The sequence below is a fragment of the Oreochromis aureus genome, linkage group 15, assembly GCF_013358895.1.
Source record: "Oreochromis aureus strain Israel breed Guangdong linkage group 15, ZZ_aureus, whole genome shotgun sequence".
In the NCBI taxonomy this organism is placed as follows: domain Eukaryota; kingdom Metazoa; phylum Chordata; class Actinopteri; order Cichliformes; family Cichlidae; genus Oreochromis; species Oreochromis aureus.
Genome location: NC_052956.1, coordinates 9,398,002 through 9,469,369, shown reverse-complemented (window position 1 = coordinate 9,469,369; position 71,368 = coordinate 9,398,002). Strand labels below are relative to the sequence as shown.

The window sequence follows — 71,368 nt, the reverse complement described above, 5'->3', positions numbered from 1 at the left end:
AGTTTAGGAAGAGAACATAAAAATCCTGAATGGGTGTCACGATGGAGAGAAGATCAAATCAGAACACAGAGTAGGTACCAATGTCCTGTGCTGAATTACAAACTATACACTTTTATTGATCTTTTTTTGAGTATTGTTGCTTAAGCTTTGTTGATATGAGCAAAAATGAAACATTCCCAAACCTCGAGCTGTTAGCGATGCATGAAATTATTTTCTAAAATAGAAAAATGTGCAAAAATTGACTGGCTGACCCCAACTTGATTTATGGCTGCTGGAGAGTTAATTGGTTTCCAATGGGAAAAAAAAATTACTTTTACCCTTCACTTTTAGCCTCACTTGTGTCCATAAAGCAATTCTTCATGAGAAAAATATGTTGATATTTTTTTTCCATCTCTGTTTGCATTAATCAAACCAAATCTCTCAAATGAAACTGTCAGATGTCTTGTAAGTTCAGAACCAGAACAGCAGTAAAAGGAAGTTTCCAGAGTGGCTTTTTTACGATCAGAAATTTAGTGATTTGCTAAACTGATGTCCGTCAGGTGATTTATTTTCTCTCTTTTGCTCGTCTGTCAGGCTTCCGTTTGTGTCTCCATTCATTCCAGTTCAAGTTCATGTCATCCCTGATATGCACAAAGAAAAAGAAAAAAATGGTTCTTTTCAAACATGAACATCTGACAATGCAGGATAAAATAAAACACCCTTTGCAGCAGTCATCCAGATGTTCACTGTCCCGGGGTTGGAATGTGCTGCCATGTGAAGCCCCAGAAGAAGACATTCATTAAAGGATTAAGGCCCACACTTTGTACTGACGCATGAATGAGGGCCAATGAAAGGAGAAGAATGAAATGATCAAAATGATATTCAAGCACCATTTTGCGCATGACGGGAGATGCTGGCGGTGTAAGTAGCGACAATCAAAACAAAGTGCAAAGATCCTCCCTTTTCTGAGGCAGCGCCATGCTGGCAAAAACAACAACGGAGGTGGAATCCTGCTGAGGCTAAGCCTCTTTGATGCACTTTTTCATGTCATGTTTTAAGGTGTCAAACAGGCTGAGATCAAAGAAGCCATAATGACGCTGGAGCTTCTTTTTAATGGAGCAGTGATCAACAGATTCTCAACAGGCGGGAAAGGCGCATTGTTTCTGGAGCAGCAAGTCATTCAGAAGATGTATTCAGAAATTAATTCAGGAAGGCAATGTTTCATGGGAATCTAATCTTCCAGGGTCTTCCAGTAAGACCTCATTTTCAATTTAAGATGCCTGAGTTCTCAAATAGTTCATTCTTTGGGGTCCTTAAACTGATCTTAAAGTGGTTCGGCTGTAGTTCCAAGCCAAACAAAGGCATTACATTTCTTTGCTTGTTTATTGAAAGTTTCAGTAATAGGCAATTTGGCAGCAACAGAAGGAATCCTCAGCCGAAAACCATAAAAGTGGCAGTATGTGTGGTCTGGTGCTGCCGTTGCAGTGAACTCCGAAGAAGTGAGAGGAGCAGGGCCAGCATATTTCCCGTAGCATAACACATGCCGACAGCAGGCAGACATGGCAAACTGGACTCTCCTTGTTCTCACACTCTGTGCCAAATTGGAGAAAATTCCTCCAGTGGCAAATATCAATTACTCACTTTAAACAAACATCCAAGGCTTTTAAATATCAACATGGTGCGTGCATGTCTCTCTATAGGGCATCTGATATGGGGAGACCACACACATGGGGTCGCCTTTCAGTATCACTTTTCTCCCCGCAGTCACTTTTTTCCCCTCATTTATACTCCAAACATGCTTTCGTTGTCAGAATCAGAATGAATTTTCTTCTGATCTTAATCAAGGTAAGAGGAGAAGATGTCAACCTCTAGGCGAAAAGAAAGGTTACATTCCCTCGGGTGACTGATGCTGTCGAGCTGTACTCGCCTATTTCTTTGAACAGTCTTGTCACATAAAGCATCAGCAGGGAAAAAAAACCAAAACACATCCATCATTTTCATTCTAAAATGTCTCACTTGTACATTGCACATAAGTTAAGTAAGTCCAACTGCTTCGCCTGGCACTGGCCCATCTGGTCAAGATATATAGGCAACTTCAAATGGTCAGCTTCAACCTTAGCAAATATGAAACTGCAGCCACAAAGCCACATGGTCCTTGTAAAGCCGTGCAGATTAGATATTAAAGTGTATAGCTGACGTGGGTGGACTGCACAGCTTGTGGTACAGAAAATTCAACTCAGCGTCAAGCACATAAAAATCTGCAAAGGGGGGATAAAACCTGCTGCTAATAATTTAAAGCTCTGGATGAGGCAAAACCACAAGAAGATGATGTTTTATTGGCTCTATGTGAATGTAAAAACATTCTGCAGGCACAAAAGAACACACAGTACGAGGCACGCTGTATCACTACACCCTGAAGAATGATTGTTATGACAGTAATGTGAATGACAAATTTCTATTTTCTAAATCTATTTTTGACTCGGTAAGAACTATAATAACATATCTTCATAAGACACTTTTAATAACAGAGCGATGACAACAGAAAACCAAACTACTGGAGAGCCTAAATTCAAGTTAAATTATTTAAAAAGTCAAACCTATATGAGGTGCAGCAAAGTAATGCTACACCACGTGCAGCTTTCATCTCCTCAGGCAGGTTTGAAAGAATCCTGAAGGTTACCATTAAGCCTCAACTCTTAACACTCATACTTATCTGCCCAATATTTCTGACTGCACTCTGCAAGTCTATTATATTCAGCTGCATCCCAGAATGCAAAGCATACCTGACCACACGAAGGTGTTCGAACTTGCAGTGTACACTCTGTAGTTGCGTTGGATCATGGTCGGATTGTGTTCTCACCATAAATGAAACACAACTTGGGGTTTGTTTGCTACAGAGGGTCTATACTCGAGTGTGAATACCATGTTCAAATGTGCACAAATGAACCACACCAAAGAGGCAAACGACCAAAAGTCCCATTTAAAAGGATGAAACAGAAAAGTTATAAACTCTTAGTCACCGTGGTGATTTAGACAGGCGAAAAGAGAAAGTGAAAAGTAGAAGTAACACCAAGGTGCCAGGGGAGATACCTAATTTCTGTGGCATCTATACCGGATGTTTTTTTGTTTTGTTTTGCTTAGTTTTTTAATTTAAAACTTGCTTTTATAATCCAAACAGGTAGTACAAGACAAAGGTGAACAGAAAACAAACAACTAAGAGGCTAAGATGAACACATGAAGTAAGACTCTACCAACTGGATTAAAGGTGTAACCAAATAAAATGGCTGACAGTTTTTCCAGTAGGTATATTTTATTTTTGTTTTTTGGTTTAAATCCTGTTTTTTTTTTTACTACAAAGATTTATGGTGCATTCCACAAAAAGTAGAAGTCAGAATTTGTGAGGTTGCAGTCGGAAATCAAATCTGGAACTCTCCCTCAATTTTGATTTTTTAAAAAGCAACATCAGAGAAACGCCACAAACCTGAGTTAACAATCCAAGATGGTGGCAGAGAACATAAACAACAATAAAACTTTTAATCTGTACTGTCATTGTTTTATATTTGTAACTCACTAAATAAGCCATGGCACCTTGGTGTTACTTCTGCTTCTACACAGACCCTATGCTATCCGTGAATGTGCTGTAGTGGTGTTTTTAAGCACAAAAAAACATGGATTATGCCGTGATACCTGGATTTATCTACCTTGGTAAGAAGCAAAACAAACTCCAGTAATTAGCATTACTTTTAACAAACTACGATATCACTGGAACTTGTAACCAAGCTAGCTAGCTAAAACTAACAAGCTAGCTCCCCAAGTCTACCCACTTTTCAGACAGTTCTTTTGAGACTGATATAACATATTTTTATTGTTATTATTTTATTCTTTTAGTGTTATTCTTAGAATTGTAGAAAAGAGTAACTCACCATACTGATCATTTGCTAGCTATGATGTGGTGATCTTAATCTTGAACTCTTACACTGTACAGATGTTAGCAGCTCCACATGCTTCAACTTACTGCACGAGATTCCTTCATTAGAGGAGGGCTTTGTGTTTGTGTGTGTGTGAGAGAAAGCTATTGTGAAAAGGAGTCAAAAGTCCACCACTCACCAGGAAATTGAAAACATCAGGGCGTTTTCACACAGGAAGGGGAAAGGAGGCTTTGATTTCTTCAAGTGTTGACAGTGCAAGGACACCTTATCCAAAAACCTCCCTCCCAATGGCTCCTTGAGCAGCACCCAATGCAGCAAAGACTTCAAAAGAACTGCAGGTCATTCAGTTTAATGGCAGCACGATGGGAAATACTGATATGATGCAATTCCGTCATTGATCATTCGGTCTGTTGTTATTGTAATTGTGACCTGGAGAAGAAGGGCAATGGCTTGAGTGTAGTGAGATCCAAAATCTCAGTTTACTATTTAAATGAGATCCAGTTGTCACGCTAAAACTATCAAACGGTTGCTATCTGAACTTTGGGGTTGTGGAAACCCACCCCACTGTAAATCCAAAATAAATCTTTTTGTGGCGTGGTAGGCAGTGGCTGATTTGAGGCAGGCTGCAAACGGGAGGCTGGAAATATCACACGGTGAGAAAAGCTCTTGACTGTGAGAATAGAGATGAAGCTAGGTTTTCATATCAGACTAATAAGAGTCATATGGCGAAAGAAGCCACCAGCAGTCCACATTAGGGATTGATGTGGAGAGGAGAGTGAGAGATGATGGCAGCGCAGTGTTTTTCTAGGGCTGTTGCGAAAACAGACACAAGGATTCAGTGCAAGTAGCAGCCACTTCATAATGTGTGGTTTTTATAACCACTTTTGAGTGTGAATGCAGACACAGTGTATTAGAATAAACTACAACAATCAGCACAACGGGAAAGTGTCGAAGTATTTGATGAAGTACTGGAGTTTTAAATCATGTGCTAATTATGATGCTTATATAAGGAAGCTATTGTTATGTGTTTTTATAAACTAGCAACCTTGTCTTTATAATGGTTTTTCATTACAAAGGCCATAAAGATGATTGAAGTCTCTCTCAGATTACCTTTCACTGGGACAGCTGGAATTGGAAGAGCCTATACCAAAAGGTCTCACAGGTTTCAAGCAAAACCTTAATTTCCTTGCAAATCTCTTCACCAATATTAGCTTTAAACTAGCAAGGCGTTTTTATTTTATCTTGAGACTGATGGTGTCCAAAAGTGTAAGAAATAGCTACAGAGGGATTTAACGTCTTCTTGTGGCTGTTTCCTTCAACAGATCACCTGCTTCCTGTTCCGATTATCCAATGGGTATTCTGGGCATGTGCCCAGGAGCCCTTGTACAGTTGGTGGCCTAGCCAATAAGATTGGAAATAATAATTATAATAGTACTAATACCGGTACTGTATTCTCTTGAAAGTTAGATCTGAAAATGGAAGATCTAACTTCCATTGTGTGCATGCTAACTTACATTAAACATTGTGATATTGTTGTAAAGCATGACAAATTTTGGCTGCTTTATCTTCCATTCAATGTAAGACACTTTTAGTGTTATTTTTCATTTTTTTAAGTAAGGTACAGTGCTCTTCGTTTGGAACTATAAGTTGTGCCCAGGATCCTTAACTTGATGAACTGGACCAATGACTGTAGAAAACAGTCATTGATCTGGACATGTAGGCCTCCATCTCACTCCTTCCCTAGCATCTTCCTCTGTCACACAGATCCTCTGCATGTCCTCATTCTCTACATCCATTAACCTCCTCTGTGGTCTTCCTCTTTTCCTCCTGCTTGGCACCTGTAGTATATCCAAAGTCCCTCATTTGCACATATCCAAACCATCTTAGCCTTGCCTTGCTATGTTTGTCTCCAAACCACTCAACTTGAGCTGTCCCTCTGACTACTTCCTGTCTATTCTGGTTGTTCTGAACCAAAAACTGAGCAACTCTTCTACTTTCAACTTAGTTCCTTTTTTGTTTTGTTTTGGGGTTTTTTTGTTTGTTTGTTTTTTAGTTTTTGGTGCACTTTGAAAAATCACCTCAGCTGTTGATTTGTTGATTGCAGGGTTGAAGGCTTGGTCACCACCATGTCAAAGTCTCCCTGAGTAAGACATTCAGCATCAAATTCCTCACTGCATGGCTTACCACAACTCGTGTGTGAAAGAGTGGCTCTGAGAGACCTTTGGCCTGCTAGAAAACCTATTTCGTGTAGCCCGTGCACATTATCTAAATGTTTTATCTACCACACTTCTTGCTTCTTGCTGATGAAGTAACCACACTTCCCCTCGTGGACTAACAAAGCCTCACTTTTAGCTTGTGATTAAGTTTCTCTTGTAGCAAACTCAGCAACACAAGGGGGGTGGAACCCCAACAGCCAACTGCATGCAATGCATTATCAGCTTGTATTGCCCCAAGAACAACATTTGTTGCATCACTTCACATTTTTGCATGATGACTGCTGTTTTGAAAGGAATACAAAAGGCTGAGACACAAGCAAAGACTAATTTCTGTGTGGGATGGGAATAAAAGCTTCACTGCCACTGAGGGAAAGTGTAAACTGGGATAAAGGAGGATATCCATAAAACCTGAGCTGCCAGGGGCCTGTTTGACCCTTTAAGCTCCTGTGTTGTGTTTAGTGATAGAAGAAGGCACACATGCATCCCCCACTTTCCAAAAATATGATGCAGCAAACCGAAATACACTTGGCCCCCTTGCATGCTAGCCAGACACAAGGTTGCTGGGAATATTTCTTTCGAGCAAATCTTTGAGTAAATCAGAAGCTTTAGAGGTGCTGGGTTCAGTAGTTGACTTAACTACGCTGAAGCCAGCTCTTGCTGCTGCTACATATTCACCAGGCTTTGTGGAAGTCTTTGAGTATGATTGATCATAATTCATAATTCACCCAGCTGGCTTTTTGTAGCAGTGATGTAACTTCCCTTTTCACGCTCAATGATCGCATTTGCAGTTGACCTTTTCTTTCCAAGGAATTGTTTCCAGAAAATGACTTTTTTTTTTCTTCAAACATATTAAAATTCAAACATGAAGGGTTTACATAATGTGCAGCCAGCAGGGCAATAAGGCAAATAGACAGACAGCTGATCCAGCAAATCAGGGATCTGCACGCTGATTCACACACCTGTTTCGTCCGGTAGTGAGCTGGACAGATGAGAAGCAGACAGAGGATCCTGGATTATATTTAGCCCGAGGGAGGCAGAGAATGGCTGAACAGCAGGATTCTGACACGGAGTAAATCAAAGACTCGAAAGAGTGTGCACCATGGAGCAGAGTAACAGGTGCCTTAAAGACATATATGAATAAATCTTCAGGTTTTTTTGTTGATTTACATACATGTTATCCAAAGGCAGAATAAATTTGGAGTAGATTCTCACACTCTTACTACACTGTGCACAGACACAAAGCTTAAAGACACATTTACGTCAGCTTTTAGCTACATATTTAATTGATGTGTTAGTTGATAAAAAAAAACATAAAGTGATAAGGATCTTTAAATATAAAGTTTAAAGAAGTGGAGCATGGTTTTATGTATCAGCGCAAAAAAATAATCTGGTCCTTAGCAGGCCTTAAAATTCAGTGAATGCACACTCAGAACATGGCATACTGTAACATATATTTAGCAACAATTAAGCCAAACAGATGAGTTCATGGTCAACTCAGTGACTGCAAGTTGCCCAGGTCATGTTGCTGAAACAAATAAGCCCAAATCATCTTTCTCCTGGGAACTCTTCCAAACAAGCCATACTTGTTCAGGCATTTTTTAATTGCACTGTCATGAACTTTAACATTTAACATGCTAACTAAGGCCTGTAGAGTCTGAGATGTAGTTCTTTGTTGCAGTTTCTCTGAGAATTGCATTGTTTGCTGTGCTGTGTCCATTCATATTAAGATCAGCAGCTGTCTTGAATGTTCTTTCTCATTAAGGTCATTCCTGGTGTCTTTCCTGCTTGGCACTGGGTTAACACACACCTGAACGCTCCAAACCAGCAAACTTCCAAAAAGATCTGCTTGTATAGAGGTGCTCACACTTGATGTTTATCAATGAATCGAGTACATTGTGTCCACGTGTGACTTTGCTGCTTCTTTCCCTCTTCCCAATTCCTGTGGATACAGTAAGAGAGTACGTGGTTTTTCCCAAAATTTTCCACATTTTGGCTTAATTTTTGTTGATAAATAATGACACAGTATAATATCACATGTGTTATTACTCATCTGAGGTTGCATCTACCCAATTTTAAGATCTAATTTTAAAGACCACATTATTATTATTATGTCCTGAGGATCTACTTTCTCTTTGCCATCAGAGTAACACTGCCAATTGATGCTCACTGATATCTGTGACAGTAAAACAGCAAAGCAAAGTGGCCTGAAAGATCCTAAAATGCTACCCTGAGCTTTTTCAGTTGTGTACTTACTGTACTGTGCAAGAGTGTAAAGGCTGGATTGGTGCCTGTATGCGATCAGCCAACAGCAGCTGTGTTTGTTTGGTGAATCACAAACAGGGTGTGTTGGGGATATAACTCTCTGTGCCTTAACTTTCGAACATCTTCATCCACGATGATGACTGTCAGTTCAATATTTCAGTTTGCTTGGGATCTCAGAATCTGTTTGATGGATCAAAGTTTACGTGGAGGTGATATGGTTCTATTTTATGGCAGGTGATTGAGCTTAGGAGTATTTGCGTAAGATGTTCTCTTTGAACACATGCTGATGGGCGTTGGTGGCCAGCAGTGCTTTGGAACAGCGAAGCATGATGTAGTTGAATAAAAAGAGACCTACAATATGTTTGGCTCTGTGTTTTCTCAGGCTAGTGTCGAAATCAGAGGAAGAGAGCAAGAGCAAGATTTTTATGATTGCATTTTAACGCAAAGGTCCTGGCAGGTGACCTCCCACTAAATTCACCAGTGTAGACAAGTTAAAACTTTTCTCCAAAGCTGAACTGTTAACTGAGGGTTTCATTCACTCATCAGAAACAAAAATGCCAAAGCACAATTGCTTATTTTTTGTTTATACCTATGAAAGCATTCAGGTTTTTAAGGAACGGGTGAGATATCAGTGGATGCAGCAGATTAAATTTTAAATGCTTGAGCTCAAAGGGTTTTGAGGAGAACTAGAGCTGCTGTGCTTATAGATATAAAGACACTACGGAACCAAAGACTGTATCTAAAAGATGGGAGTGGGATTTGGCAAGTGGAGGAACCCTAAGTTTTGCTGCAGCAGTGCAGTGAGGAAAAATGACTCACTTAGAAATAAGTCACATAATATTGTCTATTGCGAGCTCCAGTAGATTTGTTTTCCTTGTGGACAGGCTGTGGTCGGCTGACCTGTGCTGCTGCTGGTTCAGAGCCTTACCGCTCTTTGTGGATTTGGACAACTGCACACTACAATATATAAGCAGATGTTACATGAGCCATCATGACTTCAGTCCAAACCCGTAACCAGTATAAGGCTAGCATAAAGGTGGAATTTGGCACGTTTTACAAATTGAACTTCTTCTAGAAGCCTGTTTCCCAGAAGCAATATTGACACCTGATCTGGGCGTGTATTTGTGGAGTTATTTTGAAGCATTATAAAAAAAAACCCCTTTAATTTCAATAGAGGGCAAACAATGAAAACTGTATTCGGTACAAGCACTTTTTCACATCATGGACATAGTTAGTATATATTCCTATTGTGTATATTAATATGAATATTTATATAGAGATGTATATATTACTTAATAGTGTCTCCCTTATGTTTCTGCTGCTACTCAGGACCTTTCCTAACGGTGACTGAGTTTGCACCAGTGGAAAAATTCTTATTTCATTTTTTTGTCAGATTTTAAAACAAGATAATATCAAGAGTACTTCATGTGCAGATCCAAATAGTAAACAGAGATTAGGACATTGCATTTTACCATATTTACATTCCATATCATAGCTTTAAGATATTATCTTGTCTTCTTCTCCTGTCCTCTCTTTCTTATATCTGAGACTGAAGTTATTACACATTAACTTTTTTTTCCCCTGAAAAATACAAAAACTTTATCTATGATTGGTTTGGTAGCAAGCAAATTAACACAATTGCGGATAGTATGCATGGAAGATGCAGACTTATATGCAGATGCTTGCTAATTACTAAACTTGGAAAAAGTAAAAGTTGTGCCTCACTTCTGCAGCTAGCACAAACCGCAACTTTTCCTTTGAAGGTTAACATTCTCTGCTTCTGTCAGGTGTTGCTGTTTTCACAGTTCTCACCAGCTACAGAGAGCAGTTGCAGAGTGTTTGCAGACAATTTGGCATCTTCTGAGGGACATTTTTTGGCACTGCAGCGTTTATCTCTTTGCCAGTTTCACCCACCAATCCTCAACAATGATTCTGAGAATTAACATTTTCCCTAAATTTTTCTTAAATAAAAAAGTGACGAATGTTACTTTCTTCTATTCTGTGAAGCTAGCTAGATGCTGCAGTACTGCAAATGCTGCTTTACTGACAGCTGCGTGCATGGGTGTACGACAAGGATGAGATGGAAAAAAAGGACGTGCACAGGCAGGACCAGGTGGAGACTTGCCTATCGCTGGAGCATCTGCTGGAAGGACTGCCAGGCTGCAGCATATGATAAATGAACTCACTTGATATCATTTTGTGTTAAACTGCTTGTGTTGTATGAAACTGTCACTTAATTACACATTAACTGAAGATACCAGAACACCACGGTGGGTCACCCACTGTAACCCCCTGGGGATTTCACCTCCTCTTGAGCTTCATGGCCATCACTATCTTGTTGCTTTCTTGTACATGTCAGTGATTAAATCCAATGTGTTGCATACAACAGGCTGAAACAAGGACTGGACAATATGTTAAACTTTTCCAACAGTCCATTCTCTCTAAAAATGTGATGTAATACAATCCACGTACCTTACGAATCAGAGCAAAGGTAAACTTGAATGAGTTTGTCACAGAATGTCCAACATTCACCTCGGACATATTCAGGCTTTACTGGTGCAGTTCTGATAATTTCAGTTTTCATGCAGGCAAAGTGAAGTAATTATGGGTGTGTGGCACTGTTTGGTGAAGGGGAAGAAAACAGGCACCTGCTGGTCTTCATTAAAACTGAGGTCATTGCCGCTGGCTTATAGGAAGGAAAGCAAGCAAGCTTGTCCTTTCTGGGCAGAAAATGCAAGGTGGGTGATTTGAAGCAGATAGAACTTTGCCTGTAGGCAGGGTGTGTGAAAAATATTTCCTTCAACAATCCTCAGATTTGTCCTGATGTTTTTTCTGCTAAAAACACTAATAAATGGTGGTGTTATGAAGCAAGTACAGAAATCAGACAGAGTACTTGACTGCTAGCTTTGAAATGGCTTTAATGAGCTTTTAGATATTATTTTTCCACACTTTTTCAGCTTTAAAATCGAACTACTTAGATGTGGAAAAAATTATAAAAATATGCCAGATAATAAACCAAAGACTGTGTTTTTCTGATAACAGCTCCAAATTACGGGTGCAGAAGTTTCCATCGACAAACAAGCCACAAGAGCTAAGACCTAAAGCCATTTGCCGACCGTGTTATCAGTGTGTTTTATCGCTTTTATTGAACTTTATGGCGTGAACTGTCCAGGATCTCTGCGGTGATGAGCACTTTGGCTCTGGAGCTCTGCACTATTGGATTTGCCCACGAGTAAACGGGAACAGTGACAGTTTCATTATGACAGAGCTTTTTGCCCATTTCCAGTATTGCACTACCTTCTGATTTACTGGATTCAGACCATAGACTGCATATTAAACCAAATGCCTTAAACCTGTATGGCTGGAAAGGAGGCTACTCGAATAGAAGTTTATGAGTGAGTTTTCACTCAATTTATGACCTCAGAAAACACCTACCTAATGACGATATGGACTTATTTGCTTAATTGAATTTTTCTTCAGTACAAACATTAATTTCATTTCATAAATCATGGTCCCATTTAGAATGAATAAAATGATAAAGCAGGGGAGGATTTGTTGGTATGAGTGTGCTAAATTTACAGTCAGATCTCACTCCCAGTGCAAAGATAGCAACTACCAGAATGCTCAGTTTGAGGCTTATCTGTTGAACTCAGACCCCAGCTTTGAAAGAAAGGCTTTAGTTCCTATTTATCAACTAATAACTCTGTCTTTTGCAGTGCTGTTGTTTCTGGTAGTATAATTACAGATGTCGGGAAAATAATATTATTTGCCACTTTAAAAAGTGCCTTATCAAGCTATATACCTTATCAACAAGCATGGAGTTGCAGAACACGTCACATTAAGTTATTTTAGCAGTTTATTTTCAGTCATTTCACTCTTTGGCCCCCAAATTAAAACTGCACATGGCAGAAAATGTGTCTTTTTAAGAAGTTTTAAGAGAAAAGGTTGAGGGTCATATAGATGTAGACTGATTGTAACTTTTTTTTCTCCAGACTGAGGACAAATGCTGCATTGGGTGATTAAATCCAGGCCCTACGCTTAGACGCTTCTGGGGTGGATTTTCCGAGAGCAAGGGACTTGGCGCCGGGGATCCTGTGCATTTTCCACCCTGATCTCTGCTTGGCAGAGGCCTAAATAATAAAGCTCTTTTTACTGAGCTGCCCGGGGTTCCCTGTATACAAACACAAGTCCCCTGCCCCTCCACCCCCCTTGTCTATGCTGTTTTAACATGACCTGCTGCCACAGGGGTTTACCTTACACCCCCACTAAGCCCTGTCCTGCAGTTGTCTGAAAGCCAACCCCCACTCTATCCCTGATTTTCTAACTCTCTCTCTCATACACACACACACACACACACACACACAGAGACATGCTGGGGTCAAGCCATTTTGGTCTTGAGGTAATTTTACTTGGACCACGGTTCTCAATCCTGGACTTGATCAGAGGAAGCAGCAAACAACCTCACCATCTAAACCAAATCACACGGGTGAAAAAAGGTATGGAAACCCTCCAAAAGTGAAAAAGTGAAGGTACACTGCACCCATATACCTCTCTGCAGGTCAGTATTTCACATATGGTTTTGCGCTTGACTGTTATTTTTAATTGCATCATGGAGTGCAGTCGAGTCCAGTACTATCACGGAAACGTAGCGAGCGGTGATGAAACGTCCATTCATGCGGCCATGCGTGGATGTGTGTTTATTTAACTACTGTGCAGGTTAATCTTGAGCCTCAAAGCCTGGTGCTGTGCGTTAGTGCCAATGCTCACAAACCTTGCACACTCTAATCAGCCTGCCAGCTTTGAAACCTGAAGCGCCAGAGCAACCTCTTCTCAGAGTTATGACCCAGGCCCCTTAGAAGAAACTTTAAAGGTAAATCAAAGAGCGTTCGCTGCAAGCCTTTGCATGAATACCCCACTTGTCACAAAATGTGTGCTTTACAGTGGAAAATGTTCCACGTGTCTAACAAGACTGTTTGTCAATGTGTCAGTGACAGGATTTGGTGGGACCGTCACCTCTACATGCCCACAAACATAAAGCGTTTAATGGCGACCAAGTCTGCGAACGACTGTGTAGGCGGAGGGGTGAGCTCTAAAAGCCAAAACAGTAGCTGAGTAGTGGAGGAAAATTAAGTGATTTTTCCATTTTTATATCCACTGAGCCATTTCTCCCATGTACAATAAAATTAAAACAACACATAAGCCTTGGGGAATACTGGAAGAAATTAGTCCCCAACTGCAGTAGCTAATCAACACAGCCACAACACACTGTGCTAACGCCCATTTTTTTTCTTTTTTGCATGACAGAAATTTTTAAGGCAAGTGTTTTTTGTGCTTTAGCAGACCACACAAAACTCGCCATGATGTGATGTTATTGAAAAATTGCAGATAATTATAGAGTAGGGATGTTTAATAAGATTGTGTAAATGTTCTAGGTCTACTGGAAAAAATGACAGTGTTGATAAAGGCTGTATGCCTGAAATTTATGTCGTCTTCATCTAAAATAATCATCTATACCAGTCTGAATACCTTCAGAGGCGACTTCTGAGCATTAACTACTTCGCTAGATTTAGGTTCATTTATTGAAATTTGCAAACATGAATGGAAAGATGGTACTTAAGGCAAAAACAGACTTTGTACAGTTCTATCAAGCTTGAAACTCAGTATATGATAGGACCAGCTTAATTCTTCTATGTGGCCTGAACTATCTTAGGTAGATTTCCTTGCCTTTTTTTCAGTAGTCTTCGGGAATAGTTCTGCAGGCTTCTTGATGGGCATTTAAAGGTCTTCTTTGGATTTTGGCTCTGGTCTGGACTCTGGGGAGGCCAATCCATGACTGATTGTGTTTCACTTTGTCTTTTTCTGTTCAGGTATGCTTTTACCTCATTGGCATCATTGTCATACTGAAAAATGAAGTTGTTGGCAATCAGACTCTTTCCACGTGGTACTGCGTGTTTAATCAAAATCCGATGGTGCTTTTGTATGTTCATAATTTCATCAGTTTTGACAATATCTCTAAAATCCCTGGCTGAAATGCAGCTCTAAACCATGACAGAGCCTCCACCGTGTTGCACACATGGCTGGAGCCCAGAAAGCCTAGAGAACTATTGCTCAAGACCACTTTAAAAAATTGTAAGAAAGTCTGAGTCACTCAAGACTTTTTGGATATTACTGTGAGCAACACTCATTAACATTTAAACAGACAAAATCTCACTCATGTTTTCAAACAACTAGAGGAGGCCACACACATACACGCTCACGTAGGGTAAAAAAAAAATGACTGAACGAAGACAAACAAGACTGTTTTTTATCTTCTCTGTGGAGTGAAGAAGAAGAAAACAGTGGTACCAAGCACTGCTTCGCTGGCGCCAGGCCAGTGTTAAATATCAGGACTCAGTTTACAGTTTGACTTCACAGCAGCACCTCCCTTCTCTGCAGTCCATCTGCGAGCGAGTTACATTTCTCCAGAATGTGCAGGGATGAGGTGCTCGCTGAACAGCCTCTCCAAAACACGCAGAGTGGCCATCTGTGAATGACAAAGTCTTTAGCACACTTGCTTGAATTTCACTTTCAGTACTGGTAATACTTTCATCTCCTGAGTTTCAAGATTCCTAGAGGTCTTTTTGTTGCCATTGTTTTGATATCCCTGTTGTCAGCTAGACCTTCTTGTGTTTTAGTGGTCTGTCTCTGTTTTTCTCATTTCTCTTTTTCTGACTTTTATCTATCCTTCTTTTTTCCACCCGTGTGTCAGCGCTCAGCTCCACACCGCTCCCTCTTTACTACTGTGTGTCAAATGTGGCCAGCAACATCAATCTCCGCTGCTGTTTGAAAAGGCAAGACAAACAGGAGGCACTGCGTCATGCCGTGATCGCCGCGGCCTCCTCCCTCCACATCTCTCTGTCCGATCCATGCTTTGTGAGTCTGATGGTTATCTGCACTCCTACGCTAACCGGCCGTGTTATTGGCAAACTGGTGGCTTATTTCAAGTTTCTAACCAGCTGTGATCAGGCCTACAATCTAGTCCCTAAACCTCATTTGAAATAAACAACTGCTTACAGAATGCTTGCCTCCTGCTACCTCTCCTGCACAAGCTAAATATAGTGTAGAATTTAAACTGTGTATTTTTGGTTTTGTGGGTGCAGGATGGATCATGGTGTGGATAGCTGATAATATCTGTGAGCTAGCACTCTCGGGGTAATGACGCACTTTACCATCATGCACTGCAAAACAAATCATCTTGCCACAGAGTGAGGTACACCATCACCCATCCTGTGGTAATGCTGGTAATACTGGCAGTTTTGTAGTTCCACAAGGCCATACTTCAGCATGTCTAGGAGCGGGCCATATGACGGTATGTACCATGAGGTGTGTTACAACAGCAGCTCAAGGGGGAAAAAACAGGAAGGTGCCATTTATCTTGAGTTGGCTCTGTTTTAAATGAGTATTGCTGTTGGATGATATGATTTACTTCCTTGTTGAGACTTTGATAGCATGATCTAGCACTCGAGTGTGAGGCCAGCACTAACCTGGCCCATGCTCTATGTGTGTGTGTTTATGTGTGTGTGTTTTAAGTATAGGCCTAGCTAAAGTGGTAAGCTTAGTTTAGCATGAGTTCTATTGAAAATAGAAATGCCTGCTGGCACCTCTAAAAGCTATAAGATTACAAGATATCTGTTGTTAGAAAAAAAGGAATGTCGATTGTGATTGTGACTTCTAAATTTGGTCGCTCGTTAGCATGGCTGCCCCACGGCAAAGAAGGTCTTTGGGTTTGAAGCCAATGGCTGGCTGGGTCCTTTCTGTATGGAGTTATTGCAAATTCTCCGTATGCCTGCGTGGGTTCTCTCCGAGTACTTTGGCATCCCCTCACAGGCGTGTTTAGTTAATGTTTGATTATAAATTGGCCATAAGTGTGAATGGTTGTCTTTCTCTCTGTGTTATAGCCCTTTCATAGATGGTAACCTGTCCAAGGTGCACCCTGTTCAGACCTTGTGACAGCTGGAATAGGCTCCAGCACGCTAGCCTCCAATGGCCCTGAACTGGATAAGAGGCTGGATGGGTGCTGCACAAAAGGGTTGGTCTGTTGGGTTGTTTTGAGCAATTTCCTTTGAATGGCCTATCTACCTTCTCAGTCATCCAGGTCAAAGTATCTGAGACTCTCCACCATTTGTTTTTAGAATTGAAATAGCCTCATGGATTAGAGGTGAAATGTCTTCACAAACGTAAAGAAGTCCAGCTGGCTTCTTTTTTCAGGCTTCTTTTTAAATAACATTTAGAGAGATCCAGGAGAGCATTTACCACTATGCAATATACTGTTATATAACCAAACTCCATTAGCACAAATACATATAAACTGCATCTACGCTGCTTGGTAGATGGGTGCCAATGATGATCAGGGTGGTTTTAATCTCCCACTACACACTCTTCAGTTATTTGTCTGTTGCACCTATTTACCAGTTAGAAAGGCCTGGAAATTCAGCCTTGTATAGATTCTTTTAGAAGTTTTCCTTCCCAGAGTGGAGATGTCTAACAACCGTCTCTGTGATACTGAACCCCAGGAACCTAAAAAATGTTCACCTGGTTTATTTCAGCTCCGCAATGTCACACCTGTTATTTATAACCCAGTATAAAATTACATATCTTAGCTCACCCAGTACAGTGTTGTGGTTTTCCAACTGTGACTGGCCCTGTTTTATGAACTGGCAGGAAGAAAAAAATGATTCTACCTACATGCAACTTCAATCCACTGAGACACACACTTGTTGGTATTTAGAGCAGAAACTAAAGCAACTAAAGAAGTGACAACAGACAAGCAGAAGCACTCGGTAAGAAACAAGTGACCCAACCTTCCTTCTGCATGTACAGTAAGTTCTTCCAAGCAGCTCTGAAATGTCATACTGGTACAAGGGGCCTTATTCAAACATCCATTTCTACACGTGGGTGGGCAGGAGTTTCCCTAGTGAGACAGGGGTCACACCCTGCCTGTCCTCATGCTTTTGTGACCTTTCTGCATGCGGTTCATGTATTCCACATTAATAAAACTCCTAGTTGTGTGTCTACTGTGTGGTACATGGCAAAAATATGAGCCCCAGAAATTCTCTCTACAGCTTTCTCGTCCTGCTTCTCTTCTTGACAAATTTGATAAAACCTTAAAAGCAGCCTTGCTGGGGAGTGAGTGACAGCAGAACTGATATACTACTGCTCAGCAGTATTTCCACATATTTATAAGCTGATGAACCTGTAGCACCACGAAAAACCCATGGCTGAAAATCTAGAAATATATCTGTGCCAAGGGATCAGTCACAGGCTAACTAGAGAACAATGAGATCATCCAAGAACGGCTCTCTCAGTACTGGCCTTAAGTCAGGATGATCTCATAACAGAACTGCTCAGAGGCCAGTTATCTCCTCATGCCAATGAGAAGTTCACCATTGTCATCTTGCTTTATGCATAAGATAAATATTGTCAGGTTAATCTGCACCAGACACTTTTAAAGTTAATAACATTGCAATCAGTAAGCCCCCAAAATGTAAATGAATTCTCTTTTGCCCCCCTTAGATGATCCTGTGCCTGTCTTTATGCAACACTGCTACCACCGTGTGGTCAAATGAGGTACACATAGCCTTGCATGTATATTTGTATAGTGGAATTTGGATAAACAATGGCAATCTAATGTTTGTGATCCAGCTGAATGCTATATTCATCAGAGCAAACAGATGGGTATGATGTGCATACCGCTTCCCTGTTTCACTGAAAGACAGAAAAACATCATTCTTTTGTATTTGGAATCATTTGTACCTGCCGTCTTTTATCATAGCAGCCTTTTACGTTTGAATTGCAATTTTCAAACAGTGTCTCTGTGTATATCAGATCAGGGAGAGTGCTGGGCTCTGCCATGTGCTGTTTGATTTTTCCAAGATAAGTTAAAGCCCACATATGACTTCATCTTCTCATCAACAACTTAGACTATAGTTCTTGGGGAACCATAGTCCCAACGTGTGCGTGTAGATTTGTGTACTGTAAGACAGTAATGTGTTTATCTTTAAACACAACTCAGCACATTGTTATCAGTGCACAGGATCCAGATAACAGAATGACACATTTCAATAGCAGATTCATTACTATGACGTGCAACACTGTAGAAAAATCATGTAAATTAATCAGTTTTTACGTGGCAGTTAGTTTCACATGAATGGCACCAGCTCCTCTATCGACTTAGGCTATCTCAGTGTCTTATTCCTGTTATTGTAATGCCAGACTGATGTCACAATGTAGAGATAAAGGCTAGAACAAAAAGTCTTCTTGGGTCATTCTTGTCATTTAGACGAGTACTTTACTTCTGGCTCCGGCTGTATTTTGATGAGATCTTTGTGAAACTGCAGAACGAATTTGGGTCTAGTCAGATGCCTCCATTTAAAAATGATTTAAACCCTAAAACTGTGTAACAGTAACAATACTGCATGTCTCTACTCTCAGGCCTGTGATGGGTGTGGTGCATTTGTGTTTGAGTAATCCTTAAACAGTGAGCACACTGTGTTTCTGCATGCAACAAGCATGAGGAAAAACCAAATGAATCAAAATTTTTATGCAATGCTTTTATTTCATGTTAAAGTAAAACAAGATTGTTACAAAAATACAACACAACCTTAATTCATCATATTTTTCTTGTTCTTCCCTCACAGTAGAAGCTATGGATTAGAGAACCTTTCTAAATCTTTCCCTGAATTCTAAATAAATAGTTCCCTAATTTCATAAAAAAATCTCTCCCTAAAATTTCTAGAAATCCTACACTGTATTTACATATTGCATACAGTGAAAAAAAAAAGATTTTTCATTGTATACATAATCAGCAGTGCACTATACCAATAAAACTGTTGAGGCACACAGGTTTCTCAGATTTGTCTCGCAGATTCACTCATAACATTTATATTTAAATATTACAAAAATATTTCTGATTAGTGACATTATTTTCATTCATGTAATCATACAAATCAAACGAGCTCTTCTTAGCCGTCAAGTTGATCTAAAGGCTTCCTTTGCACTATAACAGGGATGAGATCACGGTCATTTTTGAGGCTTGTTAGTGTGTTTGTGTCTAAAGCTTGGCTTCAATGATAACAGAAGGTGCATTCAGGCTTCCATTGTGCCAGTCGGAAGGATCCTGGAAATCAAAAGAGATGGGTCAGATCGGTGGGGTTTTTTTTTATGCATTCATCACAAAAAACACCCTTTGTCTCTGTAGACTTTAGTCTGTCTGGGCTAGCTTCCACCAAAAGAGTCTCTGGAGTCATGACAAACATTGGCCTGACACGTCTGTGTACGTTCTCAGTCATCCAGGTCACGGTAGTGTCTTGAAGCTCAGCTAAACATAATGATAGCTAAGCACATATTCATACATACTATGTAAAGAAACACCCCAAACCAGATAAATTAGCCTATATATAGCTGTATTAACACGACAAGGACAGAAAGGCAAAAATGAGATGCTTCAAGTGTAAATTTTCTTTTTTGTTTACCCTGATACGTACTCTAGAAAAAAATCAGTGATTGGGCCAAGTGCAAAGGTTTTATCACATTCCTACTTGTAAAATGAACCTGCTTACAACCTTAATTAACAGATAAGATAGGTTCAAGAGCTGTAAACCATCTGACTCTTCAAAACCTTTGTGACACTCGAGTCAAAGATGAAGCTGACTGAACACTATTAGCATAAATGAGAGCACTTTAAATTTCACTGGAAACCGACAGTAAAAAACGAGCTGTGGAGATCAAGAAATACTCTCGAAGATCAAGAAAACTTAAAGATAAAATTATGTGTCTGCAGGGCAAAAAAGGGAAAGAAAATCCTCACGGCACTGCACAAACAGCAGCAGAAAGTGCGCCTCAATCCAGCGTAAACTTTACATGCGACTGCAAAAATCAATGTCCGAATGTTTTTCTCCACAATCACAGCGTGCTGGGAGGAAAAAACGATGCAACTGTTGAATCATACAAAAAAAACTTCACAGGCTTGATTTTCTCTTAAAGAAAGGCAGAAGATCAATTATGAAGATGGAAGATAGTAGTAAGCCACATTTTCTTATCGTTAAAGACTGTGATCAATTTAATGTCGATTATTGCTATAATGTCATTTTTAATTTCTTTTCACATAATCATTAACCAAAAAATCACATGTTCATGATTTTAAATAACTAAAGCAAAGATGGAGTGAAAAAGGGGATCAAGTAAAGATCCAACTAGCAAGGGGTTTATTCCATTCATGTTGAGCGCCATACTTTTAACTGGATGAAATTTCTGGTGGTATTAGTAGGATATAGGACAGCGCTGGAAGCAAGCAAAGGCAACAACAGGCAAGAACAGGAAAATTAGCAGTACTGCGCTGACTTCATCTGAAAAATCACAAACACTACGTGTAATTCAAATCCAATCAAAGCTATGCCGCGGGCAACAACTTCACACACCGGCCTCCTAAAACACAAGAACGCTAAAGTGAATCATACGGCATGATGAGCTGCATGATCCTGTTCTTGATTCCCTACTATGATAAGCCGCGCTGTTTTATTTCTATATGGATGTGCCATTCGCATTTATGAGGAAAGTTTAAGCCAGTCAGCTGTTCAAAAATAGGATAATTAGAAGTAGCTGTAATCCAATGTGAGGAAGTTTTTTGGAATCAACAGGTTCATGCAGGGGTTAATGATTACCCCCAGCTGACGTAATTGGCCTTAAGTGACTTTAGCTGATTTTAGTAGAACTGCTACTGAGAAAATCAGTAGCAGGGCTTCATGGGGAAGAATCAAAAAAATCACATGATTTTCATGATTGTGTAATTATGATTTTTTTTGCACGATCCTCAGAAACACAGAGTCAGTAAAACAGGTGTAACAGTGAAAAGGGTGTACAGCAGGTGCTCTTGATCAGTGGCAGTGTGTGGTGATTGCTTTGTGCTCCTACCTTTGTGCACCTTTATGATGAGCTAAGATTTGAGATTTTTTTTTATTTTTTATTTTTTTTTGTGGAAGCAGAAAAGTTTTATTGATCAGGCTTGAGAAGAAGTCTGCTGCTCGGAGATTAGCGATGTGGCTCCGTAGTCTTGTCCTGACTTGTGCCTCTCCGCCTAAAACAAATGCTTTTGATCACTTCTCATTCAGTGTTTATAGAGGAGTGGGGCTCCAGTCTGGAGTGAAGTTCACCAGAATCTGATCTGTCACACAGCTTTTTTTCATTTCAATGCTGAACTGTTGAATCAAAGTCACTTAAATACGGTCATATACATATATATATATATATTTTATATGTTTAGTGGTTGCTCGTGCTAATCAGTTTCAAATAGTGAGGCCAGAGTATGCACACGAAAAGCACAGGCTTCACTGTGTTCCAAGAGCTCAGTTTCACAAAGCTTGGCTCTGTGTTCATATTAATAATAACATAGTCATCTCAAACAGACACCTGCTATTTAAATCCTCCATTTGTGAGGGGCAGCCAATCAGAAGAAGCCAAGTCCAAGTATAAAAATCTCAAGCTAAAAATTCTTACTTATCAGCAACTTCACCACAGATCTTGGAGACCCACCCGGAAAGAGAAAGAAATGTATGGTGACAGAATGACTTAAGAACAGAGGAAAATCGCAACCATAAAGTCATAACGGTTGACAAGTTCCATAAAAGTTTACATAAGAATATTTAAGTGTGCAGAGTGCCAACAGAGTCAGTAAATATTCAACAGCATCTTTTAGCTAAACTGATGCAGACATGCAGGATCACAGAAGACAAAGGCAAAAAACAGTCATCCTCTGTGGAGCCCGGGATGCACGGGTGACTTATCGCTCACGACAGACAAACACCTAACACATGGATCATTTTCACAGTAGACATTTTGACACTCTATTAAAATATTTTATTTATGTCATCTGTTGCAGTACATGGTACTGCTTTTCAGCAACAAGGGGGATGTGCGGAGCTGATGTTGAAGTATAGAGAAGATCAGAAGGAGTTGCACTGTGTTTTTGTGGATCTAGAGAAAATACATGAGAGAATGCCAAGAGAGGAACTGTGGTGGTGCGTGAGGAAGTCAGGAGTGGCATGCAAAGGTGGTGCAGGATATGTATGAGGACAGCTAGACAGTGGCAGGATGTGCGGTAGGAGTGACAGATGGATTAAAGGAGGGGGTGGTATTACATCAATGATTGATTCTGAGCCCATTCGTTTTTGGAGTGGTGATGGAGAGGTTGACAGATTAGTCAGGCAGGAATCTCTGTGGATGATGATGTTCTGATCTGTAGTGAGAGTGGAGAGCGGATGGAAAAGAATGTGGAGAGGCGGCGATATGCTCTGGAGAAAAGATGAATGAAAGTCAGTAGAAGCAAGAAAGAATGAGTACATCGGAGGCAGAGGGACAGCTCAGGCGGAGCGGTTTGGAGGCAAAGTTAGAGATGCTGACATGGTTTGGACATGAGCAGAGGCGTGGACAAAAGATGTTGAATATGGAGCTGCCAGGCAGGAGGAAAAGAGAAAGACCACAGAGACGATTCATGAATGATAAGCAGAGGACGTAAGTGAAAGGGAGAGATGGATGCAGATGATCCCCTGTGGCGACATCTGAAGGGAGCAGCCAAAGGAAGAAGAACAAAATGCTTCTGCTACACTGACATGTCAAAATGTCTTCCATGAAAAAGGCCTATTTGACTTCATAGTACCACAGCGTTTGTTTCATATCCCCAACAAACAAACAAACAAAGCGCTACACCCTTGGCTTGCTTCAAAACTTACGGCTGCTTTGGCCTGCAGGTTAGCATTTTGCCTCCTGAGATCAGACTTGATTAAAGCTGTAAAAAAAGAAAGACAGAGAGAGGGTTAAATCTGCATTAGCTCATGGATCCTCCACTGCAAACACAGAGATGAACACAAGTAAAACCGGATTGTATTATTTCACACAGGTTAAACAGTTTATTGAAATGAAGTAATAACAGTGACTATCCAGTAGGTGGCTCCTGTGCACAGACACGTTCAAGTCTTAAAAGTGGCATTCATTTATAAGACACTTTGTTAACTATTTTCAATGAGTGTGTGGCCACCAATGCAAATCTAAAAACAACAAAGCCCGATGAGAAACTCAGGTCAAGAGCAATTATTAAAAAACAGCATGATTGTAATTTAATAATTAACTTCAATTTTCACGGAAGGAGGAGAATATTTTACAAAAACAATCGCAGCCTTGCCTTCTAATGGTGCCTTTATGTACTTTGACAACTTCATATAAAAGTATATCACCAATCGGAGAGCAGGGCGGATTTTTTTTAACAAAAGTTTTGTTTTTCTTTTAAAACTTCATGACCACAACAACAAGTTTACTCATATGAACAAAAAGCAGTTACTGAGTCAGTCTGCTGACCTTTATGAACAGAGAAGTGTCATTAAAGGTTAAGGCATTTTTAAAAAGTTAAACATTGCTGCTAAACCCATTGATGGGTCATGAAAAATCTCCTAAGTGGTTATGAAATCACCTTTATTACCTGAAAACACACCCCTGCTGAGTGCATGTCTGTAGAGCTATGCACTTTCTTTACTAAAGGGTTCCAGGGCTCAAGAAAATATTCACCACTCCTCCCTCTGAACAGTTTAGTTGTATACAGCTTTGTTGTTCTCTAATTTCAAAGAAAATCTCTTCCCAGCGATGATGAAGAATGACGCAGAACGCCACCTCAAGACTTTGTTTTATCTGAGCTGCAGACAGCCTTCTTGTAAAGAGGTGACAAATTTGTCTGTTATGTGTCCATTGCAATAAAAAATAGCATCATGTTCTCAAGTATTCCCCCAAATTACACCATAACTAAGTCCTGCTTTCTAGGAACGTGGCATTCTTACACAGGAATATTAGTAAACTCGTAACAGGATAAAGTGACAGCAAAGACAATTCTTATGCATTTCTGTATGTGTGACATTAAATCAGTACTCTATTATGACTCAAAACTGTGTATTTTTCACAGTCACAGATGTCTCACCTGTCATTATTGTGCCTATCAGAAGAAAGACGCACAAGAAGATGTTTCCTGCCAGCGTGCCGTAATCGTCAATGATCTTCCCTTGGCAAATGGTGAATATAATTCCGAACACCTGTGTGTATGGATGCAGAACATGGGTAGTTAGGATTAAAGCTAGCGCTTGCACGCATCCGGGAAGGATGCTGACCAAACCCCATCCTTGAACTCGGTTTTCATTTTCATGCGTCTTGGATCTTCTGCAGCTGGCGAATATGTTTATGCACCAGATGAAGGAAGCTCAACTACACACTGAGTTTTTGCAAATATATCACGCACAGTTGCCGTGATGTTGAGAGAATGTGTCTTGCCTGCTTATGAACAGGCATTACAAATGCATAAACAAAACAATAAAAAAAAAATATAAACAAGGAAGTCAAAATTGCCTCATAATGCCAAAACCCCCCACAAAAGCACGTTATTCCAAAGCAATGCCAACCGTCAACAAAATCCCATTTTATTGTTTATATCCAAAATTCCCATGAAAACCTGCATTTACAGTATAGTGAGTCAATTTCTCCAGAGCAACAGGGTGAATGACTCACTTTTTCCATGAGGGAACACAGCTTACATCCATCATTTCACTGGTTTTTTCCTTCTTTTTTGCTATTACACTGAAAACAGCTGTGCCGGTCATTGATCTGTACCTGTGCTGAGCAGTTGAGGAGGCCAGAAGACGTTCCCTCTGACTCCGGGTAGGTCAGTTCGACTGCAAATTCAAAGCCCAGTGGCAGGTAGCCCGTCATGAAGAACCTGGACACAAAGGATCCACAATAGGCATAAAAAAAGAATTTGTGAGTTTATTTAATTCCTGCTCCCTTTTTGATACAGTTTTATACGTGTAAATGCACAAACAGGACATTGGCTCTGTTCAATAAAATGCCCCTTATCATGTTAGCTGACAAGTGCATGGACACTTCGTGCCAACAACATTTGATTGTTCTTCCAGGAATTCAACACTCATGTTGTCTCAAATTAATGACACTGGAGAATTTATACAGGAACAGCAGGTTTTTCAAAGCAGTCCAGTGACATCAGATTCTTTTTCTCATTCAACAGCAGAGTGTTGTTCTTCCACTAAAGTGACAGCAAGTGAAACTCAACTCAAAAGCTTCTGACATGGCTGCAATAGCAAAACACATCAGTCTGAGTCAGTAGACAGACACATTTCTTCTCTTCTGCCAATAAAAATCCTTTGATATGGAGACCACAAAGCAGCAGACACGATGGCCTTTAATGTCAAACACATTTCTTTAAAAAATGCTGTTAAAAAAACAAGGCTAAAGTTATGTCTGCCATGCATTATGCAGATGCACTTCCAGAGGAAAGGAAGTCCGATCTGGAAGATCACTGTGCGCTGCTGAGGGTGTAATCATTTCAAAACAGCCACATAAAGGTTAAACTGGATGAATAAGCTTGTTTTTTAATTCCAAGAAGAGAGAGGCAACCCAGAGGAAACCTAGTAGATGATTTCCCCCATAAACATTTAAATGGTTTGGTTTTCCCAGTGCATAGAGGTTATGTATTTTTATTTTTGTGATCTGAAATAATCCTGCACCATTATTACTATATGACATACTCTCGCTGTATCTATTTTTTGTTTTGCTTTGTTTTGCTCTGCAGCATGGGCTTCCAGGAAAACATCACTCCAAGGGGGTTTTCTTGATAAAACGCATTTCAGTTACGTTAAATTAATGCACATATATGCACATATTTATGTATTTACATAACGACATTTTTCCTTTTCTTTTGAGTTTAGGTGCAAATGCAGGCCTTTATCTAAACTTTGTAGGGTCTACATGTTTGTAGAAGCTGAAACAACCAGGGCTGTAAATTATTATTGCAAATGTCAACAGAGGTACCGGGCCGAGGGAAATGACCAGCAGCAGAATTTAGGACATGACAGAAGATTTTTGCATGGGGTGTTTGTTCGCTCTTGATTCACAGAAATAAAGGTATTCTGAAGTAGAATCAAAGTAGTAAAGGAGTAGAAATAAAGTCCTTTAATAACATTACTTGTGTAAAAAAAAAAAAATGTTAGAAGAAACAATAAAAGCATACCCAAGTACTCCAGCGGTGATGAAAACCACCCAGAGGTGTCCCAGGCTGAGTGTAGCAGCATAAACTATCATCCCCACCAGAGACAAGAGGTAGACTGCAAAGGTCGTCTGCCTGGGGAAAAAAAGGAGCATGAGTAATACATGTCACTGTGAGCACAGCAGCGATCATTATGATTGCACACACATATGTAACAGTAGGTAGTGCGGCAGTTTTGCAAGTAAAAGAAACAAAACGTAAAGCTGCAGCAAGTATTTGCCAGAAATTTAGAGGATTTCGGGTCTCTGGGGGGTGGGGGAATGGGGGCTAGAGTGTATCCTAGTTGTCTTCTGACGAGAGGCGCCAGCCTATTACATAAGAGACAGGCAACCAGTGTACAATCACCAATTAACCAAACATGCATGTCTTTGGACTGTGGGAGGAAACCTTTGCACACAGAACATGCAAAGAAAAAAAACACCACACAGAGAGGCCCCAGTCAGCTGGAGGGTTCGAAACCAGCCCTCTCTCTCCTTCACTTTTTCCTCTGTGCTCCACCCACTAGACAAAACGCATGCTCCTACCTACCCTACACAGCTAACCACAAGTCATTTCTGGCTTTTGGCTTCATGTGGGCTGGCTAACTTGCTTTTCCAGGAGGGAAATCCCTCAGCTTATGTCTGTAGCTCAAGGGTATACTTTTTCCCTGCATTTCATTTAATCTGTCTCCAAAATCATGTACGTGTGGGTAAGACTGCTTCCTGTCCTGTTTCATGTATGCCACATTTATTAATCAGAACCCTGACATAAATCAAACAAACAAAGAAAAACGGAGCAAACTCTAACTGGGAAATGTCGAGGGATAACATTTTTAGTGCCTGAGAAAAGAGGAGGTGCAAGGGTGTAGCTCAACTGTACCTCAGACGACTTGTATTAAGGCTGAACAGCCGTTATCAATTTTTTTTTTTTGTGTCCACTGACAGCAAAGGCTTGCTGCCTGCATGAGCGTCAATGTCAATATTTTGCCACTAGGTGTGCTGTGGAGTAATCTTTTCAATAGCAGGTACCCTTTTCTGTTTGCTTTACTGTTTGTCACACAAAATAAGGCCTTTGTAAATGTCTTGAGAGGAAGGAAGTGGATTCCACACCTCGTGTGAGCCCACATCTCACAGTTAAATACAATGGGCGACAAACACTGAAGGTAAACACCACCTCTGTTTGCTTCCCCTAAACACACAGTTTCAAAGAAACCTTATTTTATACATCCAAAGCTTCATAACAAATAAATACTAAAGCATGAAAAATGCAGTCCTGCAGAACTGGTAATAATATTAAAATACAAACTGCCATAAATTTATGAATGAATACCATTCATAAATATTACAATGTAATAATATAATTACAATGTGGGGAATTAGACAATAAAGCCAAGCATTATTGCTTTCCCCCTCATTTGCAATGCAAAGCTGTTTTAGCTACAACAGAAGGGAGTGGACTGGGTGAACACTGCTGTCACCACACAGCCTGAGAGCACATGGGGCCAGAGGAAGAGTTCAGAGGTCGCTGCCGTAGCAGTATGCTGCACCTGAATAAACAGATATAGAGACGCAACACAAACTCTAAACAAGATCTGCAGGATGCCAAGTTCAGAAGGGAGAAGACAATAAACAATCAGGTGCCGATTTAGCTTAGTGCATTGAGCGTTCCATACGACTGCGAGCGGCCAGCCCAGGTTCAAATCTGACCTGCAGCCCTTTGCCACATGTCTTCCCCCATCTCTCTCTCTCTGCTTTCTTCACCATGTCTGTCAAAAAAAGTGAAAAAGGCCCAAAAAAACAGCACTCATTTGGCTGCTTACTGGTGGCACGGAAAAAGAGGTAAGCTTTTAGATAATCAGCCCATCGCTTTGTTTTTTTTTTCTCAGTTTCATTACAAATAACGTTTGATTTTTATCTCCTGCTCTGCGCGTCCTTTTGTCTTCTTTTTCCCAAAACACAACACCCCCTGTGGAAGAACTGCTGCTAATGTACTTTCCCTTTTCGATGTTCGCCTTACTTGTACGTTTTCGTTCTGTCCAACCAAACGCCGCAGATGAGGGAGCCGACCATCCCCGCGATGACGATGGTGAGGCCAATCCTCCCGGCGTTCACTTCTTCTCCCTAAAAAAGCCGAGAACGATGAGAAATGAGAGGAGCTGGTGATCTCATGACCTTGGGTTCCACGCAGAGGCTGAGTTTCAGAGAGAGAAAAAACGTTCTGCTATGTAATTGGCTGATTAGATAGTTGGATTAATGAGCAGTGCCCAAAGACTGTATATCTACAAGCATTAACTAGAGATGCACACAAGGTCGTTGCACACACCTTTTTAGTAATGCAAACAGAGAAGATCGTTCCCTTTTCCTGTTGTTTAACTTATAAAATGATTTAAAAGAAATGGCACCCATGCCTTAAATATAGCATTGGTTTGAGCTTGTAAGCGAACAAACTTCCAAACTTGGTTTAGCTGTGATAAATCTGTTATTACAGTGTTGTTTATTGAACAGTTACATTAGTTTAAAATATTAAACCTTATACTTGACTATTTAAGTCTAACTATTCATCTGTTGAAGTGTCACTAGAGTTACAGGCAATAGAAATGATTTGAGATGAGTGCAGAGGAAACGGACATACGGGGTAATGCACGATGATCATGCGGTTCAGCAGGGTCCCGACAGCATAAAAACAACCAACGTTCAGACCTGCAAAATACGGAATAAGATCAAATAAAATCTGAAATCTGAAAAAACACAGGAACGAAATATCTTTCTCCTTCCCACTTTTCAGGAAGCATGAAACTAACATCATTTACTGAATGATGAAAAAGTTAAATAGTTGTTTCTAATGAACCTCATCAGAGTAGTTTCTAAAACGAAGATAAATGTGTAGTGAATGTGTCCCCACCTAAAAAATAAAACATTACAGCAGGCGTGGGGGAACTCCAGGCCTTAAGAGCCGGTGTGTCCTGCAGGTTTTAGGTATGTCCTTGATTCAACACAGCTCATTTAAATGGCTAAATTACCTCCTCAACATGTCTTGAAGATCTCCACAGGCCTGGTAATGAACTAATCATTTGATTCAGGTATGTTGACCCAGGGTGATATCTAAAACCTGCAGGACACCGGCCCTCGAGGCCTGGAGTTCCCCACCCCTGCACTACAGCTACAGCTCAGTTAAAGTGACAGGGACAGGTGTGATAATCAGGTAAATCTGAGATACTAGTGAACTGTGCAGCGCAGGTCGAAGGCTGACTTGCCGAACAGAGAGTCAGAAACATTTTAGCACAAATATTAGTCACATGACAAAACCCCAACAAAGTATGCACCTTAGGATAATTTTTGTACTTAATTAATGTGACAATTATTTTTGGATTTTTGGATTATTTTTGTTACTAGTATAAAATGATGAAACATATCCCTCCCAGTTTATCCAATCTCAAGATGACTGAGTTACTGGTTAAACTGTATGTCAAAATGCAACTACATTCAATTTCCAGCAACATAAAACCTAGATGATATTTTTTTTTTTTATCTCTTCAAAAAGACACTTTATCATTCCTTTTTTTTGCTCAAGTAACCAAGAGCTCCCAAAAAGAAACTAATTCCTATCTCAGACTCCTTCCACTTCATCAAATCTTTGCTCTTTGGGATCTTAGGGTCACACTGACCAAACACACGTGTTAAACGTTGTCAGGTTATAAATGAACTTTGGACCTCTTAAGGTAAATCCAATTTATCTTCTCAAGGAATACTGTAATAGCTGATGACTGAGGACTACGTAATCTGACGATAAGATAAACACCATCGCACTACGAAGGGAATTTTCAGGTGTGATTCTACCCGATATCTGTGGTGGAATCACTGGCTGACGTGATGAAAGGCTAACATCATTTTCACTTTGGATGGCGTGTTTAACCATGGTTATGGGAATTTATACTACTTTAGTAAAAATCTGTCTTCTAAAAAAAATCACATATTTTCATGAATTTCTAATTCTGAATCATGCAACACACTGTTTAATGTCTTTTAGCCCGTTCTAAAAAGTTAATTATAACATAATTTAACAAACGTTTAGAGAACAGTAATGACAAACCATAGGTGATGACGAGGAGCATGAAGGGCTTGTTGCGCAGCAGGCTTCGGATGGAGGCTATGTAGGAGTACTGCTCTGGTGGAATGCTACGAGCTGTGGCCTGGGCCTGAGTCGGAGGAATTTTAGGACGCTCCTGGAAAACTGGCATGTGGAGAGATCGAAAACAGTGTGAAACACAGTAAACAGCAGCAGTCTGCACACTTACAAAGAAAACTGGAAAGCAATAAGAAGCAACTTTATTGATGGATACGTCCACCTGTTATATTTAAAGGATCAATCAATGCTAAAGTGCTAGAAATAAGTTCAGGGTTATATTTCCTCCCTGGGCCACAGGCTTCTTCCTGGAAGGAGCCAGTGACACATTCAGGCAAGACTGGACAGGTTCTAACGCCTCTATGTAACCCACTATACTCTCATTTGCTCCAGTGAAAATCAGCTAATATCTGGTGTTGAAGACATCTGGGTGGAGCTATGTGTCCCCGGCCTTGTAGGGATAAACAGATGTCTGTTTTTCTTGTAACTGAACCAGGGACACATTTTTTCCTTCTGGCAAATCTCACATGAGGGTCTGTGTACAGTAAGCTGTTTTCACTAATCCTCCAAAAGTGTCCTAATCTCTACACAGTTGATCTATCTGCCAATGGTGGTGATGAAACTGAAATTATACCATGATCTCAACTGGTGTATGCGTAGTCATCACTGCACATGGAAGAATGCATATTTCTATTCAAATAACCTTTGGAGTTCTCAGACTGATCACAGGTAAAATTTCCTATATGGCTTGGATTTCATCATCATGGTGATTCTCCTTTTTCAGTAAACAGTAAGTAGTCATATGTCAAAGCAGACGGTCTCCAAGTTTAACTTATACGATTGTTTTAAGGAAAGGCAGAAGCTAAGCATCTTCTCTCACCTCACAGTTTATGCAAATCTCTCAATCCTGGGACTTTGTCTGCCCTGCTGACTCACAGCCCTTTTGCAGGACTACAGATGGTCCTGCCAGCAGGACAACCCTCACACATGGCATCTTGCATGTATGCATGAGGGTGAGCTAGTATATATGTGTCATTAAACTACTGCAGCCACCTGGTGTCAATTTTCACACTAGAGTAACCAGGAACAGCATAAGTCACATCCCTTGCTCACTAAATTGTAAGCGGATCCAAAAATCAAGGCCCTACAATAAAACATTTTCCTTTTTTATAGCTTTGCACAGTGTTGCCACTTCAGGCCTCTAAAAATATATTTAATGAAAAAAAAAATCTCCTCTGCCACCCTGGGATGAGTTATATGTGTTGAAATTACATAGCAACCTTTGTGACTCAAAAATTGGGCCAGTACAGAAGTGCCAAATCACAAGCACTTCACAAGTTATAATGTTGTGAAACTGTGGGTAATGGGTAACTTGTAGCAGGAAAAAAGGACCCCATTTGGGTGTAAAGTTGCCAAACTTTTGAAGCATTTTTTATTAAATATTAACAGTTATTGAAAGTATGCAGTTTTTTGGTGCCCACTGATATTAGAATTATGGCACTTTGCACATTCAAGTAGATAAGTCTGGATTTGAGCCAACATGTCTGCCAAGCTGTCTAGGACTTTGAACTAAAAGGCACTGCATGGAGCTTAGTTGAGTTTTTCCGGGAAGAATATTTGTTTTAAGTCTGTTTTTTTTGATAGCCAAAGGTAGGATCCCAATTAAATATCATAATAACTTTTAAAGGTAGCTTACGTTAGCTTACTTCTGCCACTGGAAAAGGTTATTTCTAAGTACGTTTAAATTTCAAGGTACGCAAGTGGAAATTTTTGAGATATGTAACTTTGAGTTATTGAGTCAAAATTTCTAGATAGGTAGACAGTAAGTTGAAATTTCGAGCCACTAACCAGAAAATTTGACTTATAGGCGGCAAATTTGTTTTTTCATCAACACCTTATGAACCAAGCTTGCAAGCTAGCTAGTGCTAGCTAAAAAATAAGCATGTCCTCTTATCCAAATATGGTCATATTCATCTTCAGAACCAAAAACAAAACTACAATGTCACAGTAATAATGCCAAAATAAAAAAGCTGCAAATATAAAGTTTTTCACAATAGCTCTCTTTAAAAAAATGTAAATGCTAGCTCGTAAACTAGCTATTTTTTATTTTTTTTATATAAGAGATTTATTGTGTGTTATCATACACATATTACTTGACAGTTGTCTTCATATTGCACATGATTTAACCCCTAGTCATGAGGAAAAAAGCTATATTGCCCATTGTGTAGTGGTTTACAATGTTTAGGTTTGTTCCTGGGAGAAGACACAAATTGCTTTGGGATTGTGTCACTGTGGCGATACTATAGTGACTCCTTGTGAATAAGAGAGCATAAATAGCTTTATATAAAGCTTTATCGTGCGACAACGTGCCCACATTGGTTGAGGGCTGTGTGCCATATTGAATGTGATACAACCACTGGTCACAAAGAATAAAGTGCATGTTGTTGGTGACTGGTTCCTTAAGGTTGCTGGTTCACGGTGGATGAAATCGATCACAAAGACAGTGCTGCAACAAATCCTCTTTGGGAGTGATTTGGGTGCCGTTAGTTGCATGGAAGATGTCAACTTGTCTGAAAACGCACATTAACTACTAGTTAAGCAGTAGCACTATTTTACAAAGTGCAACACAAACAAGAAATAGGACACCTTTTCTTTATAAGCAGAAGTTGTGCCTCTGGGCTTTATGTTTTAAAAGGAGTAACTTGTCCTTTGAAGGGAAGCAGTCTCTCTTTCCAATTTGTGTTGCACCTTTCACAGTTTTCTTTCCTTGAAGAGTAGCTGGAGAGTGTTTACAGACAAGTTGATGTGTTTCATGCAATCTACGGCCAACTGAAGCATTTTGCTAGTGACCAAAGCAATTGCAAGGAGGTTTTCAGCAGCCAGTCAGGAAATACATATTTCTCCCTAGCAATCAGAGTTTGTCAGGTGATTGCAGGCCAGTTCCTAGGCCTGTGTGACTGGTGCCTAATTCACTTGACCCTACACTGTTGCACATGTCACATAGTTTGCAGTCATGTGACTGGAAAACTTAATAAGCTACTCTAATAATGGTTGGATATTTTGAGAATGCACTTTGAGAAGATGAGATGATCAGTGTCACTTGTGTCTGTATGTAGGTGAAGCAAGAAAACAACCAAACACAAGTACCTGTAAGAAAATGTTAAAAAAAAATAAAACTGCAATTATTGACCTCAACTGAGCCAGTTCAAGCACATTAAACACAAAAAAACCCCTCTTAAATGTCATATGACATTATTTGGGCAAATAATAATGTATAAATTAACAAAAGTGCGGGTAGGGGAATTTACTCAACTTGCAGCCATCTTGCAGCTACACACTCACCCAGTGATTAACCTAAACTATCTACCTCCAGTATCGTATTTACCATAAACACACAGAGGCATTGTGAGTCCTCTTACCTTACTCTAGGAATCATATATAACTGTTTAGTGGGTCACAGGCAAATTTGAAGCAGCAAGAGTCAATTATGAACCGTACTTATGAACGCAAACACCATGTGACTGACCAAACAGTCACATAAGCACTGAATAAGCTGAGGTTTGCATTTCATAGTGCTTCAACAGACTATAGCCAAAGCACTAACACTGACTGTATAGTCAGTCTAAATGCTGTGCATGGTACTACTAGGAAATTCCTTCACAAGCATCCTTTTGTGTTTAGGAATGCAGAATGCTTATGAGGGACGCCAGCCTCCATCGTTGCCCCCCGCCCCTCCCTACCCCGCTGCAGGAAAGCAGCATATTCATGGGACATGCTCCTTATAGCAAGTCAGTGTTTTTAAAAGTAAAACATATTTATTGCATTTTGATTAAACACTCGTACTGTTATTTTATCTTATCCATAAATGGCACAGCACATGATTCTGGATTTCACAACAAATGCCACATTTGAAGGGGAATCATATATAAAGACACAGCAAAGCATTTTTTGCTCATCACTCACATGCTGTTTGTCATGTTACTTCCTTCTGCCACAAAGTGCTGAGTTCTCTTTTTCTCATGGCCATAGCTCAAATGACTTATGATGGATTTCAGTACACTTCTGATGACCTTACTTGTGCTACAATAATATCTTTTTTTATCAAAGTCCCCTTTTAACTAAGGTTTTGTGTTGTACGTACATCCATGTCAGCACTTGTTTTTGGTCCACTGAATGGTGCTTCTTGTCAAGAGTGTAAGTTTGGTGTAAATTAAAACCTTCATGAGGTCAGTCCACTGAATAAGAAATTCCCATGGGCCTGAGGTAGAAAAAACCTCATACAATACATGTCAAAATGCCCGAGCCTTTTATAGCAGACTGGAGCGAAAGCACCACCAAATGTCACTCTTTAACCATTCACAAAAAATCCTCGGTTACACGGTACAGTAACATCAGTTTCATGCAATTTTATGTAAATTCGAAAACTTGACGGGAAAAAAACGCTTCTGTGCTTCATGATGTTTAGCCATGCGGAAAGTTTCATTTTATATGCAGAGGCGTTGAGGACACAGTTTTTGCTACAGTGGAGGTTGTGTAGAGTTTCTTTCGTGCTGCAAAAGCAGCTAGAAATCGTGTTTGAAATAATAATGAACCACAGGCTTCAACTCTTTTCTTTGAAAATGCATTGTATCAAAAAACCTGACCCCCATCGGAAGATGAATATTAAGGGTTTCAGTGCAACCAACATAATATACCCAATACTTTGGTTTTGCTGTGAAGACACCAAGAGAGTACGCATAAAACCCAAGCCGTCTGTGTAGCTAGAAACCACCGGAACTAAATAAAGTACCATCTTTGTGATTTTAGTTATTTTTTCGTGATTACCTTACCGAAGACAACAAGGACGAAGAGTACAGTAGCCACTCCTGCCGTTATGTAGAACATGATTCGGATGTGGTGAGCCAGCTCATCCATGTCGTCCACATTAGGCACCAGGATAGGCGGCACAAGGAACCCGATGGCAATACCCAGCTGTAGGACGATGGAAGAATTTAACAGAATTTGAAGAAAACAAGTGCCACAAACAGTTTACACTAAATTAAAAAACTGAAAATCTTAACTTTTTTAGCCCACTATTTCTATGTCTTGTACATGCCTTGTAACTTTACACAGTGTGTATTAAGAAGTTTTAATACGTGTTATTTGCCTTGAATGATTCTATTTGGAACAGGCTCCTCTATTCCAGGGAGGTGTTGCTTTTATGCTGAGTTTGCAAAATGTCACATATGGTATAACCTCATTTACTGAACCCGATGACCTGACCCTGCAACTGACCTCAGACCTCCTACTCAGATGTTTTCTATTTGTGTCTTCTTGGGTTTTCTTTTTGTATGATTTAGGAAAATAAGATGAGGCCTCGCTGTTTCTTTTTAGACCGAAGGCGAAAGAGTTTCAGTCACCTTCTCGAGAAGCGAAAGTAGACTGAAGTAATTGTAGAAGTACTCAGTACACAGAGCTGGATGACATCACTTATGATCTTGATATAAAAGCTCCAATAAATCTAAAGAAGACATTTGAGCCTAGAAATTTATTTAACTAATTACGTTATAACTTAGTTTAAAATCAGATTTAAAGCACACAACTTGAAGATTGGGACGACCTTTAAAAGTGAATTGGTGCAGCGATTAGCAGTATGTGACCCTGACATCCAGTCTGCCCTGCGTAATTTACAGGCAACCGTCAGACAGCTCTGACCTCACTATACAGACCCTCCTGTGGCAGAAAAAAAGAGATGCTAAATACTGACACAGTTCACACAAACCTGGTTTCCCAGAACTCCTATGGAGCAAGCGGTGGAAACTTCTTTCTCTCCAAACCACACTGAGGCAAGGTATGAAGGAATACCGAGGATAAACACTGTGGCTACTGAGCACACAAACTGGCCAAAAAAGGTCACTGGGAAAGTATCTGGACTGGCACTACCGATTTTTATCCAAGCGCCAATGCAGTTAAAGGCTGACCCGACGAGGACAACATCCCGGATGCCCCTGTTGTCCAAGAACCAGAGGATGGGCAGAATAAGTGGAACGTAAGTGAGCAGGTAAATCATGGCCAACCAGTCAATAGCCAGAGCATCAATGTTGTAGAAACGCATGAATATGTTGCTTATAATGCCATACTGTAGCCACATGAAGGCATTGCTTGCTGAGACAGAACTGAAGAGAAACAGCATGAACCAGCGACGGTGATAAAGCTTGGTCTCAACCTTTGGGGCCAAATCCGACTGGTCACCCAAAGTCTCCATGTCTAAGCGGGACCCTGTGGAGACCGCTCTGCCTAAAGGCTCTGGACTCCATTGCAGTGATGAAAAGCCTGGAGCAAGATTCTTTGCAGCCTTGGAACACGGCCATTCTTCACCACTGAGCTCAAAATTTGCATGGTCCCCTTTCAAAGTATTGTTTTGCGGCATTTCAACTGTCCTGAAACGGGCCCCCCGAAATGTTCGAGACCAGAGGTCTTAAGATTCAAGAGCTTGTGTCCTAACAGCTTGCTGTCCTCTGTTCAAACTGCTTGCAGGAGAGAGATGCCAGAGAGCGAGAGCAGCTAGAGTTAGTGTTGCCTTACTGGTGTCCCAGGTCCCTTCGCATGTGATGACACTGAGCTGCTTTACCCCATGTCCACACATTTATTACACCCAGTCCTGTCATGTGATGTTAATATAGGATGTTAATATCTTCCACTTACACCTAAACTACTCCTACCAAGAAAAATAATACTTACAACAGATAACTGAGAAAAACATGTTCCTCTGTTGAACTTTAACCATTTTTCTTGTTAAAGTTCACCCATTTGAGTTTTTCGGTTAATATTTCAAAGTCTTAGTTATTGTTCACTCTGAAGTATCTGTTTTCTGTTGGGGACAATACCAAGAATTCTCCAATCTTTCAGTTTTTTTGCATGCAAGCTGTTTAAAATTTATACTGCAAAACAGACTTGGAGGAACAAACTGCTCGTCCAGCCTTGCAGGCACTAAATGTGTAACCTTATGTAACAAACCATTTACCGTGTGACATCTTATGATTATACTACTGTGATAGGATGAAAAGCACTGATATCCAGGCAGTTTAGAATGAATCCAATTAAAAGTATTGCAGAGTTAGACAGTGGTCTAATCGGGTTTTTAAGCATCTGTTATGTTTGTTTTTTATAAAAGAGACCAAAAAGTAAAATGAGTTTATTTGGGCGGTGTTTGCAGATGCCCAGATTGTGATCAACGGTTTGTTCTTAGTTATTCAGACTGTATCCAACTGTTTCCCAGTAATAAATGATGACATTTCAGTGACATTTGCTTGGAGTTGATGTTAAGGTGACTCAAGCGTTGCTTGTTCAAAAACTTTTAGTGTTAAGTCTGATACTCCAGTGCTTCGTGCGACCAAAGGCACACTGCTGATCTTTGCACTCCTTTGTGCTGATTTGACAACTCACATGATTTTCAACTGCCCTGTTGCTCCTAATTTATAGCGGTACATCGGCAGCTCATGAACTCTTTTATGAGGGGGTATATTTTTTATAAAAAAGCAGAAAACATAAAAATAAAGTGGAAAAAAATATATAGTTGGTTTACTCTTTCTTACATGAAGTGCTCAACATTTAATGTTTCATGCGTACATTCACATTCAAAACAGTCTTCTCATGAATGCTTCTACACCTCTGAATTTGTTTTCGACACTAATGCATTTTTAGCTCATCTTTAGTCCAATGCAGTGCTATCTATCTATGCATGCGTGCATGCCACTGAGTACAGTACTTTCTGACCAGACTTTTGCCCTAGGTTTATCTATTACATAATGCACTGCTGTGTGAGGGTAATAGCAGATTCAAGCAGGCTTGTAATTTATTTCTCCTCTAAGTCATGCCATTTTCCCAGTTTCTTTTCAGAAGCTGCCTGTTCTTCCAGGACTGCAACCTGTGGAATAGCTGGGTCACGTATTACCTTTGCAGTGTTGCACTGATGGAATAAATCTGAAGAAATTTGAATTTCCTTTGCTCATAGACACATAAAGACCCAATATATATATATAGTTGTTTGGGGGGGGTCCTGATTACAATATATTAGTTAGTCTTTTAATCTTTTCTGTTTCACAGGTCTTATTTAAAAGACATGTTTGACATGTTTTCTATAAATGTGGACTTTAGTGACTTCTCAGTCCCTTGAAGTTGAATGCAAACTATGTTCAAATATAACTTTGTATAGACTGGTTACTCCCCTGAATGTGGATGGAAGAGTCTGGGAAACTTTTTGTCTCATTATAAAGTTACATATAAATTAGGACACGTAGTTTTTGTTCTTGTAGCTCTTTGTTTTGTCTTGCATGTCAGTCCACGCTGTGTGCATTGTTGTTGTCCCACATCCCCAGCATCCAGTACTGTTGCTTGGTGATGCACTGTGGTCACTTAAACGTGCGTAATTACGCAAACGTGCTAGGAGATGTGGCAGGGTCCAAGTTATTAGCGCTATTAACCTACACATAGGGTCCATATATGCTCAAGTAGGTTAAACGTTAATATGACCTACTTTCCAACTATAGGACGGCCTTTGCATCGAACACCATACCTGATTCCCGAAGACTCCGATGGAGCATGCGGTGGACACTTCCTCTGAACCAAACCACACCGACGCGATTCTAGATGGCATCCCGAGGATGAAGACCTGCGCGAAAGAGCAGCAAAACTGTCCCAGGAATGTCACGGAGAACAGGTTGGGTCTCACGCTGGCCACTTTGATCCACGTCCCCGCGCAGTTGAGCGCCGTGGCGATGAGGGCGATGACCCGGAGCCCTTTTTTGTCCAGCAGCCAGGTCACCGGGAAGATGAAGGGAATGTATGTGAGCATGTAGATCATAGACATCCAGTCTATGGTGAAAGCTTCGACGCCGTAGAACTTGGTGAAAATGTTGCTGATAATGCCGTACTGTATCCATTGGTAAGAGTTGCTCAGCGAATATAAGCTGAACAGGAAGACGATCACCCATCGTCGGTGGTAAAGACGGGTAGCTTGCAGCCCTTCGCTGCCGTTCCCTTCACTTGAGTCGCCGTTGGGCTTCGCGGCGTCGCCCCCCTCCAGCTTGACATGGTTGTCAGAGTCCGCCTTCCACACACTCTGATCCTCGTTTGGTTTAGTGTCTTCTAGCGCTTGCTTCTCACTCATGTTCCTCTAGGTCTCCTCAGTAATACTCATCGGGAATAAACTGGGCACTCAGCTGCTGTGGTTTTGTTAACAAAAGTGAAAGAACCTGAATTCGCCCTTTTTTCATTGAGGAACATTCAGCGCCTTAGGAAAGTCTAACGTACACGACAGTCAGACCTAACACGATCTGTATTCAGCAGCAGAAGCCCCCTCTCCACTCTGTTTTACATAAATATATATGCTTAAAAAGAGAAAAAGTTTAAAAAAAGAGGCGAGCTTCCAATGTTTTTGCGGCTGTCTCCAAAATCTATCGGTTCATTTCCTCCCCGCTCAGCACTGAAGATATTTTTGGTAGCCGAACTTTCACCCAGATCCTGAGAAAGTTAACAAACTTTGAGCTGCAGATGATTTAATGGCAGATTAATAGTTATCTGAAGTTTAGTTTCCCGAGCGGTACCACGTGTCGGAGAGCCGGCTACTGTAACCCTCCACCCGGACTTAAAAGACCGCGTTGGGATCTTGAAACGGACTCGGTCAGCTCATGCACAAGGGCGGAGTTATTAGATAAAACGCTTCTCTCTCGGGTGGTATCTGAACACGCTGTAACATCGAGATACAGACAGCAACGCGCTTAATTGCGCGTCATTTGTTCTCTGGTGTGTTGGTAGTGTGTGAGCTATAAAACATGCTGGTAGTCATCACTTTTATTGCAGTTGTTTCCTACTCTAAAAGCATTGCAGATAACATCATTTATTTTGGGCCGGCAGTTATGAAATAACTGGCTGAGAGGTGACACGAGAGGCTCAGCTGTGCTCCAGGACACACACACACACACACACACACACTCAAAGTTTTTAAAAAGTAAAGTTATACAGGGAAGTCTTCAAAATACTATGTTCTCCTTAATATAAGCTACTTTAATGGTGCATCTCATGCTGGTAAACAGTGCCATCTAGGGACCTCCAGGATGCTGTCACAAGCTAATGTGACACCACAGCACCCCTGGAGGTGTCACACACTCTGCTGTCTTAAAGAAAAAGAGGTCACAGTGATCATCCTAAAAGGCATTACATTTAATAAATATATCAGCTGGCTCTTCTCACATATCAGCTTTATCAACAGAAGTCAAGACCTTTTGAACGCCAGGTTCCAATTCTTCATCGTCAACAATTGCTTTTTGTTTTGGTACACAGTCTGAAAAACCTCTCTTTTCTTAGGATCTTGACTTTACATTCTCTTTGTCCACAATCAAATCTGTCAAAAGGTCCTGAGAATTAGCAATCAACAGTAACACACTAAAACAGTGAACAACACAAGAAACATACACACACAAAAAACAAAAACAAAAAACAACAACAACAAAAAAACAAAAACAAAACAAGGTGTGTGAGATGATAAAGGTGGCTCTCCTTCACACTAAAAGTATGCAATTTACAAAAATATCGCCTGAGTCACCTCAATATTTATATACTAGGTTGGTTCTTCACTCTGTGTAAACATGGACTGGCTGGTAATTCTATTCAATGAGCCATTTAAGTTCACAGACAGATCACTGATAATAAATCAGAAAAGCAGAGAGACGAGCAGAAGCGAAATAAATAATTACAGTTTGGCTGCCATGTGTGGCAGACACGTTGGTCTGTCATGTTACTCTGTGATCAGGTTTTTAACACTGATTGAAATATCTCCAGTCAGTCTCTCTCCATTGAGGTCAGTCGTCTGTTTCGCAGTACATCTTCAGTAGTCAGTTGGGGGGGGAGGGGGTTAGCGCTGGTAGTGTGGTACAGCGATTTGCTGGCGGCGGTGCAGTGCCAGTCAAAAGTTTGGATACACCCCAAACTTTTGGCTGGTGCTGTAACTGCTGTGATGAGGAGGATACAGGAGGTCCGGGGTCTGAGGAGCCAGGCCGGTGCACAGAGGTTCGTGGCTGCTCAGCACAGACGACAGATACTTGGCCTCCTCTGTCAGCTGCTTCACCTCCTTCCTCAGGGCGGCATTCTCCTTCTCCAGGTTCTCACTCTCCTGGAAAAAAACGAAGGGAGGGGATGTTAGAGCAGAGCTGCTATATTTACTATAAAAGTGTATGCTTTTTGTGTGAGGTTAAGTTGGACAGCATAAAGGTGATGGTCTTTACTACTTGTTCATGAAAAAGCCACAACCACATATCCTGCTTCCGCGCTGGTGTTTGTGCATGTTTTAGTGCACGGTATATTTTAACCCCAAACATTTCAAAAGGATAATGCAGGCCATTCTTAAATAGTCCATGTATGAATGTGCTGGATGGTTTGTCTACAGATCAGAAGAGCGCAACAGCTTTGCAAAATCATTGTCCACAGAGGATGGCCCCTGTGGATTGTCATGGTCTGACTTTTAATCTAAGCCACAATTAGATTGTCATTAAACTGATATACTTTCATACATGCTCAGTTTAGGGAAATTTAATAAGCTTATTGATTCACTTAGGCCAGTGGTATCAAACCTAAAGCCCAAGGGCCAGAATCGGCCCAGCAGGGACTGCAATCCGGCCCACTGGACAGCTTTGGAAAATGTTAAGGAGGACATACCTTTTTAAACTTTTAATTGTATTTTTATAGGTTTTACACCTTTTTTCTGCTTACAAAGACCCCCCTACTGCCACTCAAACTAAAAGTAGTTAAATAGCAAATAAATAAATGGCAGAAAAGTTCCTGTTTGTCACTGTTTAATATAGAGATTACAGTTCTTAAACAATTTGTTTTTAAAAATCCAGTCACAAATACAAATATTGGATTGTCTGGGCAGTGAGCCCAGAACTATTTCTGTAACTTCACACATTTATCACATAGGAAAACTGAGGTGTGCTGTTCAAATTACACTTCTTTATCTATATTTAAGATATCTCAGGGATTAAATGTGTAGTTAAATGTCTTTCCACTGACAGACAGGGTTAAGATCAGAATGTAAATGAGTTTGACATCCCTGCCTTACGCCATCATCAGGTCAGAGTTTGAATTTGTTTAATGCTTTTCTTTGTGATCAACTTTTATGTTAAGAAATGATGCCTGGATTAAATATGGCGAGTAGTTAAATCATTAAACTATTTCAACCTTTCAGCACAAAGACTGCGAGCACAGTGAAGCAACAAATCCACAATTCAAGTAGGAAAAGCTTTTTATATCATAAAAAATGCCAAAACTGTGGCATCCCTGCCTGTTTCAGTGATCATTTATAATGGGCCAGTCACTAAAAGTTGCATGTTGTTGCTACTTGAGATAAAGTTGTCTCTGTTTCAGTACTGAAATGAACAGCTTTGGTTACTTAGGAGTTAGTAAAACATGAAATATCTACAACGTCTACTTTGCTTTGTTCTAAAAGTAGAAATATTGTGGCAACACTGCAAAAAGAAGAAGAAAAATAGACAAAAATACACATTACCCAGTTACATTGCCTTGCAACTATTGATTGAAACTGTGTGCAACTTGCACCACAGTGTGAAAAGGTACATTTCTGACATTTTTGGGTGCCACATTTTCCAAAACAAGTGGAAAGAAGGTGTCTTTCTAACCGATGATCAGTTTTTAGCAAGTAGAGCAAAAGGTACGTCACTTCTTGATACTTTTTCTCTCTTTCTTTTTATTCGTTCTTTTTTTTCAGCTTTGTGTGGGAATTGTAGGAGAGAAATCTTCCACTTGGTTAATTAAAAGGTCATCTCACCATGGCCAAAAGATCACAAAGCTGAGCTGTGAGTCCTTACTGTCATAGAACCCTTGGGCAAACCCCTGTACTTGCGTCACTTAGCCAAATACGGCCCACTGCTATCAGTGTTTTACAAGAAGTGACTGCCTTTTTCTCCCCTCCTGCCCACGACATGTAGCACTCGAGCTCATTTACAAAGAAGAAAAAAATACTACTGAAGAAACAGGAAATAAGCCACAGTGTCAAAGAGAGGGAAAATTCACCTTCCTGTTTATCTAGCGAGACGATGAAAGTAAAACCACAGGCTATATTCTGTGTGACTGACGGGTTTAAAGAGATTGATAATATGTACCATACTTCACAGGAAGGATTCTCACATATTCAAATCAGCTACACTGGATCTACTACAGCCTACGGTGTGGCTTTTTTTGAAGGTCAAAAATCTCTTCTGCTCGTCTGATAAAGTTCACTGAAACAGCTGCTCTTGACACACTACTGTGAAAGAGCTCAGTGCCGCACGCATCTTCTTTTCTTGAACGAGGAAGTCACATGGCGAGTGGTTACGTGATCAGTGTTTTGAAATATAGGTTGATGTAAGAAATGACGGCTTGTTGAGCTAGTGGAAGTGTTCAATGGGTCACTGGCTGCTCTTAACATAACAGAGCATCCAGCTGCGCATCCAGCAGAAATGTGCTGACTACCCACTCTAACATTAAAAAGAAAAAGAGCTATAAAAGATGAAACAAATGAAGCGGTGAACAAAAGGAGTCGAGCGTGAACGCACTCCTGTCGTCATACACTGTGCTGCAGTCTCTGGTGCTCGTTTCTGCTGTGAAAAGGGAGTGATTGCCCACACGTGCTAATTTATTCCTTAAGCTTCTGAAAACACACCGAGCAGCGTCCAAGTGTGCAGCCCAACAGAAGCCATGACACATCGCCACATGGTCAGGTAGCATTTTGTAAATATAGTACAAATCCACTCCCAGAGGCTTCAAAGAGCTGCACGGGCACTTAGAAAGCGCTGCAGTCTGTTGCTGTACTCAAAATTTCTTTCCATTTGTGCTATGGAGTTACACTGGAGGTTGAACAGTTGGCAGGGCCTTGCATTGCAAAAAACACCCTTGATGCTTTCATCATTATTCACAGCGATAGGCTGAATTAGCAGCTCTGACATACATGGAGTGTAAAGTTTTTCCAGTCAATCTGCAGTTATTGATTTGAAAGCGTGGCAGACTTGTTTTCAGCATGTCCTGCTGAGACATCTGTTCGCGTTGTGTTGCTTTGAGGGTGTCAAGTGTGGTGGAAGGTGTCCTTACCAAGTGAAGGCTGTCAGCTTTTTGAGTTTGCCTCAACCTGCTCTTCTGGGCAGCGATTCGATTCTTCTCGCGGCGCATCACCTTCTTTGGGTCGTCTGAGCTCTGAAACAAAACAGCAGGCCCTCAGTTAGTGTGTTTGTGCAAATGACACAGAGGCCACCAGACGTCTCCTGAGCCTGAAAGAGTCAATCTGCGAGAAGCTCGGTGAATAGTTTGTGCTGGACTCTCTAGCCGGGGTGTGAAAATGATAGTTCAGGGAAGACTTGCCCAACATCACACCTAATGTGCAAGGGCAGGGTCGGGGAGTGGCTGAGTCATCGGTTAGGTATAACGCACACCCTGTTTCATGTCCTGAACACTCGATTTTCTTGGTATCATAATAACTAATCAATTTCAAAATGCTGAGTCGGTTGGACATCAAAGAGATAAGAAATTTAGTATCTAACCTCGTCTGAACGTCTGTTAGCACGTCTCTGAAAATCCCCCAGACAACCAGCGTTGCTCACAGAAATAACTGAATTTACATGATCAAAGTTATTTCCATGCCTTACAGCGTTAATAGGTCGCTTAAGCGCTCTATTTCCAGAACAGGTTTGAGCAATAGTGAACACCAGAGACTGATACATGTGAAACCAGCCAGCACCGACGGTAATGGGCAGCTTCGCCCATGCACAGAAATGCACAGTACATACTGTATTTAACACGGTGTCTGTTCCCGACAGCTCTCAGCTCTCAGCTCTCATTCGCAGTTTGAGGACTTGCAAAAACAATGGAGTCCCACTACTTGGGCAAAGTGGTGCTGGGGGTTTTTTTGTTTTTTTTTTTGCAATTCACAAAAGCCTACACTTGCAGCGAGTCATGCCTCCAGCCCATGTGTGCATGTGAGACACTCTGAGAAACTGTGAAAAGAGCCAGCAGAGACAGGATGGGTGTCTCTAGTGGTGGCCTTGGTTGCTGCCCACAAAAATATGCATGAAAGAATGCAGCCAATCAAAGGTGCGTGTTTAAAACATACCCACACGAGTACATCCAGAGATGTTAAACTAAAATCGCTCCGACAAAACCGGGCACATCCTTGTAAAAGTAAATGAACCATGCACACTTACCTGTCTGCTTCCAGGTGATGGGGACTTGTAACTTGTGTCATTGCTGTCAGAGCCCTGCGCCATAGCCGACTGTAGCGACTGAAACTTTGTGTCTTTGTCCACTTCTGCTTTGTGTTTTTGAGTGTGTGTGATCTGGTGAAGTGTGTGTCTGTCTATGTGTGTGTGGAAGAGAGAGAGGCAGAAAGAGAGAGTGAGAGCCTTTGTAGCTGTACGAGCGCTAAGAAGAACTTGGCTTACCACGAGCACTGAGTCTCTTTCTTCCCTCTTTTCTTTGCTTCTCTGTCCCTCCTACCTCGCTCTCTCTCTCTCTCTCTCTCTCTCTCTCTCTCTCTCTCGCTCTCTCTCTCTGATACTAGCTGTCTACCTAATTAGCCGTACTGATGTAGTTTCTGGTAAGTTACACTAGACTGGAAGTCACATGTCTGTTGGAAAGTTAAAGTGAGCAAGGCAATTGTGTAAAGTCCAGAAAAATAACACAACCAGAGCTTAACTCACCCTTTGAAAACATTATCAGTGGATGCTCACAGCCTCACAAATGAATTACCCAGTTTGACAAAACTAAAAACTTGTTTGTTTGGAAGCAGCACAATTGTCAGGTTGTCACAAAAATAACACATTAATCTTTACACAAGTGTGATTATGTCTGTGTAGTGGGGATGGGGGGGTGTACATGTGTATTAAGCTTATGGGCTTCCTCTTTTTTTCTTTCTTTTTTCTTCTTTTTTTTTTGTTTAGCTGCCACAGATATGAAGTTTCGACTTAGTCCTCAGGAGACTGCATCCCAAAACTCCACATGGATGACTGGGCTGTGAGTATTTACACATGCTTCATGGTAATTTCCAGAACTGCGCTGCACTTGCTTGCTTGCGGCTCACCAGCTGTGAAATAGGTAAGGTGATGTCAAGTGTACTGGCAATGAGAAATGCCCAAGGGGCTCCCCAATGCCCCACTCAGAATTCTCTCATAGCCTTTTACTCTAAACGAAGATGTTTATGTGCAAAGAGTGGGGGATCTTCGAGAAAATGTTCAATTTGAGGAGGGGGAACATACTGGAAGTAATGTTTTTTTACTCACACTATTACTGTAATAGAAAAGAAAAAAAAAATCACACACGCTTTTGTTTAAGCGTCCAACGCAATCCATCTAAAACTGAGCTTTTGGCTCATTTAAGGCATGCGGTGCCCTTTACTCGTTAGTCCTTTTCTTGTTTGCCCCCATCACGAGACAGCATTTGGTCGTGCAAGAACAAGATTTTCTTGTGAGAAGAAGGAGAAAAAAAAAGGAAAAAAAAAGAGAATCAGGACTAAAACAGCTTTGCTTGGCAGAACAGTCCTCCCACACAAAAACATGTTCCACCATCACAGGAATTTTGAAGAGCTTGGGCAAGGGCAGACATTTCTAATACTTGGCATTTAACGCTGTCCAAAAGAGTTGAGGCTGCAAAAGAGAGAGAGAGACAGAGAGAAAGGAGGAAAGCTGCTTTGTCAAATTAGGCTTAAACCAGGACGAACACATATTAGTTTAAAGATCCTTTCTCGCAGCTTGGACGCAGTACAGCCTGAACCCTCAATGAGCCATTGTTGCTGGGAGTGTAGGGATGCTCAGAACCACCCCCAAATCCTGCCGCATCACCTTTAAAACGTTGAGCGAATGATGTAAAAAATGTGTAACAGCTTTTGAAATATCTTTATAACTGCTGTTTGTATGTCTTGCACTAATTCTGCTGCTCGGTGAGGCTCACAGAAGTAGTAGAAGGCTTGATGGCGTTTGTATTAAACCCAAGCTTTGCACTTGATCACATAACATCCAGCGTGAGTAAGAGTTCGTAAAAAGAAAAAGAAAAGCGACAGCTCATAAGGACGGTTTTGATGAATTTTAATTACTGCTCTAAACAATACTCCCTCCTCTTCATCGGGACTCCCTTACTTGGAAAAACCCCAGACAGGCCATTTATTTCAAATGCAAACTGCGATACCCTCATTTGTGGTCTCCCTTCCTTGGAAATGACCGTGGGAGGTTTCTAATAAGCATGAAATACATGTAAGGGATAATTAGACAAACGACAAACGTGACAAATAACGGTTAAATATTTAATTCAGAATAAAGGCCGATTATGAGTCATTTCAGTGAATGTGTCAAGTCCAGTTTGAGAGAAATATTGCTCTTATTTTCTTGTTCTTTGGCCCACTCTTTCTGAGTTTTACTGTTATGCAGGCGTGAATTGTATCAGCCACTTGTTGTTTACTTACTTTTTCAACATTTGAAAAGTAAAGGTTTAAAAACAAGTGAATTTTGTACTGCATTTCTGTTGTTACAAGAATTTGAGTTTCAAACATATTCCACCTGTTTGCCATGAAAAATAAAAAAAACATGGCGATATACTTGAGGCTGTTCTTTGTGTCAAAAAGACCGAGCGCTGTAATATTGTATTTTTTTGAAAGGGTGGCAGGGTGGGGCAGTTGTTTTAGGTCATTCAAGACATGAGTCAGTCTTATTTATCAAGAACTGCCTAAAAGTTGGTGCCCAAATATTGTAATTTTCCATCTGTCATAACTACTATGCAATACAAATGAAATCATAAAATGAGGCGATCACTTCCTCCTGCTGGGAACTGATACCAAGGACTGTCAGTCGCTGTTATTTTAAATGAAAAAAGTGTGGACAACAATACTGTCAGTTAAGATAGGTATTAAAAAAAGAAGAAGAAAAAATAATAATTTGTTCTTCTATTTCCATCACTGTCACTCATCGTTATCTTAATTAACTTAATTTGTTGAACAGTTCTTTAACTGGAATCGTCTCACATGGATTTCTTGCAGTACTGATATTTGCGGCTAACCTCCAGGTGGAGGTGGTGTAGAACAGGCAGATCAGCTTGTTTGTGAGATAAAAGAAAGGCTGATGAAACTCATGAATGATGGAAAATGATGTGTAATGATGGTTTTTGTCGTGTGAGTGGTTTAAAAAGACCGGGTTTTGGTATTTTACTCAGGCTGACGCTGCTTGTGTGATATCATCGGCACCCCGCAGAGAAGAAAAAACAAAAGGGTAAAACAGTCGCAGCATCCAAGTCATTAATTTGTTTGTGTGCTGATCTCACTGAGAGTCCATGTTTTATTCAAAGTCAACAAAGCTGAAAACGAAATATTTGAAATGAAGTTCAAAGGCCACACCGTGCCCACATAGGAGATTTCAGAGGCTCGCTGGGCTTTTGATGTGTTAAAGGTTTAAAGTGTCCCTCTCCTAACAAATGAGCATAACTGGAAGTTGACAGAAATGTCAAACAAGCTGTTTGTCCCTCCTGGGAAGATTTCTGGTCAGGTAAAAGTCAGGGAACTTACTTGCGTGCGTGTATGTGTTTGTGTGTCATGGCATGTATGTGGGTTGTGCCCATGAAGATTATGCAAAATCTTCTCTGTCATTGGTGTTTAAATGTTCTTTTTAAGTAACTGTTATTTAGTGGAGTTGAAATGTTGAATGTTCAATGAGTGGGTTAAACCCTAAAGGGTAAGTAAACTGCAGTTCACCACACGGTGAGGGTTTTTTGTTCTGAAGAAAAAAAATGTTTGTGCGCTGACAGAAACAGAATAAAACACAATGAAGGCATTTAAAGAAAATGATTACTTAGTTAATAATGACCTCAGAGCACTGATGGGACTCAGCACTAATTTTACCTGGTAGTTTATGAGGGAAGCCACCAAGACCAGACCAAGTACAACTGTAAGGTGTCATCTAAGAACTTTTCCTTTTTAATAAAACTTATGGTTGAGGCTGGATTAAGTGACACTGAACCATCCATTAGTTATGCTGCTGTAGGCTCATACTACTGCAGGACTTAAAGTTTTGTCTTCTCTCTGATTTAGTCTGTCTCTCTGTGCTTTCTTTTCTCTTTCCCCTCGTCTTCCAGCTGGTCACAACAGATGGCTGTGGCTCCCTGACCCTGGTTCTGCTGGAGGTTTCTTCCTGTTCAAAGAAAGTTTTTCCTTCCCACTGTCGCCAATCCTTTCTAAAAGGTTGTTTTTAAAAATATATATATATATATATTATTAGGTTTTTTCTCAGCAATACGGTGGAATCTTCACCTTACAGTAGCAAGTGCTTTGATGCGACTGTTTCATTGTGATTTGGTAACTCAAGCATCTGAGATCTTTCTTTGGTTTTACACCTGATTTCAAGACAGTCTTTTAAACTTGTGATTAAAGGCTGCAAATCGCACAATTGTGTACAAGTAATTTAATTCCTGGCGGCCCCATTTTATGTTTCCTCAATTGAACAGGTGTTCCAGACAAAAAGTTAGAGAATAAATTTTCTACTTTGAGTTTGTCTCCACCTGTGGGCCAGCAGGAGTATTTAGGGTGGAGGCTGTAGTTGCCGCTGTGCGGCAGGTGGAGGTGGTGTAGGACGAGCAGAGCAGCAGGTTTGTGAGTGTTTTTGACGTAAATGAAAAAGACAAAGACGTGCTGATGAGGCTGCTGTGTGATGTAGAGACAGGTATAATGATGTGTATAAAGATTGGGTCTCGCTGTATTGCTCAGGCTGCACTGCAGCGTCTATTCACAGGTGCCATCCCACAACTGAGCAGCACGGGGGCTTTGACCTGCTCCGTCTCCGACCTGGGCCGGTGCACCCCTCTTTAGACGACCTGTTGGTCCCGGGCTCCCCCAGGATCACCATATCGATGCCGAACTTAGTGCGGACACCCGATCGGCATAGTCCGCTGCAGCTCAGAGCTCCTGAGCTCAAACGATCCTCCAACCTCAGCCTCCCGGTAGCTTGGATTACAGGCACGCGCCACCGCACCCGGCGAGAAATACGCACGCTCACAGAGCTTTTAACTGTGAGTCATGTGACGTCATCACGAAGACGCTACAGAGCCGGTGTTGTACCAAAACGTGATCGTCTGCCATAAAGTGATTTCCGGTGTCTCTCTGTCTCTTTCATCTCTCTCTCTCTATATATAGACCTATAGAGAGATGCATATGTGGAATGTCTTTGTTTATATTGTTACTATATTGTATTCAACTGTATTTATAAAGGGATTGCATATAAAATGAAGAAATCCCTGTTTTGCAAGTTCCTTTATGACTGTGTTACTGAACCTACATTATACTCAATGCAGTCCTTTTTTGGTCACTTTAAATATCTTTATAGAACTATAATGCAATTTCGGCTGCCCATTAATGTCAATGACACATTCTAGCTGGATAAATAAAGGAAATATAAAAGTCACAAAAGCCAAAAACTGATTCCAGGTTATACCTTCTGCAAGGAATGCTGTCTTAGGCTCAATATGACGCCATACCATTCCTTATAGATATGTATGATATATGTTTTACCGATTATAATTCAACAAGTCATTAGCATGAGTACCACATCCCTGATCCCGAATCATGATATCAAAAACATTGATGTTTATACTTTTCAGAATCACAAAAATTGTCTCATTATTACTGGTTAGTCAGCTTGTTTTCCACAATCATAAATCAACCAGTACATCTATACAGACGTTTTGAATTTGAGACATTGGGTGTTTCTCAAGGTTTAAACTAAATTTGGCAAAGCACAATTACTAACAGGGTAATCTCTATAAACAGATAACTGCATATGAATGTGCATAACTCAGATTGCTCAGTGGCACCTGTAATGCAAGTTTTGGAAAGAACTCTAGAAACACACTTAACTTTAGAAATAAACCAATCGCACAGGATATCCTCCACCATCCTGCTATAACACAGGCCAAAAGACACACAACCATCTGTCTATAGTTACCAGGTGAATGAGAGCAGGTGTGGGACTATTTCTATATTTAAATGATTGGTAATAAGTGGCTTTCACACTTTAGAAGGATGCAGCTGTTATTGCGCACAGCTGCAGTGCTGAAGGCGTCTTTAGCTCACTGACTGCATGTTTTACAGTCTGGTTGGATCCGGTTGTATTTAATAAAAACAACTGCAGACTTTATAAAGTCACTCCAGCAGAATTTTGATAAGCAAAAAAAGGTCAAACATGTTTGTGTTTTATGCTTTTTCAGTGTATGTTACTCCACGATACGTACGACTTGCCATACCTTCAGTTAAACCGATCAAGGTCGGTGTCCCACCAAAGTACATGAATAGCATGAGCAAAATGATGACGTGAAACAGATTTTTATATAACTGTATTTATTATTTTGACAGCATGACCCACAAAAACTCGACTCTTCAACTTAAAAAACTATTTCCTTAAAAATCACTCCAAACAGTACATTAAAACAAATTGAAACATTCGGTAAATGAAATATTGACAGCCCACAGACACAAGGACTTTCCACAGCTTCAAACGCTGACCATCGGGCTTCTGCTGGACTCTCTGTACTTTAGCTGCAGGAGAGAAAGACCATATTTATTAGGTGCATTATCAAATTAAACAAATAATGCTGAATTAAATATTAAATTATGGTCTTTATCTGAGTTGCATTATCTGTTCACCTGCTCTGTGCTTTTGTCCACTTCAGGGCGTGCCTTGGAGGCACGGTTGTGGTCGGGTGGTAGAAGGTACACCCGGCTCGTTTACACATCGCAGCAAAGCGACACGGCTGTAGTTAAGAAGGAGAGACAAGGAGGAAAAAAAACTGATTCGCTGGGAATCTGAAAGCAATCAGTCTGCGTCGTACAAAAACAGCTCTTGTGCAGTGTTTTTACCTTGGGATGATAAAATGGACAGTCCATCTTCTTGCACTCTGGGAAGAAGCGACAGATGCTGGTAGGCTGGGTTTGCTGCACTGCTGCAAACATAAGGGTCAAGGATAAGATATCAGGATGATTATGATAGTTTAGAAACATGGAAGTGCTATGGATACACAAAAACAGTGTCACATTAAATGTCTTTGAGGAAAACCGATAAGGACTTCTTTGTTGTAACATTGACATAATTAAAAACAATTTTTGGGGGAGGAAATCAACAATGATTCATTCGAATTCTGACGTGGGCCACTGTTCAGTTTTTGTGAGACAGTTTTTAAATTCACACGGGAATGCAACTTCAGGAGACTTAGATGCCAAGTCAGCTCGACACCAAGGACAACAGAGGTGAATGTACTGTCACCCAGTTCTCAAGGCCGTCCTCCCACAGGGAGCATTTAGACTCTGTGCCCTCTTTCTAAGCCCAACACACGCTTTCACCTTTAGTCTAAAAGGGAACAGCAAGGTCCTGTCTTATCTTCGTTAATCAGATTTTAAAAAAGCATTGGGGGTTTCCACAGACGCAAGCACTAGATGCCTGAGCAAAGACCAACAAGTAGATAGAGAGTCGGGTCAATGCACTTGACAAAGATCTACTCTGCGTGATTATTTCAGACTTTACCAACAGTCTGACCTGAGAAACAGATAATCTATATCACAGGTGTAGATTAGCCTGACAAAGACTTCAGATCTGTATCATTCAGGTTAGGTCTACTTTATTCAGAATAATGCAACAAAAGTGGCTGAAGATTCAAGTGTTTTACATGAGTCAAAGGTAAAAGTATGAACGCATTTTCACCTGCTAACTTTAAACAGATTAGCTTCACAATAGCTGAAAATTTTTAAACTACTAATCTCTTTGATAGAATTTAGTCAGAATCCCATTAGTGAACATGCCTTAGTATAAAAGGAAAGAAGAGAAGGAGGCTAGATGGAAACCCAGCATAGGTCAAGCTGGCGAGAGAGTACCTGGTCTGGGTGGAGGAGGTGCAGCCGTGCTCCTGCGGCTCACATGAGTGAAGGGACAGTCTGGCTTTGTACACCTGGCGTCGTATTTGCAATTTGGATGCACAAAAAGGCATTTATCCCCAAATTTGCAGTTTGGAAAAGTCCTCAAGGAAAAAAGCAAAACACATGTAATCAGGACTTATGACTGAAAGTAATAAAAAATTACCCTAAACAATAATTCTTATTGTATTTAACATAGCTACTTACTTGCATTGTGTTGTTGGGTGATGATACAGACACTCATCCCCACTTTTGCACACCGGCCAGAACTTGCATCGCTCCATGACCTTTTGTTTTTTCAAAGGGATCGCATTCTCCTCTGCCATGTCAATGTCCATCATCTCATCTGTCAACAGATAAAAGGACAGAACTAAGAGGCTAAAACTTGGCTTTAAAATGCAAAACAAAAATAAAATAGCTGATTATCATATCACTTTAATAACTCTGCTGAGCCCACACACACCTTCTGATGTGACGCCTCCCTGTAACCTCTGGAGGACGCTGACTTTGGGCTCTCTGTGGGCATGGCTCGCTGCATCAGGTACGTTTGCAGGTGGTCTCACATCATCCAGGTCAGTTTCACAGTCTGCAAGGTTACCAAGCGGGCTCGGTACCCCATCTAATGTCACTATGAACTTTGGGCTGGCAGAGTCGCCTCTCTCCTTGCTAGGGTAAGTCAGAAAAGCAGAACAGATGAAATGACAATCCAGTAATAGCACAAACGTCTCCTTATTTATACAAAGACACAGGCCTGTACTATGAAACAGGATATGGTCTTATCTTCGCGGTTAACTCTGGGTTTTCTGTACTACAAAGGTGGTTTACTTCCTTTCGAGGTACATCCTCATAACATCGTCAACAGGAACACTAGGACCACCTACTGGCCAATCAATAGCATCACCATTAAATAACACTGTAATAAGTGATCCTCAAATAGTAAACTTATTTGCACTTCCTGCTCACCTTACATCACACTTACATGAGCCTACGTTTGAATTCTGTTTTTATTTATCATTCATTACTCTCAGACCATTAAACAGCACCGAGTCTGCAGGTGAAAGAACAGAAACTAAAACTGCCTTTTAAAGATTAATTCAATGAAATACTCGATTATAACCCACCAAATTCTCCTGCATCTTAATGATTTTTTTGAATTTTTGCTGCTTTTCTTTCCCATTTCACACATCTATACAGTATGGATAGTACCAGTTCTATAAGTGCTTTTCCTGTCATGTGCACACACACACGCTGCTGCTTTGTCTGCAATGTATGTTTCAGATCTTCATATTTTTGTAATGTTATAGATTTATCGTCATCTGTAAAGTCAGCCGCTCTGCTGCCAGGACACAACGATTGATCAGACGTCAACAGCACCTGTTTCATGAGAACTCATTGCGCTGACAACCAACTTTGTGCCACCACTCAGCCTGATCCCTGATGTTACAATAAGTCACTCCAAATAATGGAAAGACACCTTGTGTATGCCACCTCAGTAAAAAATACACACACAATAATGTGTCTGTGTACCTGGTCTGGACGGTGCGTGGTACAGCAGACAGGACTTGCTGCTGATTTCCAACTGGAGATTCTCCCACTTGTGGTCGACTCATTATGAAAGAACGCGTATCAAATGTCTTCACTTCACCGCCTGCAGTGACCTCCACCCCTAGAGGCAAGACAGATTGAAAAAAATATGTAAATAGAATTTTGGGAGCTATCAAGTGTTTTTGGGAAGACTCATTACTTCTCAATAGTTTTGAAACTTTCTAAAGTTCCTTGGAATATCATTTGGAAATTGCTTGTCTAAAACTAAGACTCACCATATTCATTTGGCTCTCCTCTATCGCTGCTCTCCAACTGAAGTCGCGATGCTAACGATCTGGTTGGAGCTAGAATAAAATTAATTAATTAAATAAATAAATAAATAAAACAAAACAACGTCACAAAGTTTTTTAAAATTATTACTTGCCTGCCGAAGTCAACACATATCTAATTATACAACTATTTCATTACTATGCTGTTCAGTTATGATGATCCATAGTTCTGCTATACGCTAATCATCCAAATAAAAACCATTCGGGCTTGTGACATACACAAAATATATATATAGACATAAATAATTATGGTCATCTGGTCCTTCAGCTACAAAACATCAGACATAGGTTGCAAACAGACATATACTTGTGAGCTAATGAGACTATGTGATCATCTGTGCGCATGAAACTCTATTATATATACCAGATGTTCTGGAGGGAGGTAGATCTGTGGCGGTGTAGGTCTGCACCCGGGGCGCCAGGCTGTGGAGGTGCTCCTGGACTAGCTGAATGGCTGCACTCATCTCCTCACTGCTGGCAAGACGAGTACGAGGCGCCACAGGAACAGTCTGTTTCTGTGGTACTGCGGGGAAAGGTCAACGTAAGAGAATGACACAAACAACAATGGAAAATCAGCTTAACTTACAGGATGTTTGTGGTTAAATGTACGACAGTGGGAACGCACTTGTTGGGTAGGTAGTCGTTTTGGTGATTGAGTCCTGTGCCTCAGAGATGGCTTTCAGTATCAGATTTCTGTTGGCTTGCTTGGCTGGTGGGAGAGTAGGTCTGAAACAATACAAACCTCAAAACTGTTAGAGCTCAGCAAAGCGCAAAATTGATCATCTGTGACTCACTTCCTAAGCTTTACTGCAAGAAAACACACATGTGGTTTGAGTACAACCAACCTAAAAAAGTCCCATAAATAAAAGCATCCACGAGGCAGATAAACATTACCTTACTTAACCCTTTTCTTTCCACAGTATAAACCCAACCCTGAGGTTAATATGACATCAAGTGTTCATACTGACTTCCGTTCGGGCTTGGAGGGGAGGGACACTCTACTGGAGAGGCCTCTGCCACTGTAGCTGCTTTCGTCCTCGTCCACATCGTCGCTGTCCTCGTCTGCATCTCGGTTCACTCTTACGACAGAACTCGCTACCGGTGCCTTCCGCTTCCTTGAAAACTCTTCTTGCTGAACGGTGAAAGCAAGGCATTATTACTATATCCAACTACCTAACACACCGCCAACAGAGCAAAATAATCCCTCTGATAATACCTTGTTGGATCCAGTTCTGGAGGTTCTGCTGGTTCTGCTGCCCTGCTGCCTAGCGTGAGAGGACGCTTCCGCAGAGCTTACTGATGTGAACTGGCCCTGACCGGGTCTATAGATATCAGCGCTGTGTCTGCTAGCTGCTCCGTGTGTACGACTGTGGTTGGTGCTGATTTCTAAAGGTTCGTCAGCGATGAGGTCGTCGTCCATCTCTGGTTTGATGTCAAGAACTGCCTCGGATGGGAGCGGCTCCACCAGGGGCCTAACACTGGAGGAGAGCCGAGAGGAACCCTTTTCCAAGGTCCCCCTCCTGATAACAGACAAACAAAATACAAGAAAAATGTAACCACATACACACTGGTCTGCCCTGACCCAAGACTTTCTTTGTTGATGAGTAATTCTTTGTTCCAGTAAATAGTCATTTTTAACATCATAATACTTTCTGGGGGGAAATCCGGACATGTTTTTGTGTTTTGTGTGAATTATCACTGACTTACATCATAAAAAACTATAACAATAACCTTTAACAGTACAAATAATACAAACACAGAGAAGAAGTGAGCCACCATTTATGAGACCTGCCAAAGAGGAAATGGATATTACTACAGTCAAACTAGGAAAAATAGTGGTTGGAGACATCAGCATGAGCAAAATTATCCCAAACAATGTGCAATCAATTCACAATTTGCTGTAAGTTACTACATAGATTTTCCTGCTGAACCATAATTTGGACATTAGGGGGCAACCTGAGAAACTACTGCGTCAGGTACCTGCTCTCATGTGCGGAGCTGGATACGCGGGCTTCTGTCCTATCTCCTCTTAATTCCTCCGCTCGGCCGTTTTCACCTACAGACGATCGGCTCTTCCCGCTCACAGTAGCGCCGTCTGACTGCAGCTGCTTGAGGGATGCGGGCTCTGGAAAAACCAAGCAACACGAGCAATGCTAAACTCCTGAGCCTCACATGTTCATTAAAAAGACAAACTTCCCATTCCTGATTAAAAAGTGCAGGGATGTATTCAACGCAGCCGAGCTTACCTGCTGCAACAGATCTTAATTTCTCCAGAACACCTTGGAGCCTAAAAATGAAGAAACAAAAGTTGAGGCATAAAGGTACAACTTTCTTTCATATTTTACAAATAAACAATATAATCGCACCAGCTTGTGAACTTAATCGTGTTGTTTCCGAGGAAGAGAGAGAGGTCGTCGGCCATCTGTTGGGAGGTTTTCTTGTTTGCCACCATCACCATAATATAATCTGGGAGTTCTTCATCTGAGAAGAAAAATAAAAACACGCACATCGTGTATGAAAAGACTACACAACCAGGTAACTGCTGTCTCAGAGGTAATCACTGAATATCGTTCACGTACCAATATATGCACCAAGCTCCTGAAGCTTTCCTTTGATAGCAGCCTGGAAGAGATTAACAGTACAACCGGAAGATGTTATTTCAACAAATTCTAGATAGCGTAGCTAGCTGCGCTGGTATCGTTCATCAACAACCCAAGGTTTAACTTAACGTAGCACTGAGTTTATGCTGTGGAAACTGTCCAAATCAAAAAGAAATTATTAAGTCTATAACGATGCCTGCCGGAGTGAGGTGCCAATCCCTCGGCCTTGAAAATAAAAACAATAAGATAGGCTAGCCTGACACATTTAAGCTAGCGAGCCAGTGTTAGCTTGTAGCTCCTTTGTTACGCAAACATTAACCACGCAGACCACTCAGATTCAACCCGCACTGTTACTCACCCTTATTTTCTTACTAATTTCTGTACCGATTTCCATTATCGTTGTTTGAATCAAGCGAATTAGTTGTAAAAGAGGCAACTGTTTTTCCAGCTGCACCGCTAAACACCAGGGACAAATGTGACGTAGAATCACGTGACAAATCAAGGCAACCGAATAGGGACAAAAAGCATACACCTGTCTATCTCTATCGTTTGTGATGTCTTTATGTCTTTGTTCAGCATGTAGAGTAATCACTTTAAGTTGATGCTGGAAAAAGTAAACTTGTTTCAATTAAGGGAAAGGGTTTGAAAGTGCTGGGTGACTGAAGCTGGGGTGAACCATGTCTCAATCACAACACCTCTCAGAGGACCTGGATGGTCATCAGTCCACTCTAAGACGGAAAGAGATGTTAGTACTCTCCTAGGGAGTGCGTGTTCTGCAAAGCTTAGTTTATTCAGTTTTTACACGTTATGGTATCCAGATACACAGACAGTATAAACAGTATGCATAAGGTCCTTACTCTATGTACACAGGAGTGACCAGACACAATGCTTACAATACAGTGCAAAAGTAGAGGCCCTATTTTGTCTTTGTCTTTGTTGTTTGAAAAGTGGGAAATAGGTGCAATGGTTCACTGAAATTGGCAAACTTGCAAGGAAAAAAACTTAGTTTAGTTACTTCTAATGATCTCAAAGGTCAATATTTCTTATGAACAGTATGTGTGTTTTTCCATCCAGGTATATATATGCAGTGTGTTTGGGATCACAGTCTTGCTGAAAAATTAAGCCTTTCTCAACCATACAACGACAAGTTGCAATGCCAACTTTACAGGTTGTATTGCATTGCTTGCTGCTTTGCTCATTCATAATTCCTATTTAAGTCTAAATTCCCAAACACCACTTGCTGAAATGGAGCCCGAAACCATGACAGAGCCTCCATCATGTTTTACACATAGCTGCAGACACTCACTGTTGTATTTCTTGCCTGACCTCCTCCGTACATATTAATGAGGATTTGAACCAAAATGTCACATCTGGATTCATCAGACCTGTTGTCACTGATTTTCAGTCCAGTTCTTGTATTGGCACACCTGAGCCTTTCTTCTCTGTTTCCTTAGAAATGGCTTCTTGGCAGACAACTTTCCACCGAGAAGCTTTTGACGAGGCTTCAGTGAACAGTAGATAAAATATAGATCAACTGAAGGGTTTGGGTTGCATCTCTTAGGTCATATGTCAGGTCTGTGCTGGATTTATTCCCATTTCTTTTGAATTTGCTGTAGAGGTATTTTAGAACACTCCTTCTTTTGTCCTCCACTTGTCAAGTTTACTCAGAGCTTTTAAGGGCACACAGCACACCACGCCCAGATACGCCAAGCTTTAAGCTAATAGCTTTTAGGAAATCATGCAAAAAAAATACAGGTATAAAAAATTAGATTTTATGCCTGTTAGACTTATTTTGGTCGTTTTTCATAGATTCGACTAAAGAAATTGGAACAAATCATATGTTTTTTAAATGGGCTACTAGTAGCAAAGTGCCTAATGGTACAATTTAAAATTGCTTCCTCGCTAGTTTGTAGTTCTTTCCTTGAGTTGGTGCCTTTTTTTATGATCAAAATATTCAAATGTCACTTTTATTAACAAAGAAATAACAACAAAAACACTCCTCTAAAAGTACTCATGTACAAGGACTGGACTGAAAATAAACTGAAGTCATCTTGCTAAGAAAAAGTTAGCAAGATCACCTTAAAAATAATAACTGTAAACTGAGGAGTGGATCAAATCTTTGTCACATTACTTCAGTGGTTCCCAAAGTGGGGGGCACGCCCTGAGCCATTGCAGGGGGGCGCGGTATGAATACCAAAAAAAAGAAAAAAAAGCTTGGACACTGCTAGCATAATGGACAGGTTTTTGACGGGGCTCCCACACAAACGCAAAGCAGAAGATAAAGCATCGTGAAATATGCTTCCAAACCACCTTCCTTCCAAGCCAGACTTGAAAAAAATGATGAATGAATGATGAATGATATCTCGCCTTTAGCTTCACTTGCACAATGGTGGTGCCAAGGTAGGAATCCCCGACAGAATTTCCCCTGCTTCAGGAGCACGTGCTGGGCTGTCCAAATCATGGACAAACAGCATGCCACAGCTATATTCTTACACAATAAAAAAACCCAACTACACGTAAAATACCCAAAAGTTGAATCTGTTCATCTGGACGTAGCGTTTTGTGGGAGAAACGTTTCATCACTCATCCAAGTGACTTCTTCAGTCTCAGCTGACTGCACTGACGAAACGTTTCTCCCACAAAACGCTACGTCCAGATGAACAGATTCAACTTTTGGAGATTTACCTTCCTGGATGATTGAGAATGCATCAAGACATACACGTAAAATAATTACAGCATAAAGATGATTTGTTTTTCTGTTATTTAAGAGAGGTAGTATTTTATGTTATTGCAACCTATAATTCATTGCAGCTTACTTTTATTTGTTTAATTGTTTACAAAATGTTTGAGGTGTGAAATAAACTGCAATGGAGTTTGAAAAGAAAATATGGGTGGGAGATTTTCTTGTTAAACAAAGGGGGGCTAGCAAAAAAAGTTTGGGAACCACTGCTTTATACAATCTTTACAATATAACATTCAGGCATTACTTATTTGCTTTTATAATGCAATAAAATGTAATTATATTTGGATCTGTAGTTGGTCTGGCTAGATCAGATAAAGAAGCCGTAAATTTTGTTGTATGCTGGAGGGAAGGCAAACACTTAAGACAAAAAAACCCCAACAACAACAACAACAAAACTCTGTATCCACAAGATGGCGCAAGAGACCATTAAGAACAAAACACCTACCCCACTGAGAAGGGAAAATCAACCAGTTTGACACACTGAATACTGAACTAAGCAAATGCCTACAGTTGTGGTCAGAAGCTTGTGAACAGTCATCATGGGAATGAACGTCATGTACACTTTGGTCTTTTAATGATTTCTTTGAAGTGTTCTTTTTCCAGGGTGGATGAGTTCAAAAAGCAAGAACTGAGTGCACAATTTTTAGGATTTTCTCTATTCCACATGTGTCAAAAATATACATACAGCCTCACATTTTTCCATGCACTTTTGGTAGCCATCAACAAGCTTCTCACATAATTCTGGCTGGATATTTGACCACTCCTCTTGGAAGAACTGGTAGAGTTTACAAGCGTAGTGTTAGCCTGATTTATCCATTCCAAACTCAGTTTTGATGTGTGTTTGTGAACATTGTTCTGTTTCAGTACCACTGGGAGCCAAACAGACTCAGAGCGTGATGCAACCACCACCATGCTGTGTTTTTAGGTTTGAAAGGGAAGTCAGCTTTCAAACCTAAAAACACAGCATGGTGGTGGTTGCATCACGCTCTGGGTATGTTTGGCTCCCAGTGGTACTGAAACAGAACAATGTTCACAACCAATTTCCTCTCATCTGAGGGTGACAGTTTGGGTCTTCTTCCAGACCTTGGCAAATTGGTGACACATCCGAATAATTTGCACTTACATACAACTGTTTGAGCTCGTGATCTTGGAATCTGCAGTTGTTTGTGTAAATCTACAGTTCTCTTCATTAGATCGTCACTAAGTTAATAGACCTTGGCCATGTCACGTTAACAGAACCTTCAACACCACTTATTAAAATGGCCTGTATTTGTATAGTGCTTTACTAGTCCCTAAGGACCCCAAAGCGCTTTACACATCCAGTCATCCACCCATTCACACACACATTCACACACTGGTGATGGCAAGCTACATTGTAGCCACAGCCACCCTGGGGCGCACTGACAGAGGCTCCCCAGGGTGAATATTTAAGTCAGTGTATTTATATAAATAAATTCAAACTTGTACACCTAATTCTTGGTTTTTAAAGTCATTAAAGATGCTGTACAATCATTCCACCCTGGAAAAAGGGCAGTTCAAAGAAATTATTAAAAATCATTCTGATATTCATGGCAAAGATGAATTAATGTAAACATCTGAGGACAACTGCATAGGGTTACGATCCTTTTTTTATCAGTCTTCCTTCCGTCTCATGGCTGCAGTTCATCTTGGACAATGTGTGGTGTTTTTCATGCAGCGGGTGCAAGTGAAGCAAAACAAAGAAAGAAAAGAAGAAAGATTACCAACCCCCGCATTGTTAAAAGCACCTCTTTGCATGTTCAGAAAGACTAAAAATGCAATTTAATTTCAAAATAAATATCGCAAATGCGCTGTTTACTGCATTTCTCATTGAATTTCTAATGTTCTTAGCTGTATGTTTTCCCTCAGAGATTGCTTCCTGTTTTGCAGCCCCTCAATGTCAACCAACAATGACGGGAAGGATCTCGCTTGCAGTCTAGACGAGCGTCTAAAACACTCTCAGCCGCGACTGTCTGTTTCTTTTCTGCGCGCTCTGTTTACGCAGTCTGGCTTGATCAAGCTGATGCGCACATGTTTAATATTGTTGCTTTTGTCCTACGGTTTCTTCTATAAAAATATGCCTGTGGTGATTTGCATTTATATGCTAATCAAGCAAGTTGCTGTGATACTCACCAGTCACTTCACTAGTTTGTCGTACACATCACAACAGAGTGTAGATTCCATTCATCTTCAAGGGCAAACAGAGGTAGATGAGTTTGAGGGTGTGAGGGCAGCCTTTTCTATCCATTTTCAATGGGAATGAAAGGGAACCTTGAATGGGCTCAGCAGAAACCCTGGAGTACGTCTGCAACAAATTCAACTCAATGCGAAAAAAAAAAAGAGGTGCTCTATTTCACTGTTGTTCCTTTCACTGTTGCTTAATTAGATCAAGGGAGAGGCAGGACCTCCGCAGTGACCCCTGTAACAACAGCCCCGCCATAACATCCATCAGCAGAGCCATAACAGTTCTTGTCTTGCACCACCACACATAACCTGTCTGCTGCGTGTTGTGTGTTTCACACTCTTGTGTTAATGTCCTTGTCTGTCTGTGGTGCATGCATAAAAAAGTACTATACTTTTATATAATGTGGCTTGGCAAAAGTTTAGAATGATTATCAGTTGAAGCAATAACAATTAGCAGATCTGTTGCACGGATACCAAGAGCAGCAGAAAGAGTGTGAGAAACTTTTTTCTCTTTTGTACTTCTGCTTAAATTAAGTTTTTGGTGTTATGAAAATTTCCAGGGTATAAGCTATATACATCTGCATGAAACATTTGCTAACGAATCACAAGATAAGAGTGTGAAAGGCATTTCTGAGAAAATTCTATGTTAATTCCAACTGCAGCTGCATCGAGTCACTACGCAGTATGCCCGTGACCACAAATCTGCTATTCTGCGGCTGTCATTGGTCTCCGGCTCACACCTACACAGAGGTAATTGTACTTCCCTTTTCTCTGAAATGTTATCATAAAGTAAGACAATTCAGATATGAATCAGCTGATAAACTTCCGCTAATTCTTAAACCGCAAGTGCGATGATGACGATAGCACTGCCGCCAAGACCTCTTACTTCTTCCTGACAGTAAAGTGCTGCTCGACTCTGAAAAGATAAGTCAAGAGCTTGAATTGAGACTGAAAAAGGAGTAAAAGTAAAGCCAAAGGTGGAAGGTTATAGCAAAAAAGGGGAAGTAATTCATTGCACCTGCTCTGACAATGTCCAGAAACCCTACACTGCCTTTCCTCGAGACGAGATGACACATGTGTGAATGAGGCTGAGGCATCTGGGTGTCAGTGCACAACTGCACTGTGCGCACATGCACACAAATAGATGAGGAGATATATTCTCAGACAGATACTGACAGAGGTAATGTCACAGGAGTTCTAGTGAAATTAGTGGCTAGCTGCAAGGACAGAAAAACAAAAAACAAACTGCAGTTTAAGCTGTTTTTGCAACCACATCTGCAATGGTGCGGGCTCTCTTTCCTTAAACTCTATTGTGTGTTGCAGCAACTCGTCAAATCCAGAGAGCTTTTGCTACAAACAGCACAAGAGTATGCACAGATGTTTTAACGGTTAATCCATTTTTTGATTCACAAAAATTCAATGGTGAAGTCTTCACTCAACCACTCTGGCAAGGAAACACACCCATTAATATTTACAGCTGCTCTAATCACTGCTGCCAAAGCTGCAGGAGGTTCAGCTTAGGCAGTTGGCGGGTCACTGATGCCTGGATGAGTCAGGGTTACGCAGCTGGAAACATTTTCTAATATCCATCTTTATGTTGTGTAAGAGAGCGGGTCAAAGACTTGACTTTGTGTTGAACTTGGAGAATGATGCACCCTAAAAAGTGTTCTCCTGACCAAACTTTAGTTTAAAGAACTTTGTGAACTCTGGGCTGCTGTAGCCGGGGCATATGCTCACATGCAAGTAGAAATACATGCATGTGAGCATGGGTTCAATCGACTGACTAATAGTAAAACCAAATAAGCTAATAGTTATAGTTTGCATGATACATTTATATTCTTGCAAAGACTGATGCAAAGAGTGATATCACCCTCACGCTTGAGTGCAAACTGAAACAGCAGCAAGCAGCCAGTTAGCTTAGCTTAGCTTGATTAGAAGACTGGAAACAGCTCGGCAACCAGTGCATGTAGAGCCCCCCCTCCCCCTCCCCATGTGTAATGCTTACAAAAATCTAAAATGACTGAATGGATGAAATGTGCTGTTTTTTGTAAGTTGGTTGTGTGAATTTTGAATCAGCCCTTTTACCTTTAGGCAAGAAAGCAAATATGTATTCCCTGAAATGCTGAGCTGATCTCATTATTTATGAAGCTACCAAGCATTAAATTTAGATTCTAATTTGACTCACGTCCCCACAGACTTTATCTATGGTTTTCTGTTCTCTTCATGTTGATGCTGCAGGCCCAGTAAAATGTGTTACACCAACACAATTTTTGGGAGATCTGTAAACCTCAACATCAACAGTTTTACCTGCAGAAGATGCAAGCACATGTTTAAAACTAGAAAATTGCCCCATCACAGTTCTATCCTTTTGCGCTCTATACATATATCTGTCCAGACTGACGTTATGGTAAAGTTGACCTTTGACCTTTTCAATCTAAAGTTAAGGCCAAAATCAAGACTGAAGTGCATACTTTTGCCTTCAATTCAATAGGTGTAACAAAGGTATTGCATTAAATATAAGCACTATAATTGAGAGGCCATCATTAGGGTGGAAAAAAAATATCATTGAGAAAGAAAAACTTTAGGAGCATCCCAATCTATAGTCTGCTCAGCAATATCTATATAATATAAGTCTGACAGAAGAATTTCAGTGGTTAAGAAAAACAACTTCAACATCCAACCAAGACAGCCCGTTCTCACTCCAGAGGCGTAATATACTGACGATTTGTCAAGGCCCAAGGCATTCCTGAGGAACGTGAAAGGTGACCTTCCGCGTTATTATGCTAAGCTGCGGGTTATGGACGAAATCCAGTAGAATGACGCTCCCGCGGTAATACACGTTCCAGCCATGTATTCTATCTCTAACCATAACATCGGGCGACCGTGGTTCAGGGGGTTGGGAAGCTCATCTTATAACCGGAAGGTTGCCGGTTTGATCCCCAGCTCTGTCTGTCTTGGTCGTTGTGTCCTTGGGCAAGACACTTCACCTACTGGTGAGGGGCCGATGGCGCGATATAGCAGCCTTGCTTCTGTCAGTCTGCCCCTTGCATTCGCAGTGTGTGAATGAGTAGTGGAATTGTAAAGCGCTATGTAAATGCAATCCATTAATATTATAACCTTAACCAGCACTTTAATGACGTTAGATAGTGTTTTCCAAAGCGATTTAAGTAAAATGAACGTACATGTGTAGATTCATTCCAAACGGTTCTCATGTTTCCTAATTTTTCTGATCTCGTAATATAGGGATGTGTTGGGTGCCCGGAAGCATAATATATCGACGATTTGTCACCTAGAGTAAAATGTTATGCTTTGGGAGTGAGAACGTGTTGAACAAGAACACTGTTGAGGAGGTAACTGCATTACGGTCAAAGTATACAGGGAGGCTATAAGAAGGTGCAAAACACTGGTTATACTGAGGAACATGTAGGCCAGATTAGACCTGAAAGAACCTACAAAGTCCTGGAAAAGTCTTGGAAAGTTGAAACTAAGGCGTGTAAAATATTATTATGCAAATATTATTAATTAGTTATTTAAAAATAAAAATCAGATTTCTTGCAGCATTATAATACTTGTTTATCTTAGACGCTACACTGGGTCAATTGGCTCTTTGATCTTTGCAAAACCGCAGTGCTTTTGGTGTGTATATATCTTAGATGACACATTTGCATCCAATAAATTTGGAATTGGAATAAATTTGTTTTTTTTCACAAAGTGCTCGGTGTGTTATAGCCTTAAGTTGTACCAGAATGATAAGAAGCAAAAACTATGGAGAAGGAGTAAAACAGCTCATGATTTAAAACGTATCACATCATCTGTCAAACATGGTGGAGGTAGTGTTATGGCATGGGCATCTACGGCTGCCTATGAAACTGGGTTATAGTGTTTTTCAAGGCAAAAAAATGGGGTGGTGTGGGGGGGATCAGCCACGTGTTTTCCTACTATTAGAGCAACCTTTTAGTTATTAAATTAAAGAAAAAAATGAATTCAGAAAGACCACCAAACAAGCAGCAACTGATTGTGGCTCTAGTGACCTAGCAAAGCGCCTGAAGGGAGAAAATGCAGCATATGTTGATGTTCATGGTTTCTAAATGAAACTACACAGTTACACCCCAATTTGTGTTTCGTAACACCAAAGAGACGAACACGTCTGCCATGAATCTCAGTGGACATTTGTTCTTTGTGTAATCAAACTGCCTCATGCCTCAAGTCATCAGAAAGAGATAGATGAATGAAGAGACAAGCTGAGAGCTGAATGTAGCTGAAAAATAATAGAATGAAATGCAATGTTTAAAATATCATCAAAGCGTAGGAAATATTTACATAAAGAGAAAGCATCACTGAATACACAACAGGAAGTGAATATCACAATCATGCCTGTCACATACAAATTTAGTGGTTTACAGGTACAGCTCACATGAAGTCCATAAAAAGATAATATTAGCTCCACCTGACATGTTTACATGGAAATGCACTGATGTGTTCATTCTGGTAATTTTAAGTACAAATTTAAATGAGACACCACCCATTTGTACTGCTGAGGATCCTCCTGCCTACCAAAGATGTTACAGTGACACAATTATTGAAATGGGTAACTTGAGCCATGACAGCAGCACGGAATGGTTGGTAATGCAAAAATAATCACAACAAGTTTAACATCTCTAACCGAGATGTTAAATAGTCAACCATGTGGTTTTCTCAGTTCTTTTTTTTGCTCTCTCTATTTGGATCTTTGCATTGCATTGCTGTCATTCCTTTAGTTAGGGGGAAGAACCTCTCTTTTCTGATTTAACATTGTCATTATATTTTAAAAAGGAGATTAACTGCATCGTAAAATTATCAAATAGTGTGCATGCTGAAGATTCAGGTGCAGATGATCGCCTCTGAAATGTTGCATTCACTTTCAATATGATTTGTCTTTTCCACTGGGACATGCTTTAACCTTGTTTTTTTTCACAAGACTGCATGCATGACATGTGTGTAATTACAAGAGCATTTGTTGAGAATGTGTTGGATCAGTGGTAGTGAGAGGTTCAGCTTGCAGTGAAGCCTGTTAAAAAGCTTCACAGCTTGGCACGCCTCGTCGAGTCGTGTAACAACCTCAGCTCATTGCATTTGCAGCTGGTTGGCTTCAACAAGTGCATTTTCCCATTTGAACAGACAGCATATCTGAAGTCTCTTTGTTTGCAAAGATGCTAAATCCCCGAGAGGGCTGACATTAGGTGCCGAGGTTCTTAATATTTTAAAGACCCACACAAAATAGGGGTCTAAAATGACACTTAAGAATATGTAGTCCAGTAAAATCACCACTGAGTGTAGCTATAAGGATTTTTTTAAGCTAACACTGTGCCTAAGGTTTTCTTTGGCTTTTTAAAACAAATCTTCTCCCACCTCTCCTGCATCATAAAGCACATTTGGTGCAGGCTGTTTTAATTACAATCTTCCTATAAAGACCGAATAAGGGAGATAATACAAGTTATTGTGAAATTGAATCTCAGTGAAGGGCGGGGTGACTGATTATGTGGTGGAGCACGCTGTGCTCCTGTTTGACTTTAATTAGAGCAATAGCAGGAAGCCGAGCTGTGCTTTTCATCAGTGGACCAAAGGAGGAAGAGAAGTTTCACAAGGAGACACCATGCGGAGTTCAGACATGTTATTCACTGAAAATATTACAATAATTAACACAGTGCTTTTGATTATATTTAGAGATGCTATTATGCTGCAGGACAGATAATTATTTTTCATTTATGGTTGAGGGTATGTGGTCTCTTGGCTGGCTGCGCGTTCAATTTGACCTTTGTCTCTGATTTGGAAAAGACTGACTACTATGAATGCAGTTTTTCCTCTCGGATGCATTGATTAACAAGTTTATTGTTTTCCTTAAAACAAATATTAGTGAATACTGCATTACTTGGATATTTACCTACACCCACATGGAAGACTTGCAACAGGAAACATTCATTTAGACAGATCGGGTGGTGGGAAGTTTCTCTCTGTGAGTCACTCGCTGTGAATGCATTAGAAAGTTTCTTCACACTTCCCAAACAGCTCTCAGTGCATTAGCCTTAAAAGCTTTTCATAGTTTTATCCTATAAAAACATGTTCGCTTTGCATGCAGGCTGATGACCTAACAGCCAAATTAACTACAGAGTGAAATTGTGTATCTGTCTTTAAAGACTGTAGAAAAGCTTGCATTGCTGAGCCAAAGCATAAAGTAGGTTCAAATCTGCCATTCAGGTTCGGCATGTCTGTGTGGAGTTTGCATGTTCTCCTTGTGCTTGTATAGGTCTAGTCACTCTGGCTTGCACGGTTAGATTAACTGGCAATTGTAGACTGACCGCAAGTGTAAATGGTTGCTTGTTTCTCCAAGGCATTCATAGCTTTGATTGAACCGGATAAGCAAAAGAAAGTGGATGAATGGAATATGAAAGTGAGTCACTGAGTCATATTTAAAATGCATATTGTCAAGCATTTATAAGAGCATATGAAGGATGGTAAATAGTCACTGGGAAATGAGTTGGTTTTGTGTCAGAGAAAAATTTCACAGTGTCCCTAAGGAGAAACCCCAACATGACCAAGGACGACCCCTTGTGAGTAAGCACTTGGCAACAGTGGGAAGGAAAAAGTGCATTTTAACAGGAAGAAAACTTTAGCAGAACCAGGGTCAGAGAGTGGCAGCTACCTGCTGTAAACAGTTGGGGATGATGGGAAAAAGAAAAGAGCAGTGGGAGATGAGACAAAGCACAGTTTGTGATGTGTGTGTGCACATGTATGTTCTGGAGTATAATGCACACATTTTGCTGCAACATCCTGGCCACTAGTGGAAACACACTGGTAGTGGAACATACCCACATGACTCATTTTGAATCATGTGGTGTGGTGCAATCCTAGACTGTAAAATAAAAGTTCTTTGCCACCATGAAGTCACTCATTGGTTTTTGAATAACTTGCTATGAAGTCTTGATGCGGATGTCACTTGGTGTCACAAGTGACTATATTTGAAGGACAGGAGTTAAGCTTCATCCGTGATCTGTATGGGGGCATCACACAGACAAAGAACTGGGGAAAGGAAGCATTTGAAGAGAAACATGAGTTTAATATCCATATCCATAGCCAATAAGCCTCACAGCAGTGGTTTAATAGCAGCTGCCTTATGTCAGACTTGTTCACGAGCAAACAGAGTCTGATCCATGGGTTAGGATGCTGTTTAAGATCAGTTGCTGGCACACAATAATACCACATGCCTGTGCACTCGTTGTGTTACAACAGCTGTCTTTTAAGCAGTTATCTTTATCCAAACAGCACTTACAAGACACCTGGACTTTTCAGTATCTTAATGTCTGGCTGATGGATTTGAGCTGATAAAGTAATCCCACAGATCTCGAGGACTGCCCAAGCAACAAATCTGTTTAAAATGGCCATTTTTGTGGTCACGGCCTCGAGGCTTGAACTACGCCCCTGTGCTGTCAACCTCATCTATCAGCACCCTCATCAGCACTGCTCCAAACCTGCCCCACCCCTGAGTTCCTGCCCTGACCTTTGTCATGAGAAATATAGACGAAAGCAATTGTTTAAATTTGTGATCTAAAAATCCAATTTTTCACAAAATGTTCTAACAAAATACAGATGAAAGCCTTTTTTTGTTAAATGCTTTTCTCACAAGAGCAGCTGAGAAGAGAAGCTGAACCTAGAGGGTTCAAAAAAATTAAATACAAATGTTCAGCCTTTTATTTAATCCAGTCTTTCAGTGCATTCATTGCCCTTGTAGACCTAAAAAGCCTGTAGCAATAATTATGTATCTAGTCTGTCGTGAATGGGGAGTAACCTTAGGTTTCGAGATTAATTACCTTTGTGTAAATTTCACTTCATGAATAAAGATCTCTAGCATGGCACCTGATGGAGAGGCTTACAATGAGAAGCTAGATACTTAAACTAGACTTTGTGGGTAGTGCTAAATAGTAATATAACTTTGTGCTTTTTCCACATCGCCAAATAGACAAAAAAGGGAGAGTTCCTTTAATAATTCTAATTGAGCCTGGCTTTCTGATGAACGTCAGGCTTTAAACATGGCAGTGATAATGGGTGATTATTTAAATAGATAGTTGTGAATAGCCCAAAATCTCATTTCACAGGAAAGTCATTTTTTATGCAGGCAAATTAATGGACACAACATCAAATCCGGCCGGGCTTTAAATAACTTCTAATCACAGAATAACAGCTCTTTGCTCTGGACCTTCTCTTTTGATTACATATTTTATTAGCTGCTCAGCACGTCCTCATAAAACCAACTGTGAATATTATCCTTTGCAAATGCAACTTTTGGGCTCTTGCTGACCCAATTTTGATGTCAAACATTTTTTCGCAGAGGGTTTCGTCTAAGCAGCAAG

General features: G+C 40.6%; 3 protein-coding genes across 7 annotated transcripts; all 3 read right to left on the bottom strand.

Moving 5' to 3' along the window:
• Positions 1-18,960: 18,960 nt before the first annotated feature.
• Positions 18,961-40,297, bottom strand: flvcr2b (FLVCR heme transporter 2b). 3 transcript variants are annotated; one of them, XM_039598665.1, is made up of 11 exons: positions 39,169-40,297; positions 35,444-35,585; positions 30,582-30,722; positions 29,124-29,191; positions 28,509-28,612; positions 26,478-26,588; positions 25,064-25,169; positions 24,381-24,492; positions 23,149-23,204; positions 21,335-21,497; positions 18,961-19,541 (listed from the first exon to the last, which is right to left on the bottom strand). In XM_039598665.1, the coding sequence occupies exons 1-10, from the start codon at positions 39,760-39,762 to the stop codon at positions 21,420-21,422; spliced, it is 1,512 nt and encodes a 503-aa protein (XP_039454599.1). In that variant the 5' UTR covers positions 39,763-40,297; the 3' UTR covers positions 18,961-19,541; positions 21,335-21,419. The 3 variants fall into 3 exon arrangements, with proteins under 3 accessions (XP_039454599.1, XP_039454597.1, XP_039454598.1); XM_039598663.1 differs by lacking the exon at positions 39,169-40,297 and adding an exon at positions 36,376-37,272; XM_039598664.1 differs by lacking the exons at positions 21,335-21,497; positions 39,169-40,297 and adding an exon at positions 36,376-37,277.
• Positions 40,298-40,430: 133 nt separating this feature from the next.
• On the bottom strand, positions 40,431-46,124 carry batf (basic leucine zipper transcription factor, ATF-like). Of its 2 annotated transcripts, none has more exons than XM_031731999.2 (3): positions 45,839-46,124; positions 44,733-44,834; positions 40,431-41,763 (listed from the first exon to the last, which is right to left on the bottom strand). In XM_031731999.2, exons 1-3 carry the CDS (start codon positions 45,899-45,901, stop codon positions 41,557-41,559), a joined length of 372 nt encoding a protein of 123 aa, XP_031587859.1. In that variant the 5' UTR covers positions 45,902-46,124; the 3' UTR covers positions 40,431-41,556. The 2 variants fall into 2 exon arrangements, with proteins under 2 accessions (XP_031587859.1, XP_039454600.1); XM_039598666.1 differs by lacking the exon at positions 45,839-46,124 and adding an exon at positions 45,179-45,375.
• Positions 46,125-51,982: 5,858 nt separating this feature from the next.
• On the bottom strand, positions 51,983-58,560 carry zc3h14 (zinc finger CCCH-type containing 14). 2 transcript variants are annotated; one of them, XM_031731984.2, is made up of 17 exons: positions 58,398-58,560; positions 58,019-58,061; positions 57,806-57,920; positions 57,686-57,726; positions 57,420-57,564; positions 56,656-56,959; positions 56,408-56,571; positions 56,065-56,165; positions 55,804-55,962; positions 55,386-55,454; positions 55,093-55,231; positions 54,029-54,231; positions 53,773-53,911; positions 53,527-53,669; positions 52,519-52,601; positions 52,306-52,412; positions 51,983-52,197 (listed from the first exon to the last, which is right to left on the bottom strand). In XM_031731984.2, the coding sequence occupies exons 1-17, from the start codon at positions 58,431-58,433 to the stop codon at positions 52,194-52,196; spliced, it is 1,995 nt and encodes a 664-aa protein (XP_031587844.2). In that variant the 5' UTR covers positions 58,434-58,560; the 3' UTR covers positions 51,983-52,193. The 2 variants fall into 2 exon arrangements, with proteins under 2 accessions (XP_031587844.2, XP_039455357.1); XM_039599423.1 differs by having other exon boundaries at positions 52,519-52,598.
• Positions 58,561-71,368: the final 12,808 nt, after the last annotated feature.

What these genes read in the sequence shown, in the direction of transcription:
- zc3h14 (XM_031731984.2), bottom strand. Translation starts at nt 58,433, where the DNA reads ATGGAAATCGGTACAGAAATTAGTAAGAAAATAAGG. An exon ending in AACGACTACCTACCCAACAA is followed by an intron (nt 55,963 to 56,064) that starts GTGCGTTCCCAC and finishes CTTTCCCCGCAG; the next exon opens with TACCACAGAAACAGACTGTT. An exon ending in AGGAGAGCCAAATGAATATG is followed by an intron (nt 55,232 to 55,385) that starts GTGAGTCTTAGT and finishes TCTTGCCTCTAG; the next exon opens with GGGTGGAGGTCACTGCAGGC.
- batf (XM_039598666.1), bottom strand. Translation starts at nt 45,358, where the DNA reads ATGTATCAGTCTCTGGTGTTCACTATTGCTCAAACCTGTTCTGGAAAT. An exon ending in CTAACAGACGTTCAGACGAG is followed by an intron (nt 44,835 to 45,178) that starts GTTAGATACTAA and finishes GTTTTGTTTCAG; the next exon opens with AGCTCAGACGACCCAAAGAA. An exon ending in AAGCTGACAGCCTTCACTTG is followed by an intron (nt 41,764 to 44,732) that starts GTAAGGACACCT and finishes GTTTTTTTCCAG; the next exon opens with GAGAGTGAGAACCTGGAGAA.
- flvcr2b (XM_039598663.1), bottom strand. Translation starts at nt 37,023, where the DNA reads ATGCCGCAAAACAATACTTTGAAAGGGGACCATGCAAATTTTGAGCTC. An exon ending in GCTCCTCGTCATCACCTATG is followed by an intron (nt 29,192 to 30,581) that starts GTTTGTCATTAC and finishes CGTATTTTGCAG; the next exon opens with GTCTGAACGTTGGTTGTTTT. An exon ending in ATCACCGCTGGAGTACTTGG is followed by an intron (nt 25,170 to 26,477) that starts GTATGCTTTTAT and finishes CTTTGTGTCCAG; the next exon opens with GTTCTTCATGACGGGCTACC.